The sequence below is a fragment of the Apium graveolens genome, chromosome 9 (assembly GCF_009905375.1).
Source record: "Apium graveolens cultivar Ventura chromosome 9, ASM990537v1, whole genome shotgun sequence".
In the NCBI taxonomy this organism is placed as follows: Eukaryota; Viridiplantae; Streptophyta; class Magnoliopsida; order Apiales; family Apiaceae; genus Apium; species Apium graveolens.
In genome coordinates, this window is record NC_133655.1 from 288,996,793 (window position 1) to 289,057,740 (window position 60,948).

General features: G+C 33.2%; 6 protein-coding genes and 1 pseudogene across 8 annotated transcripts; 5 read left to right on the forward strand and 2 right to left on the reverse strand.

The window, feature by feature from the left end:
• The first annotated feature begins 14,849 nt into the window (after positions 1–14,849).
• Positions 14,850–18,027, forward strand: LOC141682831 (scarecrow-like protein 28). The gene is made up of 2 exons (XM_074487524.1): positions 14,850–16,214; positions 16,249–18,027. Exons 1-2 carry the CDS (start codon positions 15,807–15,809, stop codon positions 17,743–17,745), a joined length of 1,905 nt encoding a protein of 634 aa, XP_074343625.1. The 5' UTR covers positions 14,850–15,806; the 3' UTR covers positions 17,746–18,027.
• Positions 18,028–23,979: 5,952 nt separating this feature from the next.
• Positions 23,980–26,894, forward strand: LOC141682804 (F-box protein PP2-A12-like). Its single transcript, XM_074487497.1, has 3 exons — positions 23,980–24,492; positions 24,835–24,953; positions 26,285–26,894. Exons 1-3 carry the CDS (start codon positions 24,190–24,192, stop codon positions 26,700–26,702), a joined length of 840 nt encoding a protein of 279 aa, XP_074343598.1. The 5' UTR covers positions 23,980–24,189; the 3' UTR covers positions 26,703–26,894.
• Positions 26,895–34,212: 7,318 nt separating this feature from the next.
• On the forward strand, positions 34,213–39,639 carry LOC141684037 (lysophospholipid acyltransferase 1-like). Its single transcript, XM_074488864.1, is given in 9 exon segments — positions 34,213–34,678; positions 36,165–36,220; positions 37,307–37,527; positions 37,630–38,038; positions 38,284–38,369; positions 38,746–38,809; positions 38,907–39,013; positions 39,015–39,026; positions 39,144–39,639. Coding segments are annotated over 9 exon segments (1,401 nt in total). The 5' UTR covers positions 34,213–34,373; the 3' UTR covers positions 39,285–39,639.
• Positions 39,640–40,930: 1,291 nt separating this feature from the next.
• LOC141687527 (BAG family molecular chaperone regulator 2-like) lies at positions 40,931–42,500 on the forward strand. Of its 3 annotated transcripts, none has more exons than XM_074492833.1 (5): positions 40,931–41,076; positions 41,183–41,431; positions 41,516–41,773; positions 41,857–42,003; positions 42,116–42,500. In XM_074492833.1, the coding sequence occupies exons 2-5, from the start codon at positions 41,195–41,197 to the stop codon at positions 42,434–42,436; spliced, it is 963 nt and encodes a 320-aa protein (XP_074348934.1). In that variant the 5' UTR covers positions 40,931–41,076; positions 41,183–41,194; the 3' UTR covers positions 42,437–42,500. The 3 variants fall into 3 exon arrangements, with proteins under 3 accessions (XP_074348934.1, XP_074348936.1, XP_074348935.1); XM_074492835.1 differs by having other exon boundaries at positions 40,939–41,076; positions 41,188–41,431; XM_074492834.1 differs by having other exon boundaries at positions 40,956–41,076; positions 41,159–41,431.
• A 5,854-nt stretch (positions 42,501–48,354) lies between these two features.
• On the forward strand, positions 48,355–51,900 carry LOC141686567 (exocyst complex component EXO84A-like; annotated as a pseudogene).
• Positions 51,901–52,099: 199 nt separating this feature from the next.
• On the reverse strand, positions 52,100–55,384 carry LOC141683368 (protein NRT1/ PTR FAMILY 5.2-like). The gene is made up of 4 exons (XM_074488065.1): positions 54,587–55,384; positions 54,177–54,394; positions 53,515–54,086; positions 52,100–53,442 (listed from the first exon to the last, which is right to left on the reverse strand). The coding sequence occupies exons 1-4, from the start codon at positions 54,717–54,719 to the stop codon at positions 52,530–52,532; spliced, it is 1,836 nt and encodes a 611-aa protein (XP_074344166.1). The 5' UTR covers positions 54,720–55,384; the 3' UTR covers positions 52,100–52,529.
• Positions 55,385–55,612: 228 nt separating this feature from the next.
• Positions 55,613–59,618, reverse strand: LOC141683369 (tyrosine aminotransferase-like). Its single transcript, XM_074488066.1, has 7 exons — positions 59,239–59,618; positions 57,719–58,058; positions 57,407–57,625; positions 57,148–57,207; positions 56,694–56,843; positions 56,518–56,611; positions 55,613–55,964 (listed from the first exon to the last, which is right to left on the reverse strand). Exons 1-7 carry the CDS (start codon positions 59,517–59,519, stop codon positions 55,849–55,851), a joined length of 1,260 nt encoding a protein of 419 aa, XP_074344167.1. The 5' UTR covers positions 59,520–59,618; the 3' UTR covers positions 55,613–55,848.
• Positions 59,619–60,948: the final 1,330 nt, after the last annotated feature.

Below are 60,948 nucleotides of genomic sequence, written 5' to 3' on the forward strand. Positions count from 1 at the left end.
GCCGACAAAAAGAGGATAATGGTTGACGATCAAATACTCGATAATTTGTCTTGTTAGGAGAAAAACAAAATAAATTATATATTCCAGAGGTGGTGTTATATTTTAGTCATAAAGTGAAAATTCAAATAATTGAATTATTTCAAAATTCCATGTAGGAAGGCAGCTATTTAAATTCAAAATTAAAAACAAAAGACTTGAAACATTTGAGTTGCTCATCATCTTGTTATAATTACACTTTTGTTTGGAGTTATTTTTTGCTGACCTTTGTGTAACCAGATTAGTTCAATTTTAAATGAAATATAAAAATTACTCAATAATTTTAATAATATAAGAATTAAAATTAAGAGTAGGTTATGCAATTTTTTAAAACATGTTTTTAATTTTTTGCAATTACATTATATATACAAATTTTAGTCAAAAAAAATTTAAGTTCACCAAAAAAATCAAAACTGAACGCGTAATTTGAAATGGAGGTACTACTTTAAAATAATAAAATTAAATTATATATTTAGTTTAGTAATGAAAACTTTCCAATATTATGAATTCCTCAGGGGCATTAATTTTTAATTGACATTTCATGCCAATCATACATTGTGAAAATTAATATCATATTAAGTAAATAGTTACTCTAAAACTCAAATTATCAATAAAGATTTATCTTGACCTTTTCTGTTTTGTTAATTTTATAGTTATACATAAACTTTACTTTTCAAGAAATTAAGCTACAACTATAGTTTACCCATAGTTGAAAATAATTGTGTTTGGTTTATTTTATATAACGAGTAATCATGATATTTAATTTGATAAGTTATTAATAACTGGCATAATAACCCGTGCGAGGCACGAGTCATTTTCTATAATTTTTTTATACATCATACAATTATAATGTTTGTAGAGCAACTCCAACAATATCACTATATAGGCACTTGAGTCAAATTTTGAAGAAATCGAAATAAAATTTCTCTACAACAAGCTCCATGACCCCTTCTATAACATTAGGAGTTTCGAATGCTTCCTTACTTTTAGGAGTGAATGTAACGACCGAGAATTTTGCGTCGTAATTAAGAAAGTAAAGTATGTGTTATGTGATGAGATTATGTGATTAAGTGGTGATTATTTGTCTTATCTGTATACTAGAGTTAAGGAGCGTGGATAAAAACGTTCCAATTTAAAGAGTCAGCTTAGAAGTCAAGCTGTGGTTTCGGGCCGTCAGGTAGAATGGAACCCGTCCTAATATGGAAATTAAATAATATAAAATGTGAATTATATGTGAAGTAAATGAATGAAGTATTTCGTCTTAAGAGACGTGTTGATTAGCAAAGGTAATAAGAAGCGTATTCGAAACGCTGAGCGTCGGGCCGTCAGGCTGAACGTGACCGGGTACGCGTAAAAAGAGAATAAAGATTAAAGAGGGATAGATTCTATGATCAGACCTGAGTCGTTATGTGACTATATGCGTGTGATTGCTTGAATGCGTGCATGATTATATGATCTGTGTTAATTTCTGTGAATTTTAAAGGAATTATGTGATTTACATAAGGGTTTATTTAACATTCGTGCATTTTTATAAAATCATCTGAGATGGATAAAAATATGAGATTTGTTCTGTTATCTTCGTAGAGGTCTTAGAGACTTTTTAAAAATGATAAATGAATTTAATTGTGGGTCTTTGCATTTTTAAATTGATTTTATGTGGAAAAGGTATTTATTAAAGCGAGTTTGCGAAATTCATATAAAATCAACCGCTCGCTCAAATTCTTATTATGAGTAATGGATAAAAAGCTATTTTCGAGACCTACGCGTTAAAAATATCATATTCAATAATTCTCGACTATCCGAGAGATATATATTTTGTATTTGAATTTTATCGCATTTAAGTAAAAAGAAAAGGGATGAGTGAGTAAAAGGAAGTTGGTAAATTACTAGATTGCCCTTGTTTCTAAGTGCTATATATAACCCACTTTCTTTTCTTTTCTTTCTTTTGTGCACTCATTCTCTCTTTTCTCTCTTCTCTCTTTCTTTTCTCTCGTCTCTCTCCCGAACACTCTCTCTCTCTTTCACTCCCTCTCGGCCCTCTCATCTCTCATCTCTCTCACTTGCATGCAACCCCCAAATCTTACTCAAACTCAAAGATATTTCTACCTTTAGCCTTTATTTTCGGTATACTTCTTGATTCCTATTTGCATGTAAGTATTTGCAAGGTTTTGTGGAAGTGATCACTATGGTTGTGTTTAAGAAAAACAATTTCTTGAAGCATAACTATAAGAGTGATTTTAAGAGGTTGTGGAGGTCATAAACTCGAGAGGAGATCCGTCATGGACTCTCTCAAGTTCGACCACCACCGGCCATGATCCAAAGGAGAGCCGGTGAGTTTTCCATGATGTGATTGTTAGATTTTAATGTTGCATGTTAAGATTTCTTGAAAATTTTAAAAAAAAAGGGTTTTGCCTTCTTTGATAAAAAAATCGAGTGGGTGCTTGGTAAAATGATTTCCTTGATTGTAAAATGAATGTGTGCATATGATTGTTGCTTAGAAAATCAAAATTTATGATTTGCATGTGAGTTTTTGCTTCGGCTTTATGCTAATAAAAAGGGGAATTGAATTTTGTGACTTGATCTTGGTATGAACTAAGCTTAATTAGTAGGAAATAGAGTTGCATGTTGATTTAAAAGAGGAGTTAGTGATGCATGTCAATGTTTGGTTCTTGGATTGTGAATTTTGAATGTTTGCCGAATGGGAAATGGGTTGAAAAGAGATTGATTTGTGATTAAGTGAATGCATGCATTGAATAATTTGATTAAGGTTTGAGTCATTAGGTGATGTTTGGCTTTGTGCTTCAAAAATCTTGATGAAAATGAGATAAATGACTAAGTTAAGGATAAGTTAAAAATGTGATATAGGACTTTGCATGTCAAGATTGATCTTTGTATGTGTGTTTTCTTGATAAACCCGAATGGGTTGAATCTTTAAAGTGGTTTGTTGTGAGTAGACTTGATTAAAGTAATGATGGATGGTGATTAGACTAATAAGGAATGAATTATTGTTGCATGCTAAGTTTAGGTTCGAATTTTTGAGTAATAAGAAAGGAAATTGAATTTGGTGAGATAATCTTGGTAAACACTAAGTTTGTATGATTTAAAAGCAATTGCATGATAGTTTTAAAGGAGATCAATGAGTGCATGCTAGTAATTAGTCTTTGAGTTAAAAAATATGTTCTTGCCGAATGAAAACAAGATAAAAAGGGGATAACTTGGTGATTAAGTGTATGCATGTTGATTTGATGGATTGATTGAGTTGAAATCACTAAGTAGTGCATGGTTTGGTGACTTAATGAATGGAATGATTTAATAGGGGATTAAAACAAGAAAGAAATGTGGTATATAACCTTGCATGTCAAAATCTATTTTTGCATGTTTGATTCTTGATTGTGATAAGTGTTAAGGCCGAATAGGCCATAAGAAATAAAGGTCAAAACTTGATTTTGGAATGATTGAGTGTTATATGTGAAAATCTTTGATTTTACTTGATTGGATTGTTGTTTTGATTCGAATTAAGGAATAAAAGAAAAGGGAATTAAGTCGATTGATATAAGTGATAGTATGCGCGTAAATGTTTGGTTGTGAATGTGTCTAATACTCGTAAAAGAGTCGTGTTAGTTTGATTTGAGAAATAGCCTAGGTCAAGCGAGTACGCTTTGATTGCTAGGTATATAAGGATATGAAAACTATGAGAAAGAATTGTGCTATGTGCTATGTGCTGTGTGCTTATTTGTATAAGCTATACTCGTATAGTTCGAGTCAAGAATATAATCGAGTTATCGTATAGAGTGATCGTTCCGGGAATGAGAGTTGGGAATCTAATTAAGATTTCTGGTTTTATTGTAGATTCGGAGCGTGAGGGCATTCGGGCTAGGAAAGGGAAAAGTATACTAGGTGGCAGTAGTTCAACCCTCAGGAAAGCAATTTCAGGCAAGTAACTCTGATTACTTGTATAAATGATTGTAAAGGAAATGTTGTTCATACCATGTAGAGTATTGAACTGTTAAAGTATGAAACCCTTGCTTTATGAAACACTGATATTGATTTGAAGTACCCTTTGTTCTTGATAACCTGTTATTGATAATCCTATTGATTTCACCCATTGATAATCTGCCTTTCTGTTTAAGTTTCCTATAATGCCATGATCATATTGAACCTTAAAATTATCTTGGATAACTCTATTAATGATACCCTGTTTCCTTTGAACGCCCTAATGATCCCTAAGTTATTACTGATCCTTCAAATTTAGTACCTTATTATCTTTGATGCAGAATCCTTGAGAATTGTTCCTTGCGTATCTTTGATTCACTCCCTGAACTTTGTTTCTTTAAAATCTGAATTAAGAATGAGTTTCGACTTGAAAGAGTCCGAATGATTTCAAATGCTTGGTAATGATAAAATGAATTTTAGAAAACCTATTGTTTTCCAACTCAAGGTTTTCCAAATGAATTCCTGATGGATTGGATTGAGACGTAAGAGGCTAGTGGGACTAGTCCAGTCATCGTAAGAGGCTACTGGGACTAGTCCAATTTAAGGCTGAAATTATGTCGAATGGTACCTTAAAGACCGGAATGGAGGTCGATACGGGCTGATCACCCATATATAATGAAATGGAAAGATAAGTGATTCAATCAAGGGTTCTAAATGATTATTTAAGAAAAGGAACTGAAACTTTTATTCAGTAAATTGATTTTTGGAAATGAAAATGGTTTATACTGTTTTGAAAAGAGTTGATTATGTTATTGTGGTGCTTAAAGCTCAGAACCCTGATTCCTGAAATTGTTGATCATATGAATGATTCTATATCTTGAAATACTGTTGCTTTCCGCTACCGAAAGATCTATTTTGATCCTATAATGATTTTTGTTGAATGTCGGCTTTCATCCTGTTTCGAGCCTTCTTTCTTGAAAGTCCAGCTATTCTTCGGATACCTTTCCTTATCTCAAAGAAAACAAAAATGAATATATGGAAATCTGCCACCTAGAGTAGCTAAAATAGAATGCCCTAGTTTGTTCAAAGCATATTGAGAATTATTATTGTAGAACTGCTATTTAGTTACTTGTTGAGTTTTATACTCATTGTTTTGTCTTAATCTAACCATGGCAGTTAAGCAAGAAGATGGCCAGACTTAGGCGCACTGCTCATAAGAGCGTACCTGGTGGTCCCTACCGCGTTGAGGGCTTCCAGTTGCCAGAGCAGGTAGTACAGGTTATGAGTGAGCTCGCGCCTAGTAAGAGGTGTTTAAAGATACAATGGGTTATCTGTCGGTTCCCAGCCGGAATCGATACTGATTATTTAATTATATTTTGGGGTTTGTAAGTTATATTCGGTGATTGATAGTTGTAATCTTGTCTCATACTTTATCCTGTTGATCCTGTTAGTAGTTAATCGGGGTTTATGCATATTTAATTAGTAGATTAGAGGTGTGTGAGTCCTCATTTCCTAACCCCGAGATTGAGGTCGTCACAGTGAATATCCCCTCAACTATTATTATATTATATTTTTTTACCCGTTATTTTATATTTAATGAATAAATATAAACAGGGTAGTAAATGTACGTTTAAAACGAAACGATTAAACCTAATCTGTAGAATGCCGTTAGCATGTTTACAAATAAAAAACTACAAATTAACATATATGTTGAATACAGAGTTGATCAATTTGAATCCCCGGGTAGAAGAATTTATGATTATGACTCCTCAGTCAGAGCCCGTCGCTTAAATGCGGTTTACCTTGGTTCACGTGGTTTGCAGGCTATTGCGTGAGTCTGTAGGGTTTACCCAGTGCACACCCGAAGGATAACTGCTACGGGTTATCTATGATAAAAAAAATCTTGAATTTTATTTAAATAAACTATACGTACCACTCTATATTATTATCGAGTTCACTACTAACTTACAATTAACTTACTCAATTTAAAAATATAAAAAATGCATGACTGAAGTCAGAATGACTTGCAATCATAATATACAATAACGTAAAATTTATATTATTGTTAATATTAAAGTTGATTTTAATGACAAATATTAGTTATTGAAATTCAACGTATGTATGAAAAATTTTAGTTTTTTTTTTATTTACACTACTGTTAATAAAATAAGATTAAGCAATATGTATGTATGTGCGTTAGCAAGTAAATTATTGTATGTTACTCTTAGTAAATTATGATGGTTTCAATTATTTATATGCCAACTATGTGATTTATGTACATGTATAATCATTATTAACATTTAGTGAGATAATTGATTACTTAAATAACATGTATTTATTATTATTCAAAAATTAAAATTATGTAATAAATAAATTGCTATAATTTATATATAGTATTCACATTATCACTGACAAACAATCCATATCTATTTTTTATGCAATCGGGTATCAATCATGGTTGTAACATAAAAATGAATTATATAATTTTAAGACTTATTATTGATATTCATGATTTTTTTCAAGAATTTTAAAGAAAACTTGGATTTATATCGTTATTTAAACTGTTTTTAAGTTTCTTTTATTACGACTCTAATATTTCTTCATATAATAATTTGATCTAAAAGAATTTTTTTTTAAAAGTTAGTTTTTTAAAGTGAAAAATGAAAAATAAATCGATTTAATATATCATCGTAGTTTTAACAAATCTAGTGAGATCTCATTTCAAATTTCAAATATTCTTAAAATTGGGACAAATCCAAAAAATAATAATGCGTTACCACTGAAGTTAGTAATTTTAATATAAATAATCAATTGACTTGATCCTATAAAGATCTCAAACACATTAATTTATATTAACATAAGATAATAAAAAAATTCACATTATTGGTAAGATATTCTCGCCGAACTTGCAATTTAAATTTACTAAACGTAGAATGTGACGATGTTTTTCGGCCGGGTCTTGTAAGCAAATTTCGAGTATTTTTTGAATAATGGGTCAAGTTCTAAAATGCATTTACTCATTATAATGCGAACCTATCTAAATATGTAATACCAATATAGATTATTTATATATAAGCGAATCTATTTTCATTATTTTTTAAAAAATTATATATGTACATTTTAATTACTTTTTATACTAAAAAATATGTTAAAAATATATGAGATATATTTTCAAACTAAAAAGTGATTAATAAATAAGATAATAATTCATCTATGTATTATGCCTAATTTTATAACTGAAATTCAATTTTTTAAAATTAAATGTATAAATATATGAGTTCGAGCCACGTTTGCCGCCCCCTCCGATTACAGCCCTAAACATGAAAACTGTATTCAAAATGAAATTGTTGAGAAATAGAAGGGGGGAGAGAGGAATGATGAGACAAACGAAAATGACCGTACAACAGCAATGTATGGGCATGCATGCTGACAGGAATCAGTCAATCAGGTTCAGGAGTACTCTACTTACTTTATACATGTGTAAATGAATTGCTTTATAATCTTAAGTACAATTTCATTAGTTTGGTAATGAAAGAGCATCACTGCAAAATCTGGTTGTTTAGATTTAGCAGCAATTGTCAAATCTGGAGACCGGAGGACATACTCCTAAGTCCTACCACACCAAACTCGCGTTGCTACCCCGTTGTTTCGGGCTCAAATATCGAGAAAAATGCCCCTAATTACGTATTTAGAAATTTGATTTAGTTACGGATATATTTTTTATATTAAAATTTTAAATATGTTATCAAATTCTGTAATTATAAAAATATTTTATTACTTTTAAACTCTCAACTTTATGTTTTTTACAAAAATAACGAGTAACCTTATATGCAACTTTTATAATGTTATATTTCTTTCGTTCTATTCGGTTCTATGCGAATGAAATATCGACGAAAGTTAAGTAAAATTGTAATTTAGTATGAAAAAAAACAAAAAAGTGGTATAAAGTGCTAAATAAATCAATATTAATTTATAAAATGAGTATTAAAGTAGTTAATTTTATTATTATAAAATAAATTATTTTTAATAATTTTTTGTACTATTTAAAATTGAATAAGATATTTAAAATATATATATATATATATATATATAAATATATAAATATATAAATATATATATATATGGGGTGAGTTCTATGGAGTCCACCTTTTTATCGTAGTCCTCGGAGTCCATCTACGTTCTGCAAATAAAATATATTGTAAAACGTGTTATTTTGCAAAACATGTTACACAAATAGCATAACTTCAACAAAATCATGCAAATCTCATATATTTACGGTACAATATGTATGTTCTGCAATATGTTCTGCAATATGAACATTTATGTTCTGCAAACTAAACATGTTTTGTAGAATATATATTTTTGCAATGTTCTGCTTGTAAAATGTATGCAATCTACAAGATTTTTGATAGAATAGTGATGTTTGTCGAAAAATAATATGTTTTGCAATATTTTAAGCTATATTTTACTTGCAGAACATATATGGACTACGAGGACTCCAATTAAAGGTGGACTCCATAGAACTTTACTCATATATATATATATATATATATATATATATATATATATAAATGAAACACGAGGGGCTGATACAATTGCTTCTAGACATGCGGTGCGCCATTAACTAGGACGAGTAATTGGCTTTGTTATCAAAATCGGTCGATTTTTCAAAAATCGCCGATAAATTTTTGAAAAATCGGTCAAAAATATTTATCCGATTTGCGATAAATTGCCGATTAATCATCCGATTTTTTAAAAATTATCCGATAAATCGTAAATCGGTACCTCAACCGAATAATTCCGATTTCCGAAATCTGTAACACCGGACTAATTGGGGTCATTAGTAATTTCCTATCATTTAAAAATATTTAAACACATTTATTTATTAAAGTTCTTCCACCATGTGTTCATGGTCTATAATAAACATAAAAATTATTTATAAATTTTTGTCATTTAATTAATATATTTTATTTTTTTTATATATATAAAGGGTCTATCATTATTAAAAAAATAACTAATTTAAATAATTTAAACTCATAAACTTCCGCGCTTATTACACGAGTGTTTGATAAAAAAAATTCGTATTTCCAATTAAAAATAACTATTTACAAAGAACTTTAAGCCGGTGCATTATTATTGTAATTGGATTGCGACATTGCGACCAATTCCCCTCCGTAGACTCACAAGTCAAAGGAACACGATTTGTATAACCAACCACTTTGTTTGTAGGCTGTAGCCTACTTTCCATTTTTTTTATAAGCACCGCTCACATAAACCACTGCATTTTTTATCGAACTAAAACGAATAATATCATACTAACATTAAGTTAGGAGATACAGTTGATTTTTTATCGATACATCAGTACGAATATATAAATATAATTTGTATATAATAGGAGAACATGGTGATAAAATTCATGATTTTTTTATTCTCATCGAAATTATTATTTTACCCTTGTATTTGTTATTTATTGAAAAAAACATATTTTCTAGGGAATGGAACCTAAATCACACAATTGATTTGCAAAAACTCAAACGACTATTAGGAGAACATGATTAATAAAATTAATGAAATTTTTATTCTCATTAAAATTACTATTTTACCCTTTTATTTGTTATTTATTGAAAAAAATCTAGGAAATTGAAGCTAAAGATAACATGTCCCAAAATATCTATCTTAATCGGAATCATCAAAAACTGAAATACTATAAAATATTTCATCACTAAAAATTTTAAACAAGCGTTGGGTATAAACTATTTTAAATGATATTTTGACTACACTACAAATATATTATTTAGTACTACATAATTTATGTTCTAACTTTTTTTGTCTTTCTTCGTGATAAAATATAAGAACAAAACTTTGTATATAATTTTAATGGCCACATTTTTTTTCTTATTTTTTTAAAAATTTTAAATATATTTACACCTATTTTTAAAACCGAAAGCTAAAAAATGATAATTAGACCACCTTAAGTGGTTGCATATGATAAATTATCGAGATCGGTGAACAAAATAATATATGGGTTTCATTTCGGTAACCAGTTTAATATTTAACACATCGGAAATATCATAAAAATACTTGATGTCTATCAAAAACATCACTCTGAGAAACTCTGTGCATTTCATATTAAAATCATAAATATATTTTGTTATTCAACATTTTGAGAATTACACTATTTCATATTTCACGTGTCTTGTAGTACTTATCATTTATAAAAGTAGACGATAATAATGATTCCGATACGAAATTAAAAAAATAGAAAGATCATGAATCACCTACAAATATATTTTTTTGCTTTTTAATATAGAAAACATATTATATATTCTACAGATATACGTTGAAAATTTTCATTCTACGATATATTTTTTTATTTTCGTAAAAGACATATAAATGTAATTATATGTCATGGATAATTGCAATTTTAATTTTCCGGTTTTATCCTACTTCTTTTACATTCAACTTTATTCAGCTTGTATGATTAAGAATATAAAAATTTCATTACAAAATATATTTTTATTTAAAATCTGACATTCAAAATGACAGTCGAGGGACATTTTGATCACTACTAGAGAATGACTCATGTTTTGTACGGACTATTATGCTGGTTTGAAATAACAACCCAAATTCCTAACCAAAAAGAAAGAAATAACAACTCAAATTAATGTTTCGTCTGAGAGTACTGTTGAAAACTGCTGTGCTGTGAGAAAAAAAGTGTCAGTGGAAAAAGTGTTGTCAAGAAAATTAGATTATTGCTTGGTATTTTTTTTTAATTTATGCACATTTTGAGATATAATATATAAATATTTTTGAAAAGTTTTGATGATAAAACTGATATCTACTTTTTGTAAAAGCATAAAACAACATTTTTCAAAAGTACGGGGGACATTTTTTCCAGTAACTTTTAGAATTTACTGAACACATGTTATAACTGACTGCAATAACAATATCAAACGGAATCTAAATCATTTAAAATAAATTGTATGTAATAATAAAGTTTGGCACTAAGTTTCAATTTCTAAAATTAAGATGACCTAGTCAATTTACACGTAACTCGACTAGTAACTCGACTAATTACGATAATAATAATTGCATAGCATTTTTAAGAAGGATGGGGAAGGAAGGAATATAGAAACACTTAAATAACCGATGGACAAACCAAAGGAACCGGACTGCGCCCGGAAAATAAAAAAGGCACGGCGGACCCCTGAATTAAATTCAGAGCAAACTTGTCAATCATGTTTCTTCACTTGATTCAGACCGACAAAGCCCAGTGATGCAACATTATGTACGGCTCCCCCTTTTTACTAACTCAATCAATTTATCTATACTTTCTATTTTTCGCCCGCACCACAAGTTTCATTTACTTTGACCCCACATTTGTTCACATGATGTAACTTGATTCTCATACCACAAAATTTTATTTCGTTTCTTCTATTTCCGTATCGGTCGGTAGGGTTGATGTGAATAGAGGAGGTCTGTTATTATTATAAAGAATGAAGTAATAAAAAAATAATAAAATTATAAATTTTCACGCTTATTATTTGTGAATGAACATATACCTCCTCCGTCTCAATTTATCTGTCTTGTTTGACTTTTGATGGTCAAATTGACTCAACTTTAAATGTAAATAAAAATTAATTTTTTCATTATTTTGAAAAATTGAAAAATACATATTAAAATAGATTAAACATACTTTATAATGATATTATTTTTTTAAATAATTTTGATAACGTATTATGTGAAATTTTTGGGGAAAATTGAGTCAATTTGATCGCAAAAATTCAAACAAGACGGATAATTTGGAACGGAAGGAGTAATAAAAATAATTATTTTCTCGATAAATTAAAAGTCCGGTAGAACAGGACTAGTTTTCAAAAGGCCATTCAGACTATTCTACATTGATTCTTTAAAAGCAATTAAGGCCCAGCAGTCCAGTGACTATTCTACAATATCTATGATACTATATTTAGTTGGCCCATTGGTCACAATTTTGTATCTTTCATAATTTTTGCTGTGAGAAACTTTGTTTTAGTAGGCCCATTATTTGATTACACATTGTTAAATATTTTTTGCGGCATGCCAACTTTAGAATGAGGTTCGTATCGAAGAGTATAAGATCTTGTTCGAGCCTTACCCTCTCGCCTTAAAATTTTAAATGAACTGGTTATTTAACATGACAGTTCGAAGGTTTTTTAACATTTTTGCTAGATCATAGAAAGGTTCGTAGGAAGTGTTAAATAGTATAATATCCTCGTGAACCTTTCTATAACACCTTAATAATTTTAATATGAATGGAATTTAAATTGCAATTTTTCGGTTTTTCAATCCGAGAATGTATTGTTTGACCCATTGGGCCTTTTCCCAAAAGGTCATGCTAACCATTCTGCGTTGAGATCCTTGAAAAGCTAAGAGGCCCAGTAGGCCGGTGACTATGATGCAAGCTCTAATTTAGTAGGCCCATTGGGTGTAATTATATATCTTCATATTTGGTGGGCGAAGCTTTGTTCTTGCTCAACCGGAGAGATCAGGAGAGTTCAATTATTATGCTTGTAGTGTAATATTGAGCTTGTTAAGTACCAAGTCACATGCTGCTTGGTCCAATAGTTGGGCCAGTACCGTAAGCTGGTATTTCCCTCAGGATTATTATCGTTTCTCGGTCTGAATTTTAATAATCATCTTATTGGTTTGCTAAATTTACACTTTCATATTATTTTTTATGAGTACAGGAGCGTGCTCTATTCGTATTAACACTCTTGTTATAACGGAAGTATGAAAAATTATAATAAACGTAAGAAAATAACACAAATATGCAGATTTTTTTTATTGATCTATGTAGTACTTTCTAGGCAATTACAGAATAATTCAGAAAATTAGTCCAAAACATATAATTTTATCCCCGAAGTCCCAGTTAGGGACGAGCAAGAAATAGTCAAACCGACTCAACCCGACCAAACCGACCAAACCGCTTTTTCCGGTTTTTTCAGCGGTTCGACTTGGTTTAGGTTTGGTATAAATAAAAACCGTTATTTTGCGGTTCGACCCGGTTTAATCTCCAAATCTGACCGTTTTAATATATATTAATATATTAATATATGTATAATAATTGTATACCATTTTATGTATAAATATACATAACGATTAATTACATGAGTTTATTTTATATTTTATATATTTATTTTATAAGTTAATATCTTCAAATTAGTACTTCATATATGTAATAGTTGTATCTAAATTTTAAAAAATAATAATTTTTAACATATATGTGCTTAATCAGGCTTCGAATCGTTATCGACCGGTCCGAACCGTTAAGTTGTAGTCTGCTCTGATCCTGTCATAAATTTCAAGCGATCCGATCCGGTTTGATACTCGGTAAAACCATTATACTCCCTCTGTATTTTTTATTTGTCGCTTTGACTTTTGCACACATTTCAATGTACTTTGACCGGCTAGTTAAAATTATCATTTAGAAAATTTTCTCTTTGTAAATAAAAGTAGACAACTTATATATTAACTCACAAAAAGAAAAATTTTAAAATCATATTTCCAACTAGCCGGTCAAATCACATTGAAATACGTGCAAAAGTCAAAATGACAAATAAAAAAAACAGAGGGAGTATATGATTCGGTCGGATTTGGAAAACCGACCAAACCGTTGCACAACTAGGGGTGAGTAGAAAACCGCACAAACCGCAAAAACCGCCTGCACCGCACCAAACCACACCGCAAAACGCGATTTTTAATTTTCGTGGTACAGTTGCGGTTTGAATTTCTAATAAACCGCGCGGTGCGGTGCGAGTTGTGGTTTCAAATTTCTGAAATGCGGTTCAAACCGCACCGCACCGCAATATTTAATATATATTATATATATATATATATATATATACACACACACTCTTATATTCATATCGGTTAACATAAAGAGCCATTTTATGTTATTAATTAAACTGAATTTTACCGGATGGCAATAGCATCCTTATTGAGTTAGAATTATATGTTAAATTCATTAAGAGATTCAAATGGACCAAACGATCTTCTGACAAATAAAAAAAAGACTACACAATCTATTGTTTGTATTTCTTCACTAGGAAAACCAAAATCTAAGTATTTATACTAGTGAACTACGATATTGCATTCTGATTGACTAAAACTATTTTCGAAAATTTGATTAAATCTAAGTTTTGTATTTATTTAATTTTTTTGAACTTGTAAAATATAAATCGCAGTGAATCGCATCACACCGCACCGCATTTTCGTGGTGTGGTTTATGCGATTTTCGAGGGTACGCGGTGTGGTTTGGAAATTTGAGCAAACCGCAAAAAAAACGCACCGCCCGCACCGCGCTCACCCCTATGCACAACCCTACCCCCAAACATTTGGGGCAATTACTAATTCAAAACATATTCTAACAACTCTTCTATAAGTTTTTGTATATCCACCACAAATTACGGCGGACAAATAGTCACCAAAATCGCTTATTAGGATCGGATTCCACCTTGTCATTTCTCATGTAATCTAAAAAGCTCAAGACAATCAGTCAAACTAAATCTAACAAGTACACAAACAGTAAATTTCCGGGAATTTCACCAACAAAATAATCAACTGATGATGATGCAAACCTAACGGGTCCAAAAAGAACGGAACGGACAGAACATAACACAACCCTGACAAAACACCTGCATCTCAGGACTCTAAAATCAAGACTCACTCACGTACGCACACCATTCTCCATCAACGGTCTCATATAACATGAAACTCCCCAACGGTCATCTTTCTCTTCAATCTCCACCGTCCATTTTTAATCAAACGGCTGCAAATCAAAGTTTTCTTGTCCTCTTTTCTTGGCACACATTTTCACCCTCCCCATCATTTTGTTCTACTTCATAATATCCAACCAACCCTAATAAAACAAAATATAATTATTTATTTTATATTCCATTTTTTTTAATTTTTTGTTATAGAAAATAAAGTGACCTCATCTTGAAGTGGTACACTATATAAAAATGGTGTCCTTGTTTATAGTATGATAGCTTTTCTTGGTAGTGAGTGTTGATCATTTTTATTAATTTTCATTATTTAATTTATTTTTGTTTTTGTCTATTCATTTATGCATGCAACATTTTTCATTGATTGTGACATAAAGAACATGTTCAAGGTCTCAAAATTTGATGATATGGGTGAGTTGAGCTTCAAATTGAGGTGGATTTGCATGCATGGTGTGAGTTTGATTCTGCTGAGAAAACAAGGTTTTCCCAGATGAGCTGAGTTTTTCGGAATCCGATGGTCATTTTTTGCTGATTCGAGGTTTGTTTTGCGATAATTTATATTTAATATTTCGATTCTTTGGTCATGAAGGTGTATTTTTCGGACATCCCAACTGAAAATATTTGAGTTCTTTGATTCTATTGTGTGTGATTGTATCAAATTCTTTGCTGCACATAGCATTCTTATATAGAATTTAGGAACACATTGATTTTATTGAAGTTATTGTTTGTTTTTGACATCGGATTCCTTTTTGATTTGTTGAGTACTGCACACACACACACACACTTAGTCTGTAAATCTTGATTTCTTTGTGTTCATCTGCATGCAATTTTGTGTTTGAGCTAAAATTACAATTCATAAGGACTGATCAATGATCATACATTGCATAGATAGAGTTTAATTACTGTGTTTAGAGATTAAGATTGAGAAAAATAGGAAACAGAAAGTGTGTGAAATCGGGGGAGTGAGCGAAGAAGGCAGATTGAGAGAGTTTGAAGAATGTTGGTTGAGTTTTTTTTAGTGCAAAGACTGAGTGATACATTTGAAAATTTTGAGCTTGTTATTCGACTTCAATGAGCACACAAAGATTTGACTTGCCATGTAGCTTTTCACAGAAGGATTCTTCAGGATCACAACTAGTTAAACCTGTTGTAGGCCTTTCTCTGGAGAAGCCGATAGAAGCTAGGAGTTACAGTCTCAAGAAAAGTAGTAGTCTCCCACCTTTGGCAACCACTGGCCAGGGTACATTATTTGAAGGCAGACGAGGGGAGAAAAATGATGATTTTTGGGACCGAAGAGGGAAAAATTTGAAGCGGTCTGCAGATGAGGTTTTGTTTCATGATGAAGGGTCTTGCACTAGTCGAGCTAAGAGAAAAAGGGGTGGCTGGCAATCTGATGATTTTTCAGATGGGGGAGGAAATTTAAGCTTAGGTCAATTGGGTAGTGGCGATTTTTTGTTTCATCCGAGTTTTGAGGTTCCAGCGTCTGTTTCTCAGATTGCAGGCCTTATTCAAGTCTCAAGTTTCAATTCCAGTGTTATGTTCAAGAGAGGATAATAGGGCCTTGTTTAAGCATAGTGAATTGAATTTTCCAAAAAAATCATGGTTAGATTCTGTTGTTACTGAAATTCCGAAACCAAGTGACCAAAATGTGGAGACGAGGCCAGGAGGAACTGTGCAGGAGACATCAGTAACAAGAAGTTTATCAGGAAAGGATAGTTTGACTATCAGGCTAACTGAGAACACCACATTACTACATGAGAGAGGTAATAGTTCTGGACCACATAATGCTAATATAGTTGCTGATTGTTTCACAGGAAAGAGTGACGAGAATGAGGAGCATGAAGGGTTTGAGCTCATTGGTTTAATTGTGGCTTGTGTGGAAGCAATCACCAGAAAGGACATTAGGGGAGTCAATCACTGTATTGCTAGGTTAGGAGAACTTGCTTCACCGAAAGGATCCACTATTAGTCGTCTTGCTGCATATTTCATTGTGGCCTTGGCTATTCGGGTTGCAAGAATGTGGCCTCTAACATTTCACTTAAGTATTCTGAGGGTGCCTAATCAATTTGATGATGACAATGGCACTGCATTAAGATTTTTGAACCAGATTAGTCCGGTTCCACAGTTCATTCATTTCACAGCAAATGAGATTTTGTTGAGAGTATTTGAAGGGAAAGACATGATTCACATCATAGATTTCGATATAAAGCAAGGCTTACAATGGCCTAGCTTTCTCCAAAGTTTGGCCTGTAGGATCAGTCGTCCTAGTCATGTTAGAATCACGGGTATTGGTGAATCCAAACAAGAGCTTATGGAAACTGGTGAAAGATTAGCTGGATTTGCTGAAGCACTGTGCCTGCCTTTCAAATTTCATCCAGTTGTTGACAGATTAGAAGATGTCAGATTGTGGATGCTTCATGTTAAGGAAAAAGAATGCGTAGCTGTGAATTGCATTTTCCAGTTGCACAAGATGCTATATGATGGCAGCCATGGCGTTCTAGGAAATTTCTTGGGTCTAATTCGCAGCACTAACCCCAAAACAGTTATTTTGGCAGAGCAAGAAGCTGAGCACAACCACAATAGTCTAAACTTAAGGCTTTACAATTCTTTAAGATACTATTCTGCTATTTTTGACGCTATTGATATTAGCCTTCCGGTAGACAGTCTGGTCAGGGTCAAGATAGAGGAGATGTTTGGACGTGAGATTAGGAACATCATTGCCTGTGAGGGCCGTGAAAGATTGGAGAGGCACGAAAGTTTTGGCACGTGGAGTAAGTTAATGAAACGAGGAGGTTTCCGATGCATTGGAATCAATGACAGAGAACTCATTCAGAGCCAGATGCTTCTGAAGATGTACTCTTGTCATAAATTTCAAGTGGAGAAGCAAGAACATGATCATGACTCCGCTGCACTTACTCTAAGCTGGTTGGATCAACCTCTTTACACAGTTTCAGCTTGGTCACCTATTGATGTTGCAGCCAGCTCTTCATCCTATTTGCAGCCAAGTTGATCATCTACGACTACTTCAGCATTTACCTACATTCAACACTACACAACACAGGGTGACAAAATTATTCAACATTATACAAGCCAGGGTAGAAAAATCATTCATTATACGAAAATTCTTTCATTCTTTGTTGCAGATAATTTTTTTTAGGAACACATTGGTAGTACAGGGAGCTATACACATTCATCTTCTCTATTCTTTGATTCTTTATGTGTGTCAAAATTCTTTGTAGTTCGGTCACATTCATCATGTAAGATTCTGTAAACGTTTATCGTCAGTGTAATTTAATGGATAAATTTACAGTTCTATATGTTTGTTTCCTGGCTCAAGCTCATCTTTTCCACTGTCTACATATCTTGAATGATATTTTCTATGGTGCAGTTTTGCCACCATGTCCCAGACCCACCCTGCTGTTCCAAAATATCCAATTGTGGGCACAAAATCTAGCTGTTTCATGATATTTATTCAGTACTTTTTTGTTCAGACTTGTTTGCCAAGTTAGACAGCAGAGACCTTAACTGCATTTAGCTAAAACATCACTATCTGCTGTAACAACTCTGATATTTAGCTTGATTAGCAAAAATTAGGCCTCTACTTAGATCCGCCCTTGCGTTTTACTGTAGTGATCTACGAGTATTCGTGATTAGGACAGCTGTTTAATGTTTGATGTTTATAGAATTCTGCAAATTGATTTGTTAGAAATATGTGATTCCTAGTTATACAGACAGAACATGTCTAAATCAACTGCAGACACTACACAATAAAGGTGATGGCAAGCATAAGAATACAAATACAAAAAACTTTCACCTTTGATGTTCAGTTTTAATCAATTTAATTCATTACTTGAAGAATAGTATGGCCGGCCATAAAAGATTCAATCCAACAGCTGCAGTTCAAATATTTGTCTAATCCAAATGACCATTGCACTAATATATGATTACACTTGTGTTTGATTAAGATTCAGCATTTAGAACAATTGAGATATTTAGCAACTTGCTGTTATGATCACTTCAGAACTTCAAATCATAAGAAATGCCAATAAATAGAGGATTATGAGTTGTTATTTATAAAAACTAGAAATATCTAATACTACATCCGTCCCTCTCATTTCTTTACAGTTTTTTTCGCATACTCGACACGCATTTTAAGGCAACTATAAAGTATATCTCTGTAATTTATTTTTAAAATTTTCTTTTTTTGTATAAAAGTTTAAACATTATATTTTTATTTAGAAGAAAAAAATTTAAAAAAAAATTATGCAACTACATTTAATAAAAGCATTAAAGTGTGTGTCGAGCTCTCGTCCCTCAATGTAAAGAATTGAGGGGGACGGAGGGAGTACTAAATGATTTGACTGAAAAAGATTTAAATATTTGGTTAGTAGCTAACTTTGATTTTAAGACTTGTTCTTGAGAATTTTCTTTGAAAGATCGATGTTTACATCACTTTCTCTTGCAACGTATCGTGACAAACACACATCCCAAAATAGCTCAGCGATTGAAACCGTGACTTTAAAGGTTTATCACTTCAAGGTTCAAGTTCGATTTCAGCATGATACTCGAATTTAAGTAGGAGATCATGACGGTGGGATTGCAAGCACAAAACTGAGGTTAATAAGCAGTGACAATTGCATATATTTACCTTTAAAGATACATGGAATCTCTTATCACTATCAATTTGTTCTCAACAAACAGTGATCTTTTCTGCTTTTTTCTGTGTGCTTATCATCTAACCAGTAACATAGTACAATGCATTAGCTGTCTCTTAGAAAGTTCTTTTGGAAGTACATGAACATGCAATAATTTCAATGCTGAGATATCAAACATTAGAACGTGATATTTACACTCATGATCAATGTACATCGACCATACAGTGGATAATATATACTACTTCTGTCCCTTTGATTTCGATATGTTTATTATTTGCACATATTTCGAGTTTTTTCTAAAATATAGTTTCGTAATGTTTTTTTAATTTTTTTAAATAAAATTTTAAACATAAAACTTTATACATAAAAAAGTTAAAAAATATAATGGAATTATACTTTAAAAAAGCATTGAAAAGCCTGCGATGCAGAGAATTCAATTGGACAGAGGAAGTAGTCAACAATCTCGACCGACCTTCAAAATTTAGTATATGAACAAAAAAAGGTATAGTAAAATTTTATTCTTAAAAATCAATGATTATAAGATACTCCATTCATCTCATATTATGTGTCCTGTTTTGATTAGTCTATGATCAAATTATTTGAATTTTGACTACAAATTACGCATAATATATAATTAAATAAATTTTAAAACTGGTATCATTAAAAAATACAACTAATTCTCTTTTAAATGTATTTTTTATTTTTCTAAAATAATACATAGAATTGTCGTAATTATCGATCAAAATTTGGTTAATTTAATCGCAGATTAGCCAAAACAAGATATATAGTGCCCGTTTGGGAAATCTGAATAAGTGAGTGATAAGTGATAAGTTGATAAATGCTTATAAGTTATACAAGTGTTTGAATAATTTAACTTATAAGTCAGAATTGTTTTTATTTAAATAAACTAAAATAAATAATTTATATATATAATTATCTTAATTCTTATATTTTAAGTTAGATTGACATTTAAAAAAAAATATTCTAAAATTAAAATTTAAAAAAAAAACGAAAAATCAAAAATAAGTTCAGAAAAAGTACGTCGTTACTAACATTCAACTTATCAGCTTATAAGTTGTAAATTCAACTTATAAGTTGGGTCGACAAACACTTGTCAATAAGCTGTTACGGGTTTATAAGGCAATAAGCTGGCTTATAAGATTTCACAAACAGACAAATAATATGAGAGGATGGGAGAAGTATCCGACCACTAAATTTCTCATTGTAAAATAAAGGAAATGAAGCAAAGTATCATCAACCTACCAAATGACGAGTACCGAATTTTTGATATTTCATACTGTAATTCGAGTTGGGCTGCTCACTAACAGTACGAACGAGTGCTGAACTCGTAAACCCGACTTGAACTAAAATCAAAACTCCGAGGTTGTTTATAATTTGAAATAAAAATTTAAAATTTATTTTTAGTATTTAATATATTTTAGTTGTTCATCTCACGAGCGGGTTTGAGATTTGTGCTCATTTAAACTAGTTCATTTGGCTCGTGAGTAAATTCGACTCGTTTAATAAACGAGTTGTGTTTGGTTAACGGTTTGAGCTCTTGACTCGTCTCGTTTATTAGACGAATCAAATTCGTTTAGTGAAGATCAAGCTCACACCATTCGAATTCGAATCTTTTTCGACTTTAAATTCATCACAACTATATATTTATTCATATGAATTATATTCCAATAAGCTATAAATTTTATTACAATTTTTTTACATGTGATAAGAATTTTGTTAAATAGATGAACTGATTACTTAACATGATATCAGAATTTAAGTCAGCGAGAGAAGTAAAGTTCGATTCCCACCAACCCTCAACATTTTTATAATTTAACGTGTCCTCAAATATTTTAAGATTTATAATTCTGAATAAAAAGAAGCTTAGTAGAACATGTACACTGGCTTGTTACAACACATTAACCGTCGTGTTAATCCTATCCTTAATCTTGACTTACATGTAATGCTGACTCACTCACACGTTGATTCAAAATATTCTAGTTATTTATTAATAATAAAATCGAAAAAGAAGACTCAAATTGAATTCCAACGACAGAATCAAATGGTTTTATAGATAAATAAATGACACACGATTTCGAAAACAGTTGCTTTTGTGCAGTCAAGGGCCTTACAACTGGTCGGTATTTGTATTTGTAACAAAATAATACTCCCTCCGTCTCAACCTATTCTTTAGGTTTGTTTCGGACACGGAGGTGAAGAAATATGTATAAAGTAGTGTAAAAGATAAAGAAAAGTGGGTGAAGTGGTGAGACCCGTTGATTTTTAATGTATAAAATGTAGATAGTGGATAAAAGTAGTGTGAAAATGAAGAAAAAGTGAGAAAGTGGTGAGACCCATTGACTATTTGTGGTAAATTTTGAAATATAAAGAATTGGATGAGACATCCCAAAAAGGAAAGTGTAAAGAAATGATTGGGACAGAGGGGGTAATACCCTGACAGTTTCAGTTTAGTTGTTGTGTTTAATTTTTTATAATTAAATTGATTTAAATTTGACCGTTAATAAAATATTAACTTTTCGTTATTTTAAAAAATTAAAAAATAATTGTTAAAGTAAATTATATGTACTTTTTATTGATATAATATTTATATATAAAAGTTTTGATTCTAAATTTTGTAAAATTTTCGGTTAAAATTGTGTAAATTTAAACACAAAAAGTTAACCAGAACAAATAATTTGAGACGGATAAAATATTTTGTTAGCTTTTTTTTAATAGTAAGTTGAAAAGACGGTGCTTGAATAATTTGTCGACCACTAACAAGTTGTTGGTTAAAGTAAAAATTCTAAAGTCAAGAAAGAAAAGTGTCCTAAAATGGGGAGAACAAAATTTTTTTTTTTTTACTTTCCACTTTCCGGTTTTCACAATTCATTTGAATACTTATTATGATATAGATTTTTTTTATTAACTAGATCTAAATTTATATTTATTGAATACTTTTTTACGATTTAATCAGGCGGATGTAAAAATTAAGTCAAAATATAATATGAAAAAAATTTCATCCAAATTCAAGTAATATAATTTTGATTTTATGATGATTTTTTTTATACAAATCAAATATAAAATCTAAATCTAAATTCAAAGGCTTATTTAAATCCAATCTGGCGGTTTCCGATCAGATTCAGTATTTTCGAGTATCCAAAATTATGAATAATGTAGTCAAATTAAATATTATTTACAAATGCAAATGCCAATAATTACTTTTATAAAATACCTAAAGCTAAAATACATTAATTAATAAATAGTCAAACACATTAGACTCCACGGGTTGACAAGATAATACGTTAATAACATAATATTTAGTATTTTATCACAAATATTTTTTTTATAAATATATAAATGGTATATCTTAAACAATAGAAGTTGATATTGAAATAGTATATAGTTAAAATTCACCATATAAGTGTTGACAATTTTTATATTAATTTACTACTACTCGAATAATACAATAAAAATATGTAAATTATATATTCTACATCTAGAGTATTATATATAATATATGATTTATGTGTCGGGTTTTAATTGGGTTTCAGGTTTGGATCGAGTTCAGAATGGATTTTGAATTTCGGATCGGGTAAGAATTAAATTTCGAATTTTAGATCGAGTATCGGTTCGATATCATTGAAATCCAAATCCAATATTTCATATTCAGTATATCCAAATTTTTGAGTTTCGAACCGGTGTCTGTCATATTGGATTAATTTGTCATCCTCGTGGATTAACTTTACGATGCCTAAGGTGTAAATGAGCCAAACTGTCTATGAGCTCCTCGAGTTCGGCTCCTAAAATATTTGAATTCGACTCGATAATAATCGAGCCGAGCTATTCAAATTCTTTACCGAGTCGAGCGCGAGTTTCAGATTGCTCGTAAACGAGCCTTATCGAGCCCTTACAATTTTTAATTTATTTAATATAAATATATTTTTATATAAATATTTAATTTATATTTTTATAAATTTTAATCGGATCAAACTAGAGCCGAACCGATCATTTTTCGAGTTTTTGTCAATATTTGGTGAAATCGAATCGAGTTTTCGAGCCAAACTCGAGTTCATTAAATTTTTTGCGAGCCGGACTTTGAGCTTAAAAGGTAAGGCTCGGTCGAACAAAAGCGAGGGGCGAATAGCGGTTTGCCTTCACGAACGCGACCCCCGGATGCCGAAGGCGTCCTTGGGTTCGAATCCGAAAAATATTAATCGAGCTCGATCCGAACCGAGACTGAGAGTATTTGACCCCACTCGATTTGTTTAAACCATGCTTATCCAAAGTTTGAAATTCAATGTATGGAATATACATATAACATACCCCATTAATTAAAAAGAAAATCTTGTAACCTTTGTAATTAACTCGTAAGCATTAATAATAACAATCTACAAAGTAGACTATTAGGTATAGCGTATCCTTCTCGTAATCTCTAATCTCCCCCCATATTATTTTGCATGGACTCCACCTCCATTCCTATACAACAATACACACCCACAATATCTTATAAAATATCTTTCAAACATAATTATTACACAAAACTATCTTGCAGATATCTTAAATAAATCCAACACATCTTGCATTAAAGTCTCTACATTCTTTTTCCACCCTATATAACCCTTGCTCCCTCCATTTTTCCTCACATTTTTCATCACAAATATCTTCATTCTTATTTATAATCAGGTGTTCGGGCCAGTTTTGCCGTAAAATCTCCTCGTTCTGATTTATAACAAGGTGTTCGGGTCAGTTTAGACGCAAAATTTCTTCATTCTTGATTTATACATACATATTTTGGTGGAATGGGTTCTGGGTGGTCTTTATATTTTGCAACCGAAGCGCCGGGAACAAATCTCGGCGACTTGCCGGAAAGTTGTGTGGCCTGTGTTCTTGAAAACATGCAGCCGCAACAGATATGCCAGCTGGCAGTTCTTAACCGGGCTTTTCGTGGAGCTTCTTCAGCTGACTTTGTTTGGGAATCAAAGCTGCCTGTAAATTATAATGAGATTTTTAAAAGATTGTTTGGTGATTTTGATGGTGAGGTTTGCAAGAAGGATCTTTATTCTGTTCTTTGTCATCCCAATTCTTTTGATGCTGATCATAAGGTTTGTTTTTTTATTAATATCTTTTATTCATTTTATGTCGTTTGATATTTGAGCGCGATTAGTAGAGTTTATCTCTTGTCGTACCAGGCTCCGGTTTAATTTCCACTCTCCCCGTTAGAATACTCATTTGTAAGGCATAAAAATCTAATTTTCAAATGGTTGGTATTGATGTTATTAATTAATTCATTAATGTGTAATTTGTACATGTAGATAGAGATGATTTTGTAGATACTAGATAGAGAAAGATTATGTTTTTTTTCAGTTTTCGAAATTTTAAAGAAATTGTGTTAATGCAGAAGTTTTATGTTTTTGCTGATGTAATTTGATTTTTGGTTTGTGCAGAAAGCCTGGTTGGATAAAAGTTCCGGTAAAATGTGTCTGGCAATATCTTCGAATGGATTATCGATTACTGGGATCGATGATCGGAGACACTGGAATCGCATTCCTACTGAGGAGTCTAGGTGAGAATTTCAGAATTTGGTCTTGTTTGGGTATCTGTTCTTGATTTTGTGCATTCTTATGTGTTTTTTATTTTTGGGGTTTTTTCTGATTAAAATGTCGTAGAAAGTAGGAGATGTATTAATTTCAGATTTTAAAGGATTGAAAATAATTCATGGATTTTAAAAGATTTTCACTGATTTTAATTGTTCGTGGATTTTATCGGAGTTGATAGAAAAATCTTGCAGAGTCTTGCTGAGTTTGTGAAGTTTTCCTGAAATCCTTTAAAATCTCATGTATTTTAAAAAGATTTCAAAAGATTAAAAATGAACTAGCAAATCCATCAAACTCCACCACTTTTTCAAATAAAAAAAAACGCCGACTTTTGAATACCATCAGATTTTGATGAATTTTTAAAAATCCAAATTGAATACCGCCAGATTTGAGTCGACTTTTTAAAATCTAAATTGAATACACTCATATTTTAATAAAAAATTTATAATCTCTATTGAATACCATCAGATTTTAAAGGATTTTTTAAAATCCAAATTAATACCTCTCGATTTCAGAAATCCAAAAAAATCCTTTAAAATTTTGATTAAATACACCGGTCTTAGTTTTTTGCTTGTTTTGGGGCACATATAAGTGCTTATTGATTCAATTCTTTCACATATAAGCGTAAATGTGTGGCTCTTGTATATTCATTCACGCTATTAATTGAAAACTCTTGATTCGATTCTTTCACATAAAAGCCTAAATATGTGGCTCTTGTATATCCATTTACGCTATTATTTGATAATGCTGGATTTTAAGGTCTGATATCTCTGTTTGTAATCCAATTTATAAATGTAAGCTATTTGTGACTTCTACTATTTTACACTGGGAGTTCTTGATATGTAGCGTAGATTCACTTACTTTGAAGTCTATAATCTACTGTAACCGCATTTGTTGGTTAAGATCTATTGTAGTATGCGTCTGGTTGTTATTGATCCGTATGAAATTATGTAGTGAGCCTTACCATTTTCACTTTTTGTAGTATGCGTCTGGTTGTTATTGATCCGTATGAAATTATGTAGCGAGTCTTACCATTTTCACTTTTTGTTGTGCGTTCGTAGATGTGTATTCAGTTTAGATTTGAGGCTTTAGATGCATTTGTCGACGTTCATTAGGCCGTGAAATCAAATCAAATATTTTTCACAGTAGCCTTAAGGAATTAGAAGACTGAATAACAAAAGGATCTGATTAACTCGCGTGTTTGTTTCTAATTACACATATTTTAATAAGGATAGATTCTGTTTACTTTGTAATAATAGAGTTCTTGTATTAATATGAATCTGCTGTCTGGTGTCTGCAGATTTAGCTCAATTGCGTATCTTCAGCAGACCTGGTGGTTTGAAGTCAATGGTGAAGTCGAGTTTCCTCTCCCAGCTGGAACCTACAGTGTATTCTTTAGACTGCAACTAGGTAAGTCGACCAGAAGATTTGGTCGTCGAGTTTGTAATTCTCAAAATGTCCATGGTTGGGACATCAAGCCTGTGCAATTCCAGCTCTCGACGTCAGGGAAACAGCAAGCAACATCATGCTATTTGCGCAAGTCTGGAAACTGGAATTACTATCACGGAGGAGATTTTGTCGTAGAAAATTCAAATAAGGCCACAAAGATCAAATTCTCAATGATGCAAATTGACTGCACACACACTAAAGGCGGGCTTTGTGTAGATTCCGTAGTAGTATATCCAGTTGAGTTTAAGGAGAGGTTAGCGCATTTTTAATTGCGAATTAGCCTAATAATGTGTTGAAAGTTAGATTAATAGGGGATAGAGAAGTGTTTGCTTTCAGAAAAGTATAAATCTATTTTTGCTAGGATGCTTAGGAAACTTTTATCGCGTTCTTCTAGTTGCTATGTACAGTTGGAAATTCATTATAAGCATTTGCCTCTGGGGATTACTATGATTTCCTCTACATATGAACTTTCAGTTAGTGATAATCTATATTTGCAGACCTGAAATTGCCATGAACTTGTGTAATTTCTGGTTTCTGCTCTCAGAAACTACAGAATGTGGTATTAAAATGTTAACAGTTACATGATCGGATTCGGTGAATGTTGCAGCATACTTGCCGTGCATATAACGGTTTTTTATGAATGCAGAAGCCCACTTAACCTCGCCGCATTTAGGAAAAACTTCTTAGAAATTTTCACATTACCGCTCTAAGAAGTTTTTAACATGCTGCAACAGCAGCCCATTTATCCATTGCTGGTTATGGTTGGGCTTGATCAATAATATGTGTATGTTGGGCCACAATTTTCAGTACACCTCTATGACAAACTAATGGCCCAGTTGCACTTGCACTTGCGCATCAATCAATGAATTTGGAGGGAACTTACCCTCTTCTCTTTATTAAAATCTTTTGTAGGCTAAGATTTTGTGTATGCACGAGGTCTATTATTATGAAAAAATGTTCAAAATACACCACTTTTTAGCTTCAACTGTCCAAAATTCCCACCGGCGGGAAAAGTGCCCAAAATACCGATGAAATGCGCATTTTAGAGATGTGTATTCTGATTTTCAAAAAATTTAGACATGCGTATTCTTACCGTGTAAAATTTTTGAAAATCACAATACGCAAGATGATAGTGCGTATTTCGTCGGTATTTTGGGCACTTTTCCCGTCAGTGGGTATTTTGGGCAAATCTCCCCAAATGATGGGTATTTTGGTCACTCATCCTATTATTATTAATAAACTCTCTCCAATAAAATTTTGAAAATTTATCAAATACGAATTCTTAGCCTGTGTCATTGAGCAGACATTAAAAATTCGGTTAAATATTTTATAATTCTCTATGTTATTCTAAGCATGTGTCATTGAACACATATAAAAAAATTGGTTTAAATAATTTATAATTCTCTATGTTATGGCAAATTTAAACCAATATTTAACTCCACAAGTAAGGAAGTTTTACTTCCGGCGAACGGAAAGAATATGATACCTAAACATCACAAGTATACCAAGACAAGTATCCCAAGAGCAAGTCACGTTGAAATAGATGTAATTAATGTTATAATTTAAAATTAAAAAGTAGTTTGTAATGCTAAAATAGAATTTATGATCTAATAGTAGATGCAAAATAGTAACAACCATATTCAAATAAAACTCTATTTTAAATTAGATAATCATAAAGTTCATAACTATACTTGTTGTTATTATTTTATTAATTCATTTTATCATTTGATAACATACTATTTTTAAAATATAATTAATTAATATAGTCAATACCATCTTAGTACAATACCTTACATGTTCAACAAATTTTTCATATTATCCTAGAAAGAATGTTAAAAATAACAAATTTTTGGTGCAAATAGCTGAAAATACCCATTCTGGAAGTCGATGACTGAAAATACCGTTTTGGATACGCATTTGATATTTGGGTACCGTGTTTTGTACTAGATACGCATTTGTCAAATGGGTATCCAATTTATTTATTTTATTTTTTTTAAGATACGCATTTGGCAAATGCGTATCTCAATGGTAATACCCAAATTACAAATGCGTATCCTTAGTAATTTTCTTAAATACCCAATTATCAAATGCGTATTATACTTATCCAATTACAAAATGCGTATCTAAAACGGTATTTTCATGTTTTGAAAATGAGTATTTTCAACCATTGCACCCCAAAAAATGGGTATTTTTAAACATCACCCATTATCCTACATCTCCAATTTAACCAATCAATTATAACTAACACCTTTAAAAATGCTCTTAGAGTTGATTAACACTAGCTGGACTTGCTCAGAGAGAGTAATATTTCCAAACTTGGGGTCTATTACTCTGTTTCAAAATAATTGTAATATTCTATTTTCTCTCATCTAACCAATTTCTCATAAATTTTTAAAAAAATTATAACATACAATAAATGTTAATTTTATTTAAAAATAAACAATTTAAATAATTAAAACTCAAAATTGACACATTTTAAAGCGAAGAAAATAATATTGGTTAATGATATTTGTCCGCTAACCATTTTAATATACAGTTAAACCTCTTTAAAATAATAAGATCGAAACTAGAGTTGCAATCGAGTCGAGTCGAGTTGAACACTGTCAGGCTTGACTCGAACTCAATTAAAATAGTCCGGGTTCGAGCTCGAACTCGACAAGGCCTTTGATTTCAAGTTTGAAACTTGACTTGTGAAAAATTCGGTAGGTACGAGTTCGGCACGAAAACTAAAATGAATTTCACTAAATATTAAAAGAACTCAATATATAAGTTGTTCGGCTCGAGTTCGATTCGATAATATATAAAAATGTTAGATATTTATATAAAAAAATATTTATAATAAATAAATTAAAAATAATAGAAGTTTGATAAGGCTCGCGAACCTTACGAGTCGAATAATTTGAAGTTTGAGCTCGGCTCGGTTAAAAATTCGGAAACTCGAGTTCGAGCTCGGCTCAATTATTTTTTAGCCGAATTTAAATTTTTTCTGAGCCGAACTCGAGTACTTCACGAACAATTTAACTCATTCACACCCGTAATTGGTCCCGAGAAAAAGTATAAATTTAGCAATATTATTATTTTAAATAGAAATATACTATATCTATTATATTAAAATCCAAAAAATAATTATTTTAACGAGATTATTAGTTCATGTTAAACTATGCTCATCTCTGACAGTGTATTTATGATCAATTATTTCATATTTATTGTACTATTTATCAGTGTGAGACTGTGAGTAATTTGACAGACAATTTATTCATTGATATTACTACTGCATAATTGAAACGTCTCATGTCCAGGTATGTCGCCTCCCTATTTTCCATGAACTATCTTTTTAAAACAATATTTAAATGTAATATTGTTTTGTTTAATTACCGCCAAAGATTTATATTGTTTTTTTATATTTCATTCTCGTTTAAACCCAAATTTGTTAAAAAAAATACACTCATTTCTAAGTTATATATATTTAATTATACGATACCTGCCCGCAGGGGTTGACTCAGCTGGTCACAAGTTCGAATCCCACTGGAGGAGAATTTATGATTACCGGAAGGGTAGCGGCTGCGGGTTATCTACGATAAAAAAAAAGTATACGATACCTAATTTTTTGCAAATAATCAAAAGTTCTTTGATAACAATATTGAAATCATTACTTTATAAAAAATTATTTTATGAATAAATATGTACTGAATTTTATGATTCATGGATGCAGTAAATAAAAATTTTAATTTGAAATTTAATTTTTGTATATTTATTACAAACATATTAAATGCTGCTATCTACTTATCTGACTGTGGAGCAATCTTTTTGAAAAATCAAATCATGACAGTAAGTTTCATCATTTAATATTGCTCATATATCACTTATAGAATACAACTATAAATTTCAGCCCATTATTTTCCGTCGTATTAATAATAGTCTGAATTTTGAATTTAAATTATTTATCTAAATAACCAAAAAAAAATGCATATTATTACACATAGGACTATAATTTGGACAAGTAATCGTGTTTCGAGGCGAACATAATTTGAACTGAGATTAATAAATAGAGTCAAACTGACCGCCCTAATTACACTGATGATAAAATTCATGTCAACCATACACAGTAGGGGTGAGCTAGAAAACCGCACAAACCGTCCGCACCGCACAAATCCGCACCGCAAAACACGATTTTTAATTTTTGTGGGGCTTGTCCACTAGTTATTTTTAATCATAACTTAGATTTTTGATTACAATAATTATAACTTATAATGTATAAATTATTTTTGTTTTGTAATTGAATTTCTCAAAAAGTTAAACTTTCTAGTGTGTAATTTCTAATTTATATTATTGAAGAATATTGGCGAATTTGTGTTATATTAGTTTGAAATTTGATTAAATTTAAGTTTTGTATTTTATTTAAAATTTTCAAACTTGTAAAGTATAAACCGCAGTGAACAGCAACACACCGCACCGCATTTTCGTGATGTGGTTTATGCAATTTTTGAGGTTACGCGCTGTGGGTGCAGTTTGAAAATTTTATCAAACCACATGCGCGGTTTGATTTGCGATTTGAGGAAAAAACCGCACCACCCGCACCGCGCTCACCCCTAATAAAAAGTAAGAAATAATGCCAAAAATACACAAATTTTCAATTTCTGGTGCCCAAAATGCATGTGTGCGCGAATTCCACCCTAAATGCCCACGGATTACGCATTCTGGGCATGCGTATTCAGGGTTTTAAGAATTTTTAAAGAACACGCATGTTAAGAATGCATATTTCTTTTTAAAATTAGTAAGAATAAGCATATTCATGATGCGTATTCGCTAAAAGTCAAAAAACGATACATATGTTATACATGGGTGTGTTCTTTACAAATTTTAAAAAAAGGAAATTCGCACGTGTGAATTGCATATTTAGTGAGTATTTAGTGCAGAACACCTCGCTAATTTAATCAGTATTTTGGACAAATCACCTCGGTGGCTATTTTAATTTTTCGCCCTAGCAATCTAACCTGTTCTATTCAGTTGGCCATTTCGTTTGTTTTCTCCCCTCGTTTTGGCCAGTTATCTAGTGCGATTGTCCTCCGGTTATGTATTGAAAATTAACAAGTTGTCACAATTTCTTGGTTCCCCCGCTTATTGTGAAGCTACCAGACTTATGAGATTACTAGGATTCGGATATTCTCATGGTTGAATTGTGGCTAGTTTTTATGGTTGTAAGCTCATACTCGTTTATCAAGGTTCGACTTGGCTCACGTTTATATTTGAGACGAGGTCAAATATAAATTTTAACTTATTTAGGCTTCATTTGGTATTGTTTTTCCAAATATTTATAACAGTTTTTTGCTGAAAAATTGTCAGACAAGTATTTGGTAAATTTTGAAGTCTGTTGTCTGCAAAAACGATTTTGGTTTAAAAACTGCTGTTAGCAAAAGTATGCCCCGTGCTTTTGGAAAAAGCTGTTTTCAGCATTTGTAGAAAATAGTTATCAGTTTCACCATCAAATCTTATCAAAAATATTATTTTTATATATTATATCTCAAAACATACATAAATTAAAAAAATATTACCAAACAGTCATCTAATTTTTCTGACATCACTTTTTCAACAAGCACTTTTTTCTCACACTGCAGCAGTTTTCAACCGCACTACCAAACGGAACATTACTTTTATTTAATTGAATGGTAGAATATATATCGAGCACAATTATAATTGAGCTCGAACTTATAAACCCAACTCAGATCGATTCTTAATTTCCGTTGTAATTTTAAAAGTACTAATAGTGTAGAAATACAATTAAAAATTAAAATTAAAATTATAATTGTAATTTTTAAGATAAATATAAAATGTATATAATATAAAATTATAGTATTTATAATTTGGTCTTTTCGGCGTATTCGATCCAAACCGAAATATTTCTTAAAAGAATAGGATCAAAACGAATTTTATTTCGTCTATTACGTCTGGACCGAATAGACCGAAACCAAATAGATCGAATTTCTGAAAAGTTAGGAACGAATCAAACTCAATTAACACATTTCACTTCAATTTTTCGGTTTCGGTTGGATTTTACTGAACCGTACTCGCTGGTACATGCTTCATGAATCATGATTTAGCGTCAACCACTTATTCAAAATTTAAAAGATAAGAGGGATTTTATTTGCACACAAATCTCAAATGAGGATAGGGGACAAAACTGGACTTTTACCTTGTTTTTTGTGCAGTAGGTAGTTCCTACCCACGTGACTTGAACTTCCAGATATAAATATTGTAGTAGCACTACATGAATTTATTTTAAATTATATTCATGTAATATTTAATTTATAATATTTATTTTTAATTTCTATAGAGATCTTTAGAGGATTAACGGCTGATATAAACAGAACTTAATTTATATCTTTTGCATAATAATGCAAGTTAAAACTGGGTTGTACTTGTTGCTTTGATCCTCGAATATATATAAACAACTTCTAACCATAAAATTATTTAAACCAATTTTGTACAAAAATATGCCTCAATTTAATAATTAATAGTTAAGAAAAAAGGATTAACGGCTAATATAAATAAAAATCAATCTATACATTTTTTTGCAATTTAATGGAAGTTAAAAATTGATTGTACTTGTTGCTCTGACGTCCGAATATTAGAAAGAACTTATAATCATAAAATTTATTTTGAAAAAAAAAATCAAAATATGGGGATATGATTAGATAATGGGAAAATAATAAATTATTTTTTTAAGAATGTGATTAGATTACCATTTTTAATTTTTTTAATTAAAAACATTATTTTAATACGCATTTAACAAAGAAATAAATAGATTTAATATATTTATTTTAGATTCGGGTATCACGTAAAAAATAAAATAGTAAAAAAAGTTAAAAAATAATGAGAACAAAAAATACGCTTTAGTGAAATGCGTATCAGAGTAATCAAAGTAGTGATACACATCCCACAAATACGTACTACAAAAGTATTTTTTACGTAATTTATCTAATTATAAAATGTGTATTAATATTTATCTTGAAAATGTGTATTAGATTGATATTTTTGATCAAAAATTTTAAAAAATTTATTTATGTCACATAATATAAAAATAATAATATTTTATCATTTTTTGACCGAATTGTACAATTTTAACATAAACTTGTATCAATTTAGTGAAACAAAATTCGATAGAGGTTTGTAAAATTAAAATGGTTATCGGATAACTCAATTTTAAATATTTACCTTTGTAAACACCTTTTAATTTGAATAATTTTATTTTAGTTTAAATGAATCACTTTATAAATACAAGATTCGATCCAAAAATATAATTATAAATTTGTGAAATCAGAAATAATCGTTTAAGAATCCTATTGATAATTAATTGAACAATTTTTGAAAAATCAAAAAAATTGTCAATTATTTAATAAATGAGTCAAATACTTTTGACCGATTTATTAAAATTTATTACTCCTCCGTCCCAATTTATCTGTCATGTTTGACTTTTTGTGGTCAAATTAACCAAATTTTGACTGAAAATTTCATTAAGTATATAATCGAAAAAAATATAAAAATTATATCATTAGAAAGTACGGATAATCTATTTTAATACATATTTTTCAGTTTTTCAAAATAATGAAAGATATATATTTAATTTACGAAAAAACTTGAATTAGATCTTGGAAATGATCAACATTGAGTCAATTTAACTATAAAAAATTAAACCGAACAGATAAATTTGGGACGAAAGAAGAGAGTAAAAATTATTGAAAAATTCGACAAGACTACGGATTTTATTAACCTCGGAGGAGTCAGAAACAACACGCAAACACAAACAACACTTGTTGAACTAGTACTACCATTTCAACAGCCTTAACCCCCAACTGAAACCGTCCAAAACAAACACTCACTCCTATAAAAATAAAACAATATAAACACACACACACTGTGTGTTTTTTTCTTGATTCAAAAAAATGGAGTTTGATCTGGGCGGTATGGCGTCTGTGATCGGCGTATCGGTCCCGGTTCTTCGATTTCTCTTGTGTTTTCTAGCGACTGTTCCGGTGAGTTTTTTCTGGCGGTTCATTCCCGGCGGCCCACCGGCTAAGAATTTGTATGCGGCGCTTACTGGGGTGATTTTGTCGTATTTATCATTTGGGTTCTCTTCCAATCTTCATTTTTTGGTTCCTATGTCTTGTGGGTATGTTTCTATGGTGTTGTTTCGAAAGAGATGTGGCCTTGTTACTTTTGTCCTTGCTATGGGATATCTCATTGGCTGGTAAAATCACTCTCTCTGTCTCTCTCGCTCGCTCTCTCCCCCTCCCTCCCTCTCTCTCTCGCTCGCTCTCTCTTTCTCTCTCTCTCTCTCTCTCCCTCTCCCAATCTCTCTCTACCCCTCTCTCCCAATCTCTCTCTCTCTATCTCTCACCCTCCCTCTCTCTCTCTCACCCCCTTCCTCTCTCTATCTCCCTCCCTCCCTCTCTCCCCCAATCTCTCTCTCTCTCTCTCCCTATCTCTCTCTACCCTCTCTCTCTCTCCCTCTCTCTCTCTCAATATTTCTTCCTCTCTCTCAATCTATCTCTTTGATACTTGTTTAGGAATATGAAAGATGTGATCTTTGTAAAGGGAAATTATAATTTGGTTAATTGTGTCATTGTGTGTGTATTTTGGAATTTTATTTGCAGCTTGTAACATTTTAAATTTGGAAATTATGCTGGATGATCATGATATTTCTAGAGTTATAGACTGATTACATGAGTGGTCCACGGCTAATGGTAGTTGTGACAGCCTTATTAAGCATTTGTTTGTTAGTGCATATAGAGGAGACTTAATACAGTTTCCGCTTAAAGTCTAATGTGTTAATAATGCTTTCCCCACAAAATTTGCGAGGGAAGTGGGGTATAAGCGTAAGTAATGTGCTCAACATGAAATTTAGTTGCTGTAGCTGAATACTACATTAATGACTTTGAACTTTGAATTTGGTACTAATAAAAATTATATTCTGTATGACTGGTTGATCTACTAGAAGAAACAGACTCGGATAATATTACAACTAATTGAGCAGCTATACCAATGATCTTTTTACTTTTTATACATGAATACACTTGCTGTTGAGTTATGTTTGTTGGTTCTATGTACATATGGTGCTTAGTTGTAGCCTGTGATTTATCTAATGGTAACGACATTCTGAGAATTTTGCATAAACTTTTAACTATAGAATACGTGTATTATATCATTACAAGAGTGGTCCGGCTGTGAAGGTGTACAACTTGTCTGACGATCAACCTTTCTGCGCATTGTGCTTATTATGTGCGAAAAGCATCAAAGCATTGTACACGGAGGGACCCAGTACCCATCCCGCATTATAGTTAAAAGTCACACCTTAATGCTTTCTGTGCATAATAGGCATCGAAAGTTGGTTGTAGGTAACCAGTGTTTGTTCTGGACTTGTAGCCATAAATGATTTCATAACTTTGCTTGAATACTATGTCACGACTTTGATGACTTTGAAGTTCTAATTCGGTACATTTAGATCTTTCTTTCTATACTTGGCTGATTTACTAAGTAATACAGCCTCAGATATTATTACAGCTATGCCATTAGTCCATGATTATAAATTTTATCTTTTTAGCTTGCTACATGTACTTACTGGTTTATAAATTGGTTTTATTTACATTCGCTATTTAGCTGGACCCTTTGATACGTAGTAACGACATTCTGAAATATTTGCAATAAATCTTGACTATTATTATTTACACGTGTAGCCATGTATACTACATGAGCGGGGATGCCTGGAAGGAAGGCGGTATTGATGCCACCGGTAAGCTCACTCTGACAGCGTAAAAGTTAATTTTAATTGTGATACTTATTCCTATGTATTTAATGCTACTCGGTAAAGTTCTGTATGATACATATAAAAGGTAAGTATGCGACATTAGGAAATGCATGAGTTGTGTGACAAGATCTATTTGATTTCGTATAAAACAAAGGAATTAAATATCTTTTGTGATGCAGTACTAAATCCTTGGCACGTTGGAAGCTTTGCCAAAGTTGTAGGATCATTTTTTATGCTGCACATGTGAAATATATATTAGCTTCAAATGTCATAAGAGTGATATATTGACCAGCCTGAATAACATTTCTTATCTCCCAACTAATACATATTTTAGACGATTCGAGTAGTCATGCACACTTGTGTGACCGCCTAAAAAACATATCATCTCTCTCCGGTCTCCACTTATACATCTGAGTAGATTATTGCTGGTTGTGTACTCTTAATTTGGCACTAGTTTTTTCCGGGATCGCTTGTTGAGAGTCTAGAAGGATGCAGAAGTGGTATATTTGCATAATTGATGCGTTAAAAAAATGCAATTGCACAATGTTAAGAATTTAAATTGGAAAAGTATGTGGCAAAGCTGCAAAAACTAGAACTGTAGTTACATGCTCTTTAGACTTCATTCAGATAAAGCACAGTTGTAATGAAGATATAAAACAACCTGGCCCAGGTATAACATATGCAGTAATCTATTATTCAAAAACAAATATAATTAAGATACCCTTTCTCTTTAAAATTTAAATATGTTATTTTATTAATTTAGTGGATAAATATAAATTATGAATATTCATATCTAACATTAACTCATCAAGACTCTCAAGCAAGCATAGCTTATGTAAAATTTAATTCTTTAACGAAGATAGCAAAACATAGATATTGATTTATATCTGTATCAAGCTATTATGTATTTTATAGAAACCATGCCTAAATTATGTACTATGACTTATCAGTAAAACTTGAGCAGTCATGTATCAAAACGAATACTAATATAAATTCAGATTAGTACTATTGAGTTAGTATTTTGAGAATAAGAATTACTGATCCGCATAAAATGGTGGCAAATGTTTGTAGGTGCCTTGATGGTTCTCACGCTGAAAGTCATTTCTTGTGCAATTAACTACAATGATGGAATATTAAAGGAGGAAGATCTGCGTGATGCACAAAAGAAAAATCGTTTACTCAAGTTGCCATCCATAACTGAGTATTTTGGATACTGCCTCTGTTGTGGTAGTCACTTTGCTGGCCCAGTTTTTGAAATAAAGGATTATCTTGATTGGACTGAAAATAAAGGGGTATGTTTCTTTCTTAGTATTTGTTCTGATATAAATTTAATGAGTTTAGAAGTTAACATTTTCTAAAACCACCATGTTCTCTATATTTTCTTTTACAATTAGATTTGGGCGCCTTCGGATAAGGGTAAATCTCCATCCCCGTATTGGCCAGCACTGAGAGCAATTCTCCAAGGTGCTATATGCATGGGCTTGTATCTGTACCTTGTGCCTCAATATCCGCTGACACGTTTTACTGAACCTATATATCAAGAATGGGGTTTCTGGAAACGAATTAGTTACCAGTACATGGCTGGTTTTACGGCACGTTGGAAATATTACTTTATATGGTCAATCTCAGAATCTTCTATCATTATTTGTGGTCTGGGTTTTAGTGGGTGGACAAATTCTTCACCACCCAAACCACGTTGGGATCGTGCAAAAAATGTAGACATCATGGGTGTTGAGTTGGCAAAGAGTTCAGTTCAACTGCCACTTGTATGGAACATACAAGTTAGTACCTGGCTTCGTCATTGTAAGTTCCTCTTGTTATTCATTCGTGTGCTAATTTTCTTATAGTTTATTTGCCCCCATAGTGTTATGGTTATTTCAGCTGTCTTATTTATATCGCTTTTTTTGGCTAGCAATTCCATTTCAATTGCTTTAAGATTTGTAAATATATTTTTCTCTAGTGAATGTTGTAAATGCTAAATTTAGTGGCACATTTCGTAGCATGTTAGTAGTTTATATATGTGGTCTAATGTATATATTTTCCTCTAGATATCTATGACAGACTCGTTCAGAAGGGAAAGAAACCTGGGTTTTTCCAGTTGCTGGCAACACAGACTGTCAGTGCTGTATGGCATGTAAGCCTTCTTTTCATAGATCCTTATCTGATGTGATGATAATTCAATATTGACGGCGACAATATTTTATTTATTGACTCTTGGTTGTTGACTTTGTATGTCGTTCTCAACGTTCTATTAGTATGTCATGAAATTGTAAAAAATCAATACACCATTTAGGTCATTCTAAAAGGATATAGCTACAGGTTTTTATTTAGAAAATGTTTATTTGGTATTATATTGCCTTTACATCAGTCATAGTTCCTGTGTAGTAGTATGTATACTGCTACTATTAGATATGCATTCTATAGTTGTTCATTGCAGGTTTACCTGTTTTTATTTCTAAAAATTTACCTAATTATTGTGACTTATTGAGTTGATCTTTTCCATATAACAGGGTCTCTATCCTGGGTACATTATATTTTTCGTTCAGTCAGCTTTAATGATTGCTGGTTCAAGAGGTAACAGACAGGCATCCGTTGTCCTTATTATGATAAGATGAGTAGGCATTTCTTTATTCGTTACGAACTCCAATACTAACTTGTATGTTTTGAGCAGTCCTATACAGATGGCAGCAATCTCTTCCTCAGAATATGGCCATGGTCAAGAATATATTGGTATTCATCAACTTTTTGTATACACTTATGGTTCTCAACTGCTCTGCCTGTTGGTTTCATGGTAAGTCTCTTATTTTTTGACACGTGATGTTATATGAAAGAAAAGAAGTTTGCAGAGATGCCATAAAAGACCTAATGGAATAAAAAAATAATGCTTTTTTTGTCTTGTTTTTCTCAGGTATTGAGCTTCCATGAAACTCTTACTGCATACAAGAGCGTATACTTTATCGCTACCATCGTTCCCATATCATTGATCATTCTTGGAAAGATTATTAAACCGGCAAGGCCTGCCAGAACAAAACCTCGCAAAGAAGAGTGAGATGCAATTGAAATTTTGGATTCTAAAGTCCTGGATTGAACTTGACAGATCAGTAGCGTGCTTCTTCTAGCACTATTGCCTTGTCTTGCCATTCCGAAAAAATGTCTTTTTTTTTTATAGTTAAAATTGTTTAGCCTGTCCATGTCGGACTACTGGCCTCAGAAGTATGGCCATGTCTTCATTTCAGTGAACAAGGCCTACAGGCAATCTATCAGATTTGAATTCTTATTTAGATGAGAACAAGTAATGCAAGAATTACATTTCTGTTGGAAGTATTCTTCTCAGATGTGATCAGTCCTATGAAAATGTTTAACAAGTATGCTGAAAAGATTAGAACAATCACTATTATATTGCAGACTGAACCTCTATGTTTCCAGTTTTTCTAAATTTCTTGATCTCTCAAGAACCGAAATCAGAATGTTGACCTGAAAAAATCACTTGATCGATACAAGACATGGTATCGATGAAGCCAACGAGATTGGGGGGGGGGGGCGTTGCGGTTTTCTCTCGATATTCTGGCGAATGTTTTGAAAGAAAACAGGCATGCATCTTGGAACCCAGAACATTACTGAACCACAAATGTGACTTTGTCAGACATCAAACAGCAATGAGCTCACAAGCTGGATTTCGAATGAAGTCCTCAGGTACAATTACGAGTAGGCACTTTTCATGTGTGTGCACCTCATTATACGTTATAAATGTGTTTTAATACCATTGCAAGTTCATAACTGTATTTATGAGTTGTACAGGATCCAATGTCATACATGTACTATTACAGCTATAATCACTTGTACAGAGCATTCTTGTGCTGCATTTAGGTTGACATAACTAAGATTAACAAAGAGTTTAGCTGGAGATCTTAAGGACATTTAACATAACTATGCGGTTGGTGCTAAATCAAGATATAATCTGGTCCACCAATCTTCAACTGCTACCTCCATGGTCTGTTAAGGGAGAGAGCATAAATGAAGCTGCAAGAAAATTTAAAGATGATTTGAAGAAATTGATATATTGGCTAAATTTCTTTAACGTGCTCCCGAGTTTTGACCAGCAGCGACAATATAAATGTAAAAAAATGAAAATCTTGATAAAAAGATGGAAGTAGTAAAGGTGTATCCCAATGTTGAAATGAACTCAGATTCGATCCTCGTTCACCTCCCACGTTAAATATTGGATTAAAAAATGGCAGGAATTATTGTTGTTGACCCTACTTGTTGATGAGTATCATACAGGCATTTGGATATTATGCAACTCAAAGATAAAATCTAGTCCTCTATAGTCTTAGACATGTTCTTCCCCATGGCATGTCACTCTACTGTGAAGATAATGGTCCCCTTATATGATTGCTTATGAATTATCTTCCAGCTTGTACTGATATAACATCTTCTTTTTTCAAGGACAGTGCCTTTGAAATGGACAAAAGTTTTACTTAATATAAATTCTAATGCAATATTTAAATAAACAATATTTATATGATGGGGGATAAATGAATGTTATAGCATTACCATACCAGTATACCACGGTATTATTCCGCAGTACGTATAAAGTAGAGTTTTTGGTGTGAATGCATGAAGGACTCGTATTTTCATGTACTGCGGTATTATTCCGCGGTATCTTACATAAAAGTCCTTGCAAGATATATATTTCTAACATTGCTTTGAAGAGCAAAAGACAAAAAAGCAGAAAAAGATTACACAAAAGAAAATATTCTCTTTATATATAAATGGTCAAGTACACCACTCTCTTCTCTCCTCCCTGCCTTCCCTGACAAATCCTCCCTTCGTACAATATTGTAAGTAGCCTACATTATGGAGCTAGTTTGATTTGTTTGTATTGTTAAGTACTAAAACAATCATTGCACAATTTTTCATCAGATAATTTTAAAAAAATTTATACAGTTCAGGATAAGGATGAACATGAAGAGCAGCAAGCCTACTGGAGTATTTTCTCCAGCTAGAGGAATCACAGCAGTAGGAGGCAGCAGCCCGGAACGATTTGCGCCACGCGAAATGAGGCCAATGGGAATGTTGGTACAGAAAAGGAACATTGATGCAGATCAGAGTTCAGTTGCAGTTCCAACTATTAGAGTCAAAGTGAAATATGGATCATCAAATCTTGATTTTGTTATTAGTTCACAAGCAAGTTTTGGTACATTTTATAATACCCTTTAGTTTTTTTTCTTGATTTGTGCATGGTTTTGTTTGATTAATTACTTATTTATCGCATTGCAGGGAGACTTGAAGAAACTGGTGGCAAAACCAACTGGTGTGCACCATGAGGAACAAAAGTTGATATTCAAAGATAAGGAAAGAGAGTCAAGAACATATCTTGATGTTGCTGGTGTTAGAGATGGATCAAAACTTGTGCTAGTTGAGGATGTTGATGCAAGAAAAGGTCGATATCTTGAAGCGCAAAACAATGCTCAAATGGAGAAGGCCTTAAAGGATATAACTGAGATTACTATGGAAGTAGACAAGTTTGCTAAGCAGGTAATGTTATTCATCCATCAATCTTTATTTTTTAATAATTGTAAATCTAGTGTTTCTGTTCTTGAATTTATTGAAATGGGCAGGTAATAAATTTGGAGACACAAGTTTGTGGTGGAAAGAGAGTTATGGAAAAAAGTTTGTTGAATCTGGTTGAGCAATTGATGACACAGTTGATCAAACTTGATGAAGTTGTAGGTGATGGAGATGTAAAATTAAAGAGGAGATTACAGGTAAGAAAAGTCTCATATCGAAGCTTTCAATTTTATTCCAGCATATTAGCAGATTAAACTTGTATTAAAAGTTCAACTAGTATTAATGATTGGAATGATGTTTTTCATGAAGGTAAAGAGGGTACAAAAATACATAGAAACTCTTGATAGGCTCAAGACTAGAAACTCGATGATCGACAATGCTCCACTGCAGCAGCAGCAGCAGCAGAAGAAGAAGATTACAGAAGCTGTGGAGAGAATGCAGATAAATGCAGTCCAAAAGCAGCAAGAGCAGCACAGAAAGCACAGATTGGCTGTGGTGAAGCCTGTTGCAGCAACTAAAAACTGGGAAACTGGCGTGTCGGCGAAAATGCAGTATAGGAACTCTGGATCATCAGTTAATTATGGCACTAATCATGCAAGTTCTAGGCCAAATTGGGAATACTTTGTGTAAAGTTTCATCAACGGTTCACTGATTTACAAGTAAAAATAAATCACATTTTATCTTAATTGTTTCATGATTTCGGCTTCTTGAATATGTTTAATTATCAGTACCAACGAATATTTAAATTAAACAAACGAGGGTGGGAGAACAGAGAACTCGAACTACTCGAACTCGAACTCGAACCAAGATTGTTTGCAATACAGTGGATAGTTTAGATCTATGATTATGTCTTTTAAGACATCGATTATGGTGGCTTTTGGGAAAATTAGTGTCTTTATCTGGGGACAAATTGAGTAGGCCCATAATCGAACATTTTGTTTTTAGCAACTTTTTACTAATGGAGATTAAGAACAATAGTTTAAGTATAAAGATGGCTTTAATGCAGTGGTCTGAGCAGGTGATTAAACAAGATAAAACAAGAATCAAAGAAAACAGTAGAAATAGATTATGAGCTTAACAAGAAACTAATCATGCTTATGGTGATAAATAAGCCTGCTTGACTTTGGTGCACTTGCCATATATGGATGATTATAATTTGGTGTTTAGTGAAAATTAATCCAGAACTTAATTATTAATTTAAAGACTTTTTGGTACTTCAGCTAATGGATTCAGAAACAAGAGTGAAATGTGATTAAACGACAAAACACTGATTAGGACTAATGATTTTTGATTGAAAGAGGCTAACAGTGAATCATAATAATAGTGTACAGGCTGGAAATTGCTAAAAGGTTTAGTGTTTGATCTAAGAAGAATCCAGTTCATTGAGATGGTGATATGTTGAGGAGGTCGGTTCAAGTTTGCTGGTTTATATTGGCGATTTAATGAACAAAACTAGTATTTGTTAACGAGTATAATGTGACGCCCTCAATCTCGGGGTTAGGAAATGATGACTCACACACCTTTAATCTAATAATTAAATATGCATAAAGCCCGATTAACTACTAACAGGATCAACATGATAAAGTTTAAGACAAGATTACAACTACCAATCACAAAATATAACTTACAAACCCAAAATATTATTAAATAAACAATATTGATTCTGGCTGGGAACCGACAGATAACCCATTGTATCTTTAAACACTTCTTTCTAGGCGCGAGCTCACTCATAATTACCACTACCTGCTCTGGCAACCGGAAGCCCTCAACACGGTAGGGACCACCAGGTACGCTTTTACGAGCAGTGCGCCTAAGCCTGACCATCTTCTTGCTTAACTGTCATGGTTAGATTAAAACAAAACAAATGAGTATAAAACTCAGCAAGTAACTATATAGCAGTTCTACAATATCAATTCACAATATGCTTTACCAAACTCAGGACATTCTACTTTATTTGATCTAGGTGGCAGATTTCCAGCTTTTGGGTTAAGGAAAGGTTTTGATGGATAATGTGGGGCTTTTAAGGAACAAGGCTCAAAGCAGGACGAAAGCCGACATTCATCACAAATCATTAAAGGATCAGAATAGATCTTTCAAAAGAGGAAAGCAACAATATTTCAATATACAGAATCAATCATATGATCAACAAATTCAAGTATCAGGGTTCTCGAGTTTTAAGCTTCACAATAACATAATCAACTCTTTTTAAAGCAATATAAACCATTTCCATTTTCAAGAATCAATTTACTGAACAGAAAGTTTCAGTTCCCTTTTTAAATAATCATTTAGAACCCTTGATTGGATCACTTTATCTTTTCATTTCATTATATACGGGTGATCAGTCCGTATCGACCTCCATTCCGGTCTTTAAGGTACCAATCAGCATAATTTCAGCCTTAAGTTGGACCAGCCCCGCTAGCCTCTTACCATGACTGGACTAGTCCCACTAGCCCCTTACGTCCCAATCCAATCCATCAGGAATTCATTTGGAAAACCTTGAGTTGGAAAAATAAATAGGTTTTCTAAAATTCATTTTATCATTACCAAACATTTGAAATCATTCTGACTCTTTCAAGTCGAAATTCATTCTTAATTCAGATTTTAAGGAAACAAAGTTCAGGGAGTGATTCAAAGATAAATAAGGAACAATTCATAAGGATTCTGTATCAAGGATAACAAGACACTAAATTAGAAGGATCAACATTTGTGTAGGGATCAATAGGGTGATCGGGAAAATATGGTATCATTAAATAGGGTTAACAAGGATAATCAGAGGGTTCAATATAATCCATGGCTTAATAGATAACTTGAACAGAATGGACAGATTATCAAAGGGTTGAATCATTAAGCTTATCAATAACAGTTTATCAAGAACAAAGGCAGGGTATCTCAAATCAATATCAGGGTTTCATAATTAAACAGTTCAATACTCTACATGTTATGAACAACATTCTCTTTATAACCATTTACACAAGTAATCAGAGTTACTTGCCTCGATTTGCTTTCCTGAAGGTTGAACTACTGCCACCTAGTATACCCTTTCCTTTCCTAGCCTGAATGCCCTCACGCTCCGAATCTACAATAAAACCAAACCTTAATCAGATTCTCAACTCTCGTTCCCGGAACGATCACTCTATACGATAACTCGATTATATCCTTGACTCGAGTATACGAATATATCTTATACACATAAGCACATAACACATAACACATAACACATTCCTTCTCGTAACCTTTATATCTTTATATACTTAATAATCGAAGCACACTTGCTTAATCTTAGCTATTTCTCAAATCACACTAATATAATTTTACGAGTACATGATTTATTCACAACCAAACATTTACGACCATAGCTATCACTTATAACTCTTTTTTAATATCAAACGATTTAATTCCCTTTTTCTTTTACTCCTTAATTCGAACCAAACATACAAAATACATCCACATATATTTAATTTCAATCTCACACAATCATGCACAACTAATGCAATTTACAAGATTCATTTACTCACTTTAACCTTATTCTTTTTAATAAAAAATCCGAATCACAAACACATTAAGAGTCAAAATCAATAACTTCTTTTAATCATAAAAATTCGAACATAAACACTACCCCATCTTTATCATGCAATCAAGTTCTCACTAGCCGTTAATATAATTGACAAAAACCAACTTAATTCCTCTTTTTATTCCTTAGAACCCATTCGGGTTTTCCATAAATCAAACATGCAAGAATGGATTTTGACATGCAAGGTTATATATCACATTTCCCACTTGTTTTAGTCCTTAACTATATCATTCCATTCACTTAAATACCAAATCCAAGCATTGCCTAGTGACTTTAGCTTTAATCAATTCATTCAATCAACATGCATCCACTTAATCACCAAATTATCCCCTTTTAAGTTTATTTTCCATTCGGCAAGAACATGATTTACAACTCAAGGACTAAACATTGACATGCACAACTTGATCTTCTTTAGAACTATCATGCAATCACTCTTTAGGCTATATAAGCTTAGTGTTCACCAAGATCAACTTACAAAAATCAAATTCCTCTTTTAATTAGCATAGAGCCGAAGTAAAAACTCATATGCAAACCTTAATTTTTGATTTTCTAAGCAACAATCATTTACACACGTCCATTTACTTCCTAAAACAATCAATGGAATCATTTTATCAATCACATATTCGAGTTTCAACACAAGAAATAAAACCCTTCTTCAAGCTTTCAAGAAACCATAACATGCAAAGCTAAAATCAAATTATCATATCATAGAAACTCCACCGGCTCTCCTTTGGATCATGGCCGGTGGTGGTCGAACTTGAGAGAGCCCATAACGGGTCTCCTCTCGAGTTTATGACCCCAAAAGTGCTTGAATTCACTCTCATGGTTTTGCATCAAGAAATTGTTTTCCTTGAACACCACCATAGTGATTAACCAACAAAACTTCTATAAACACTTACATGCAAATAGGAATCGAAGAGTATACCGAAAATAAAGTCTAAAGATAGCAATATCTTTGAGTTTGGATGAGATTTGAGGGTTGCATGCAAGTGAAGGAGATGAGAGATGGAGAGAGCCGAGAGAGAGAGTGAGAGTGTTCGAGAGAAAGAAAAGAAAAGAGAAGGGAAGGGGAGAGTGAGTGCACGGGAGGAAAAAGAAAAAAAAAGGGGAGGGAAGTGGGTTTATATACTACTAAAAACAAGGGCAAATTTGTAATCTACTAATTCCATTTTATGCTCATAGTCCCTTTTCTTTTTACTCAAATGTAACAAAATCTAAATATAAAATATATTTCTCTCGAGAAGTCGGAAATTATTGCAAATGACAATTTTAATATGTAGGCCTCAAAATTAGCTTTTTAACCATTACTCATAATAGATTTTTGAGCAGACGGTTGATTTTATATGAATTTCGCAAGCTTGCTTTAATAATAACATTTTTCACATAAAATTAATTTAAAAATGCAAAGACCAACAATTAAATTCACTCATCATTTTTAAAAAGTCTCTGTGACTACTAAGAAGATATCAGAACAAATCCCATGTTTTTATTTTACTCGGATGATTTTATAAAAATGTGTGAAGGTTAATTAAACCTTTATTTAAATCACATAATCCATTTTATATTCATAAAAATTGTCACAGAACACATAGCCATGCACACAGACAACAATCTCTCATATATAATCACATAACGACACAGGTCTGATCATAGAGTTTATCCTTCTTTAATCTTTATCCTCTTTTACGCGTACTGGGTCACGTTCAGCCTGACGGCCCGACGCTCAGCGTTTCGATTACGCTTCTCATTATCATTATCAATTGATACTGTCACTTAGGACGAAATACTTTATTCATTCAGTTCATTGAATCACACATAATTCACATTTTATATTCTTTAACTCCCTATTAGAACGAGTTCTGTTCTACCTGACGGCCCGACACCACAGCTTAACTTCTAAGCTGACTCTTTAAATTGGAACGTTTTTATCCACGCTCCTATACTCTAATATACAAAAAAGACAATTAATCATCAATTAGTCACATAATTATAATCACATCACATAACACAATTACGTCGTAAAATTCTCAGTCGTCACATATAAGATCCTGTCCAGACCTTCTTTTACCACGTTAAGATTTTAGTACTACTGGTTACTTAACATGGTATTAGAGCTCGATTTAGGTTTAGTGAGTGACCCTGGGTTTGTTATTGGTATGGGTTTGGTATTGGTTATGTTTCGGGCCCTCGTCTACCATCTTAAGGTTTTAGACACTAGCAAGCAGAGTTGAGCTATATGACTCACTTACAGGATTGCCCTGAGCACCAAAAAACCAGCTATCAAACACCATCACATTCACTTCAGAACTATACTTATTGTTTATGATTATAAGTTTTTTAACTTTATGTCTGATATCTAGCTTGGACAAAAGGCACAAAAGATAAAAGGATAATGGTTTGCTAGCAGGACTGGTGAATGAAGATAAAAGAATCGGCATGTAACGTATGACGAGACCTCGTCCCTGATAAGTGATTGATATTAACCGTTTATCCTCTAAAAATTTCCGTGAATAGTTTTAATACGGAATATTGATGTGAATACAGGGTCACGTCATTCTATTCGCGAAAAATTTTTCGCGAACCGATGATTTGCCAACTATCGCTGGATGGTACGTACTTGTTCGTAAACATGTTTATTCAGAGTTTACAAAAGAAAAGCTTCAAAGAAGCTTTTTTTATCATCTTGAACATTTTGTTGTCCCCTCTACAAACACAATGCTTCTATTAAAAAATCGCGGGAATTCAAACCAATTGAGAACATGACGAGGACCAAGTTCAAAACACAAATTCTTGCAACGGCCGGCTGAAAAAGAAAGCTAGCAAAACAAAAATTTCGATACGAACAAAGAAATGTTACAGCAGAAACATTGATCCAACGATACGAGGACGAGGACTAAATGTTCCGAAACAGAAGCATTTATACAGCTCAAAACTCTAGAAATTTTAATTTTTTTGATTTGCATTCGAGTCATTAGTCATGGACACGAATTCTACTACTTCTACGAGATCGAGGTCTCGTCGGTTTAAAGATCAAAGGAAAGATTTGGCAAGACAAGACTCTCTGGAAGCTCCTGTTGGCTCTGATACTTCTTCTGTCTCTGGTAATGTCGAGCTTCAACCAGAGCTTACTTCGATGACTGGCAAGGTATCATTTATTCTACAGTTGTATCGTTTAGACTTCGTTAAATTTGAAAAAAAATAGCAGGGCTTGAAATGTGAAATATGGACTGTCTGTTTTTGAATTCACTATTTTTTTTTGTAAAAGTATGTTTGATCATATGAAATGTATAGGACTGTTAGCTTAGGACGGATCGTATTATTTCGTATTCTAACATTTTGTTTATGAATGATTTAGGGGATTGGACGGTTATGTTCTGAACTCCTTGAGCTGAAGAAGGCATCTGAAGAAGATTTTCAGCAGAACATCTTTTCCAGTTATTCGGCATTTGTCAGGTATTTTTGAATGTTTCCGATAACTTTTGTATGATAATTCACTGCAACTAACCTCAAGGTGTTAGAGAATGGTCCTGTCCAGGATCTTATATTATTCTAACAATCTCCCTCACTCGAAAGCCCATTTATGGGTCGAAGAGTGGATCACGGGCGCCCATCGTCCACTGCTAGCCTGAGCTCTGATACCATGTCAAGAAACCAGTTACTCTAAAACCTCAAGGTGTTAGAGAATGGCCCTTTCAGGATCTTATATTATTCTAACATAGTAGGTTATGTATTAAATTACAGTATATTTAGAGAAATGGGAGGAATGGAAGTGCAGTTGATGCAACTGAGGCATCATGTTTCAACGCAAAAAATGCTGGTGAAAGATTTTAAAGATGAAATTTATCTAAAGATTACACTTGATGAGACTGCAGAATCAATAATTAAAGAACCTGCATTTGCTGAATCATCTCCTGCAGGCATGTTAGTGGCTCATACAGAAAGTGTTTCAGAGATCTTAGATACACTTCTTTTGGAGTACAAATTAGATGAGGCTCTTGACATTCTTGAGATGGAAGCGGAAACATTCCAAAATATGCAGTTCCAAGAAGATCTTCCTCTTGAAATTTGGATGTCTTATGAAAACGCGATATCTGAGAGGAGGACTATACTGGCTGATCAGTTAAAACTGTTGGCTTCAAATCCAAGAGTCCGGGCAGCAGAGTTGCAAAAGGCATTAATTGGCCTTTGCAGGCTTGGCCACAATGATGTTGCAACTCAAATGCTGCTCAGCTATTACCATTCACGCATTTCATCTGGCATAAATGATCTGCAACTTTCAGAAACATATCCATATGGGGTATACATTCTTGGAATTGCAAAATTTGTGTTTTCTTCGATATCTCAAGCAGCAATGAGCTTCAAAGTCTTGCATGGACAGACTTCTCCGTATCCTCCAGAATTCCTGCAGTGGGCCTATCAGGAAACTGAAGTATTCGCCAACTGTTTTAGTAAATATGTCGGTTCTATAACAGAAACAAGTAGCGGATTATCAACAGCAGCAGAAGCTCTGGAATATGCTCTATCTTATTGCTCCCTATTAGAACCTCAGAGGATACTCTTACAATCATGCTTAATTGATTATATCCGTCCATGTATCGTTGATGTCCTACAAATTCAGTTTAGCCATTTTAAAAAAGTTATGAAGATCTTCACATCAACCTGATGCTTGGGTTTTAGGGCGGTACCTATCATCTGGGATCTTAACTGAACAGAGCTCTGCAGTGGTTACTGGTGAAGATTTAGAGTATTGCTTGCTCACTAACAGTGGCAGGAAGTTTGTAACAATGTTGCAGGTCAGTTTGATGTCAAATAAGTAGCTAAATGCACTTTTTATAGAACAAGTAAGCTCCTTTATCCTAGTTTTACTATCTTTCAGGCTATCAAGGAAGACACATCAACTTTCGTGATTCTGGAGATAGAAGGTTCAGTCCTCAAAGGACTCATGGATCTCTTCACAGAGTATACTGTTATTCTTGAGAGTTCACTCGATGATAAAGCATATCACGGTACAGAGGAAGTCGATTCAAGTATTAACTTGGCAGAGTCACTGGTACAACAAGTTTCAGTTATTGCCAATTTATCAACACTGGTAAACAGTCTTCTCTGGTATAGTCAGAAGTATCTTCAAGGAAAGCACTCATTTAGAGTTTGAAATAGATAGTTACATATTATTTGTTCAAGAGGCTTGCAGCCGACTCAGAGCTGATCTCTGTGAGCAATTCATTCAAAGAATCATGTCTGTAGAAAGTGATCACAGGCTTACTCCTAATGAGTCCCAAGATGACTCTGATTCTTCGAGTGATATCATGCCTTCCTGTTCCTTATCAGGTACAGGGTAGAATTTAAGCGATGTTCATGGTTATAGAATTCCAAGCACTTCAGTTACACTATGAGATTTTACTGAAGTTCTAGCAGTCTCTTATCTGAAATGAATTTATCAGGTACTATATGCAGAACTGAGAAAACTTGAAAAGCTTGCTGAAGAGAATTTCAATGAAGAATGGTTGATGGATTATCTGAGGGACCTTGTTGAAGCCATGTTTGTTTGGATTTCTCGCAATGATGAAACCTGGAAAAACCCTAAAGATTCAGATGACAAGAACTATGGCTATATGAAGCAGGTATATTAGGCCTTCTTTCTCAATTACTACCAGCCTAAAGAAATAAAAGTAGATCGAAGCAGGTATATGTATCTTGTTGCAGTTATGTTCATTCTGATATTACATGTTTTGAACCATTTGTACAGTTTATTCTGGACATACAATTTTTGGTGGAAGTTGCAAGATGTGGAGGATACTTAACAAATATCATGGTTACTGATTCCTTCGATATAATATCTCGATTGCAGTCACTGTTTGTTTCTGCAGACTTGGATCCTAATAGGTAACTCTGTGATTTGATTTTGTTGACAAATGATAAGAAAGTATAAAAATGTGGTCTGTTTAAAAATGATAAAAGACTAAAATGAAGTCCCTTGTACTGTTAATGTCATTTTTTATGCAGAAGTAGAATTGATTATGACTGGGCTGTGAATGCTGCTGCTAAAGCTGTCCAGCTGTTGCTAGAGATTGAACAAACAAAGTTGAATCCAAATGACACTAATGATGACTCTTGGTCAGAAGTGCAAGAGACTGAAAACGCAAATTTGGATCCAGATGAGAGTGCTGATCATCTAGAGGTATTGAATGGACAAGATACACTTTGTTTACGTGATTTCCTTGAGGATGAGAATGGCGATGAGGCAGTCAGTAACTCAGAATTCAAAGTTGAATCAGTTGAGGAATCAATTACGGAAGATACATCATCATCAGCTGCTCCCAGTACAGAATTGCTGATTTCAGATATGGGAGTTGCATGCATTAATGAAGAGATTGATACACTATCTATTAATCCTGAAAGGGACTCATCTGGGAAAACAAGTTCTCCTATAGATGCCGAAAGAAGTTGTTTGTTTGACGATGCAAAAATCGATACACAAGTAGAAGGAAAGTGCTCTGAAGACAACACTGACAGGCAAACTTAGGTGCATTCTGAAATTCTTAGTTCTAAAACGAAATTTTGAAGTACAAAAGCAACCCTCTTACTAGTACTAGAAGTTAATGGTAGAACTGAATTTATAAGTCTAATTGACTATAAGTTTATACATTGTTTTCTTTATGACCTTTTAAATTCTGGTCACAAATAGCTGGTGGTTTTGTTATTAAGAAAAGCAACAATTACCTGCACAAAGTTGTAATTTAGCAGGGAACTTCAATAGCTATAGTTCTAGACAATGTGCGCGTAGGAGACCCTGTTGTGTTGCAGAGATTATGAATGACAGAGAAATTGGCAAGGTAAGATGAATGTCGGAATTTTATTTAAGCATAATAAGATATTGGAATCTACTGAGACTTGTAGTTGCAGAACTCTTTTCATGTAGGCTGTAGGACATGCTATAAGTTCACTGAAAATGGTAAACGCTTGCTTCTGGACATGTTGCAAGTCACCAAGAAAGACCAAATGACCAATAGGCGAGGGAGAGCTGGACAAGTTTCAGGTCACCCAAGAACATCTACAGGCTTACTTGATATGAATATGAAGTAACACAATCTGCATAATACTACTTATGCGATTTGAGAAAACTAATTAATCAGACATAGTTACATGACCTTATCATTTTTTCAAGACATTGCCATTGTCAATCTTTTGTTGATCTGAGGAATCTAAGTTTTCAGAAATGTCTGTGAGAGTCTGCAGCTCTGCCTGGTAGGAAGTTTCTGTGTCTGTGCTATCGATAACATAACTTGTGACAAACAGAAAGAACAACAGGTTGAGGAAATTTAGAACTGCATACATTGCATAGAAATAGTCCAGGTGAGAAAGATTCAGATTGTCCAATATCCAGCCCTTATTGCCATTCCTCTTGGTGAATTTAGCAACAGTTGAAAGAATCAGACTGCTAAGAAAATACCCAACTCCCAAAGTAGTCGTAAAATATGCAGTTCCAAGGCTTTTCATACCCTCTGGTGCTTGATCATAGAAATACTCGAGTTTTGCCACCTCCAAGAAGTTATCTGCAATCCCAACTAAAGCAAACTGAGGTAAGAGAATGAAAATACTAAGCGGAACAGTTTCATTTTTGCCCAAAATCCCATGGTCTTTTGCGACGCTTAGCCTCTTTCGTTCAACAAAGCAAGCAATTATCATCATAACCACGTGTATCACAAGGCCTATCCCCATTCTTTGAAACATTGTTATTCCCCTTGGATTTTTGGTGTAACGTCGGACAATTGGTACAAACAAACGATCATAGAGTACAATGCTGAGTAACATAAAAATTGTGGTAAATGCTGTTAGACATGCTGGAGGAATACTAAAATGAGGACCCATGCTCCTCACCAGAGTGGTCCCTTGTTTGATGAAAATAGTATGAGTTTGAGCTACCATTGTGCTAGGTATGCATGATGCCAGTAAAATTGGAATCATTTTTATCATTTTCTTTGTTTGCTCAACTTGAGTCACTGGACACAACATCCAAGAGGTAGTCTCCCTGCTTGGCACCACCACAGCAGCTTTGTCTAGGACCCTGCACACAAATTTAATATTAGAGAAGGGATACAAAATTAGTACCAGGATAACATTAGGGGAGCAATGTGACCTTAGTGATGAAGTGTGCCCAATAATATAATTTCCAGGTTTTTTGTACTCAGCCAAGTTTAACTCATGAAGATCTTGAGGGTCACTTGGCACAACTACTTTCCATTTCCTTACACTGGCTACAAGAACTTGAGCCATTTTAGTCAGTGGGCTTCCTGCAGGTGGTTTGTGTCGATAATAAGGCGTGCCAACCAGAAACAACACTATGGACAGCAATAGTGCTAAAGTCGGAATCCCATAGCCAATAGTCCAACCTACTTCATCTTGCAAGTAGACTAAGAAAGTGTTGGAGAAAAGAGTCCCAAAGAAAACACTGAACATCCACCAGTTAAAGAATGAAAGCTTTTGAGCTCCTTCTTTCGGTTCAAACTGGTCGAATTGGTCTGCACCCATGGTTGAGATGTTGGGCTTGGTTCCACCTGTTCCAATTGCAATTATGTACAATGCACAGTAGAAAATGCCAACTTGAAATGTGGATGCTCTCTTCTCACAGTCCACTTCTTTCACACCTCCACTGCAAGATGGTGGCCTGAGTGCCTGCAGTGACACTACTAGTGTCAACAAGCACATTCCCTAGCAAACAAGAAGAAGTTTCAGCTAGTACAGTTGTACAAATTTGTTAAATAAACAAATAAATCAGAGATTGAATGCATGGTACCATACCACAAAATAGATTGCAGAGGAAATGACAAAGGTCCAATATCGACCGAGATGAGCATCAGCTATATAGGCACCAAGAAGAGGTGTCATCCAAACAGTACCAACCCAATTAGTAACATTGTTTGAAGAAGACACAGTTCCTTCATGCAGCTTTCTAGTTAGATACAATACTAGGTTTGTTGCTATTCCATAATATGCCATTCTCTCTGTCACCTCATACCCTATAAATTACATATAGACAAACATTAAGAAAAAAGAGTCAGCTAAATGCCTTCACGCTGATCAAAGATAACACCAGTGCACAAAACTCCCGCATAAAATCTTACTTTTTCAAGACGTCTGATATGTAGTTGATAAATCTTGATACGTTTAGTAAACGTTAACAATGGAATGAGAAATTCAAGTTCACTTACCTACAATGAAGGATGTAGCAGTCCATCTTCCAGTTTTCGATCTAAGGACGGGTCTGCCCTTAAGATCTACAGTCCCATCTTGTGTGTAATCCTCTCTTTCGTTAATCCCTTTCTCTTCTGCAATCTTAGCCATTATGCTACTCACTATCAACACTATGTTTGCCTATCAAGATTTATGAATGTAAATCTATACAGAGAGCAACCAGAATGAATTAAAACTCACATATACTAATACAAGTTGCATGTAGCATCTATCACAATTTAAATAGCTAAAAAAATTACCATAATAATAAGTTAATAACTGTATTTAGCTTCAACTTATGCATTTGTTTACCCCTATCATATAATCTCCATGTGTCATTTTCATTACATCACATCTAATTAAGAACTAATTACTACATTATCAAATCTCCTGTCAGAAAACACCAGCATTCGAGTTTAATTGTATTATAGGTAATTGACTGATAAGCTAAAACCAAATGCATCTTTCCAAATGAATGTCTCAGTCTCTGCCCTCTAGTTTATGAGATTTTACAGACAGAAACTCAAAAATTTACGGAAATTTGTGCGAGAATAGGCTGTTTTGGTATCAGCCAAAACATGCAAAATGGTTGGTACAAGGCGACAGTCAATCATCCATATAAACAACAGATAACATGTCTTTCTCTCTGGCCTGTATGAATGTGTGCATATATGTGTCATTTATGTACTCTGATATTTTATACGAAGTACACAGAATGAATTAAGCATGTTGATTGGCATGTGCAGATATACTACTAAATTGAACTGAACCACTCAGTTTTGGCATGATTAAGGGGTAAAATTTACCTGGTTTCTATACAACTTATTCAAGTTTGTAAAGTTGAAAACCGATGTCTATTGCAGTATTTCTAGCAGTGCATGCATACTTGGTTGTGTTGCTAAAACTCGAGTACTTGGTTAAATTTGATTCAGTTGATCTTCAAATTGATTCTCTTTCGCAGGGAAAATGATTGCAAGAGATATGCAAACATTATTTGCATTCCATAGAGCAACTTAATATTCAGATACTTCATAGAAACTGTCATCATATAATTCTATTTCATGAATAATACATAAATACTGAACCGTAAGGGAGAGCAGAGATCCAACATATAGTTGATGATCAACGGCTAGCCCTCTAAACACTAAAAGATTGTCGTCTCCAACACATAGTTGAGAATCACCACTTTCAGTTTAAGTCCACTGCCTTCGATGATGACTAGTATAAGGAAATAGAATTACTACTTCTTTGCATGCCTACCACAGAAAGCTTTTACTCTCTCGAGGCCTTCTTCAAGAGATGAAGGTTCAATGGCAAAAGTGACGCGGAGCCAATTCTTAAGCCCTACACCAATGCCTGAAAAAATAAGTGGAATTTCAGATACAGTTTTGTAACTTGTTTATCAATAATACAGAAATAACTGTAACATCTTTGTTATGCATGCTTAGCCTGTTCTAAGAAGCCTAAAGCACTGTGTTTTGTTGTTTAAATCCAGCTCCAGATTGATGCATACTGTATATTACTATATCACCCTCTCTGCTATTGCAGAAAAACCAATAACTAAAATAATCAAACGCATAGACAATTTTCGTCTTTGATACCTTGGCAACTGCCAAGATATGTCACTTTGCCAAGAGGGTGACCAATTTTGAAACTACACTGAGCATTTACAAGTTTGATGTTTTAAAACCCTTAAACAAAGTGGAATATGATGATAATGGGACGCTAGGCCTCAAAAACGACCTTAACCAATTCCTTTGTTCAGAGACTGTCATGAACTAGCAGCTGTGTTAAGTTGGCTAAAGGGGATAATAGTAAAAATTATGCGGATGATTAGAAAAATTAAAAACAATTATTAGGAAAGGAGAAAGGTGAACTGATGCAAGAAGCATTGGCTTCCATTTCTTACCTGGTAAAATCATGACAGATTCCTCTTTAGCCAGCTTAACACAGAAGTCCACATCATCTTTGATGTCGTCAAGTAGTGAAAGATTCAATTTCACCTACAATGTACAGCCCACGAAATGAGAAAAATTATATCGCTATTTTTGTTGTATAGAAAAAGAATCTCAGCTTATGTCATACCATCACAAACATAGATCCTTCAGGTTTGCTCGGGCATATAATGCAGGGAATTTCTTTAATTTTAGAATAACAAATGTCAGCAGTTAATTTCAGCGTCTTGAGTTTTTCTAGAAAGAAATCTTCTTTTGTGTCTCCAAGGATCTGAGCCACCTGCACCCTGATGATACAACAATATAAACATTATTACTACATAAAGGCATGGAAGAGATAACTGTATAGCAGTTTGCAGAACATAATTGTGGCACCTTGGGATTGCAGGTTCTCTAAAGTTATAGATTTTAATTTTAATTACATTAAAATGATCCAGAGTGACAGTGATCTCAAATTTTTCGTTGTGATCTCTCAACAGGCTTGAACAAACATTTTATCAGTTCTGTATGCAAGACGAATTTATGCTGTGATGTACCAGATACTATTACAACCTCTTCTAGTAATTACTGATAAAAATTGGTACCTGAATGAAGGTTGCAGGATCTGAGGAGATGTTAAGAAAACCTTTGATGCAGTCAACAATCTGCAGTAAAGAACATATATGTCAGGGTGTCCATGATGTTAAATACCGAGAAACAACATAGTATTTCTAATACATAAATATTAATGAGATAAATTGGGAGCAACAGGGTAGCAGTGCACTGAGAAGAAGTGCTTTCTCTATGAATTACGTTTAGGTTCTAGATAAATTGAATATGAAAATGTAAAGTTAGAGAGTGAACCCCTTGTTCTCTGAGGATGCCATTGGGATCGTTTGTAACAAACCACCCAAGTCTCCATCCAGGTACAAGCCACCTCTTTGAAATAGACCCAAGTGTAATGATGGGTGTAATTGATCCAAAAACTCCCATAGGCACAAAAGGATTACTTCCAAATACAAGATGATCATAAACCTCATCAGCAATCAGTAATATCCCAAGTTTCCTTGCAGTCTCCGCGACCTACACATCAAAGTGAACAACTGATACAACAACTACTATAACTGTACAAATTTGCAATATCTGCAATTGCCATCTAAGGTCATTTATGCAAACCTTTTTTAAATGATCATATGTATAGACATTTCCGCATGGATTTCCTGGGTTAATAACAACTATTGCAACAGTATTTTCATCTGCTAGAGCTTCAACTTCATCGAGATCAACCTCCCAGCCTGTTTCTGGACAAAGATTAAAGTGCCGTACCTCAAGATTGCTAAATGCAGCACGAGCTTCATAATATGGGAAACCCGGCCTTGGAAGTAAAATGTTTGCATTAGGTCGCGCAAGCACCGTCAGTATGATTTCAATAGCTTGGTTGCAACCAACTGTTAAGTAAATATCATCTGGCGATAACTTTTCTGGAAGATCTTTTGAGAGATACTCCGCGACAGCACTATATAACATGGTAAAATACATTTAGTCAATTCAGCATGCAGCATTTAGCATACTCCAGATGCTAGAACTAAGCACATTGAAACATCTTTTTTACCACAATGGAATTCAAGACTCCAACAGGTCTTCAAAGGATAGTTTTAAAACATTTCATAACCCAGTGGCCTCTGAAACATACTAATTGCAAGTAATATCAGATAAGTACTATAAGTCGCTCAAATCACACAAATTTAGAAGGGAAACTTTGCAGCAAGTGTAGAATAACTGTATCGACAGTGCAGATTACTAATCGCAATTAGGATGACTATATGACTTCTCCTATTCACTTAGTAAAGAAGATCCAACCAATGTTTCATTACTGTTATTATGTTAACTAGTTATCCCAGGCTGGCAACTAGCCCTGTGAACAATCTCTGATACATTTATCTTTAATCATGTCTCGTGCTCAAAGATCAGTAAATTGTTCTTTAGCCTGCCAGATCTTGAATGATTGGTGAAAATTAGCTAGAAAACATTTCAAACTTGAGCCACTGGTCAGTGGTCACCTCACCATCCCCTGTACTTAAAAGTTAAATACTTGTAGGATGTTTGGGTAAATGACACGTGTAAAAACGAGATAATGAATAAGATTATTGAGGGGGCCTACGACAACCGAAGGCATGATGCCCTCGGGGGCTGTAGGCCTTTATTCCCTGCGGGGGAGGACAGAAGATGTTGCAATGGAGGAATGTAAGGAAAAGGCCTACGATTTTCTTGATGGAATTCATTTAGTGGCCAATCGGAAGACGTTCCATAGGCGTTTGATATTATAAAGTCATCATATAGGATACTAAAAATATACACAATAAAAATGACAAAACCAAAATTTAAGAATAGAGATCACATAGGTCAAGCACGAATATCAGAAACTTATTCATTTATCGAACTTAAAAATATCGAGTATTCTTATATCAAGGTTTTACATAGACCAATAAAAATTACGCAATAAATGATAAAAACCAAAATTTAAGAACAGAGATTAGAGAGTTCAAGCAACAATCCGAGAATCTTATTCATTCATCGAGATTATAAATATCGAGTATTCATTTATCGAGGTTCTACTACAGACGACCAAAAACACCGCGATAAAAAACCGTAAAACCAAAATTTGAGATCAGAGAGACTAAGCAAGAAAACCATACATTCTTGCAGGAGGAATGCCATCAGAGGGAGAGTAGCCATTAAACTTGGCAGACCGGACCGCTTTCGCAACAGCATCCTCAGCAACAGAAGTGGTTCGAAAGCAAGGAAATGCAGAGGGATCACCATGTGACAGAGGAATAGCAGCTCTAACATCATCTTTATCAAGATTTTCTAGTAGCATGGTAACATAACCTCTTATTGTAGTCGCTGAAGCTTGTGCTAGCTCTTCGTTGGCTTTCTTGAAATTCCATTTCTTGATGCTTTTTGATTCGTTGGCCATCAAGAATACAAGTCTACGAGGATGAAAATTGAAACAAGAACAACAAAGTAGTAAAGAGTTGCTAGTTGTATGATTGGCTGTGGCTATCTTTTAAAGTACAACTCCTCCGTCCACAGATTCTTTACGTACTTTTTGCTCGTTTATTATTTTATAATTTATATTTGAAATTTTATTTTTCTGTATAAAATTTTAAATATTATATTTTCATCTAAAAGAAAAAAAAATTAAAATTACTAAAGGACCATATTTTAAAGCAGACGAAAAATACGTGTAGATCCTCCGTCCCCGAAAAGAATCCCGGGGACGGAGGAGAATCTTTTTACGCAATCAATGTACATTATTTTCTTGTCATTCTACGCGTAAACCTCTATATATTGATACTCACGTGACTGCTGAGCGCTGACAGCAATATTTTGTTCAGAATTTCAAAATACAATTGCGGACCGCAATTATTTACAAGTTCATATTGTCCATATTGACGGCCGACTTTTTTTTTTGAAACTGGTTTATAAAATTAAGCCATCAAATTATCTCTTACAAGGTGCTCCAACACATATTATGGAGGAGTTAGAAAATAATAAAGCGGTTATTTTCACAAGGCACTTTGGCAACTAAATGAGTTACTTCGTCCGTTTACAATAGGGCTGTAGTTCGAGTTGTGCGGCTCGCGAGCTCCTCAGGCTCGAACTCGTTTAAGTGGGCTCGACTCGGCTCGTTTAACTGCCGAGTTCGGACAGAGGTTCCGACTCGTTTAATTACTCGAGTTGGCTCGGCTCGATTCGTTAAATTAAACGAGCCGAGATCGGGTAGAGTTTTAGGCTCAATTAAGTGTAAAATTAAACGAGTCGGCTCGCCCGACTCCTTAAAACCGGCTCGTTTAGCTAAACGAGCCCACTCGACTCGTGAAATTAAACGAGTCAAGTTCAGACAGAGGTTTAGGCTCGTTTAACTAAACGAGCCGGCTCGGCTCGACTCGATTAATCTCGGCTCGAATTACGCCCGGCTCGAAACTCGGCTCGCTCGGCCCGAATTACAGCCCTAGTTTATAACATGCGAAGTAAATTCAAACTAAAATAATTGCTCATTTCGTCCCATTAGATTCTTAACATTTTAAATATAAGGTTTGAAAGTTGGGCACACATTTTAAGACTATTATTTAGTATAGTTTCATAACTTATTTTTAAAATTTTCTATTATTTACCAGCAAACACTAACATTATTGAAAACATTACTAACATCAGTTATTTAAAAGATTTTACCGGGTTGAGATTTTCAGGAGGTTCATTAATTCATTTCATTGAGTTATTTGGTTAGCATAATTAAGGAATTAGAAGATATTTGGTATTTTAATTTCCAGTAAACATGAAACATGAGAAATTAGTCACGGTATATTATAAATATAGTAAAATTTCTATTAAGAGAAAAAATC

Coding starts and splice junctions, on each gene's coding strand:
- LOC141682804 (XM_074487497.1), top strand. CDS start 24,190: ATGGGTTCTGGGTGGTCTTTATATTTTGCAACCGAAGCGCCGGGAACA. Junction 24,493..24,834: donor CTTTTGATGCTGATCATAAG/GTTTGTTTTTTT, acceptor TGGTTTGTGCAG/AAAGCCTGGTTGGATAAAAG. Junction 24,954..26,284: donor ATTCCTACTGAGGAGTCTAG/GTGAGAATTTCA, acceptor TGGTGTCTGCAG/ATTTAGCTCAATTGCGTATC.
- LOC141683368 (XM_074488065.1), bottom strand. CDS start 54,719: ATGGCTAAGATTGCAGAAGAGAAAGGGATTAACGAAAGAGAGGATTAC. Junction 54,395..54,586: donor TGCTACATCCTTCATTGTAG/GTAAGTGAACTT, acceptor TGTAATTTATAG/GGTATGAGGTGACAGAGAGA. Junction 53,443..53,514: donor GGGCACACTTCATCACTAAG/GTCACATTGCTC, acceptor ATTTGTGTGCAG/GGTCCTAGACAAAGCTGCTG.
- LOC141687527 (XM_074492833.1), top strand. CDS start 41,195: ATGAACATGAAGAGCAGCAAGCCTACTGGAGTATTTTCTCCAGCTAGA. Junction 41,432..41,515: donor TTAGTTCACAAGCAAGTTTT/GGTACATTTTAT, acceptor ATCGCATTGCAG/GGAGACTTGAAGAAACTGGT. Junction 42,004..42,115: donor AATTAAAGAGGAGATTACAG/GTAAGAAAAGTC, acceptor TTTTTCATGAAG/GTAAAGAGGGTACAAAAATA.
- LOC141683369 (XM_074488066.1), bottom strand. CDS start 59,519: ATGGCCAACGAATCAAAAAGCATCAAGAAATGGAATTTCAAGAAAGCC. Junction 58,059..59,238: donor GGCATTCCTCCTGCAAGAAT/GTATGGTTTTCT, acceptor CATGTTATATAG/TGCTGTCGCGGAGTATCTCT. Junction 55,965..56,517: donor ATCTGTCATGATTTTACCAG/GTAAGAAATGGA, acceptor TTATTTTTTCAG/GCATTGGTGTAGGGCTTAAG.
- LOC141682831 (XM_074487524.1), top strand. CDS start 15,807: ATGAGCACACAAAGATTTGACTTGCCATGTAGCTTTTCACAGAAGGAT. Junction 16,215..16,248: donor ATCCGAGTTTTGAGGTTCCA/GCGTCTGTTTCT, acceptor GCCTTATTCAAG/TCTCAAGTTTCAATTCCAGT.